Genomic DNA, 72089 nt, shown 5'->3' with positions numbered 1-72089 from the left:
TTTCGTAGAACCTGGGTACATGGAATACCTAGAAGTGTGAGCTTCAGTCATAATTCTTTCAATGGAACACATAGTCGCCCTTGGTACATTAGTGTACCATAATCCATGCCAAGAGAAAAGGCCATGGTCTTATGTTTATGAATCCCCTCTTTCAATTGCACCAACAATAGATCATTGTATTGCTTCTTTTTGACTTCCACAACAAGCGATGATTCATCCATATTTTACACAATTACCCCTCCTTCACTAGAGTCCGTAAGACAAACTCCCAAACTAGCCAATCGATGAACTTCTTTGGCCAATGGCCTTTGATATGCCTCCAAGTGAGCCAAACTACCCATGGATTTCCGGCTAAGAGCATCTGCCACAACATTGGCCTTTCCCGGATGATATAGAATATCCATGTCGTAGTCCTTGAGTAACTCATGCCATCTTCTCTACCTTAGATTCAATTCCTTCTGCTTGAAAATATATTAAAAGCTCTTATGGTCCGTGAATATATCCACACGGACCCCATATAAATAATGATGCCAAATTTTCAATGCAAATACCACTGCCGCAAGTTCTAAATCATGTGTTGGATAGTTCTTTTCATGATTCTTGAGTTGCCTAGAAGCATAAGCTATAACCTTGTCATGTTGCATTAATACACATCCAAGCCCGATTCTTGAAGCATTACAATATACCACAAATCCATCTATACCCTCTGGTAGAGTCAACACTAATGTGGTAGTCAATCTTGCTTTCAACTCCTGGAAACTCTTTTCACAAATATATGACCATTGGAACTTAATTGCCTTCTGCGTCAATTTAGTCAATGGAGAGGTAAGAGTAGAAAACCCTTCAACAAACTTTCTGTAATATCCAGCTAAGCCTAAGAAACTATGAATCTCTATTGGAGTTATAGGTCTCGGCCAATTCTTCACAGCCAAAATTTTCTGAGGATCAACCTTAATTCCCTCACTAGAGACTAAATGACCCAAGAATATGATCGATTCAAGCCAAAATTCACACTTTGAAAACTTTGCATATAACTGGTGCTGATGTAGGGTTTGCAGAACTACCCTGAGATGATCGACATGGTCTTCTCGACTTCATGAATATACAAGAATATCGTCGATAAACACTATCACAAAAGAGTCGAGGAATGGCTTAAAACCTCGATTCATAAGATCTATGAAGGCTGTCAGGGCATTTGTTAGCCCAAAAGACATCACTAGAAACTCAAAATGCCCATATCGGGTCCTAAAAGCTGTTTTAAGAATATCCTGCTCCCTGATCTTCAATTGGTGATACCCGGATCGTAAATCAATTTTGGAGTAGTACCTAGCACCTTGCAATTGGTCAAACAATTCATCTATCCTTGGCAGTGGGTACTTATTCTTGATTGTAACCTTTTTAAGCTGCCGATAGTCAATACACATTCTCAGTGACCCATCTTTCTTCCTTACAAAAAGGACCGGTGCGCCCCAAGGCGACACACTCGACCGGATGAAACCCTTTTCTAACAAGTCCTTCAGCTGCTCCTTTAGTTCCTTCAATTCTATCGGTGCCATTCTATAGGGCGGAATAGATATAGGATGCGTGTCTGGCATCATATCAATCCCAAAATCAATCTCCATGTCTGGTGGGATCCCAGGGAGATCTTCCGGAAAGACTCCCGAAAATTCATTCACAACAGGCACGGACTCAAGTGTTGGTACCTCAGCATCGGTGTCCGTAACTCAGACCAAATGGTAAATACACCCCTTGTTGATCATTTTCGTGGCCTTAAGTTAAGAAATAAACCTACACTTCGGCACTACATCATCACCCTTCCACTCAATAACTGGCTCGTTTGGAAATTCAAACCTAATAGTCTTGGTTCGGCAATCAAGCTTGGCAAAACAAGAATAAAGCCAGTCCATCCCCATTATCACATCAAAATCGACCATTCTCAATTCAATAAGATTGGCCACGGTGTCCCGACCATGCAACATGACAATACAATCCCTATAGACCCACGTGGCCAAAATAGATTCACCAACCGGAGTAGATACAGAGAACGGCTCATGAAGTTGTTCCGATTCTATCCCAAATTCCATGGCAACATAAGGTGTGACATATGACAAAGTAGAACCTGGATCAATAAGAGCATACACATCATAAGATGGGACAGTCAATAGACTTGTGACAACATCTGGAGAAGCCTCTAAATTCTGGCGACCCCTCATAGCATAGAAATGGACGGATCCTCCCGAACTCTGTGCTCCACCCCTAGATGCACCACGCCCTGTGGGTGTTGGAGTGCCTCGAGATGGAGGAGGTGTTGCGGATGTAGTAGCTGCAGAACTGGCTGGTTGTGCCATGCCTCTTCCCGAACCCTGGCGGGATGAACGACAAACCCTCTGGATGTGACCTCTCAATCCGTATCTGTAGCATATGGGTAAGTCCATGTAGCATATTCCTAGGTGCATCTTTCCACACCTAGGGCATGGGGGCCTCCTCTGCTGCTGGAATCTACCACCATGATGACCCTGCTGATAGGATCCCATGTTGCCCTGATTGGGCCTGAAACGGCTCCACTGTTGCTGTTGAAATGGCTCCACTGGTGCACTAGCCGAAGACTGAGCAAAGGACTGTGATGACCCTAACGTCCCTCCTCTGAAGGCTGACCTACCGCCACCAGAAGAACCGCCAAAGTTTCTCGCAAACCGGGCCTTATTACTACCCTCTAGCTCCATTCTGTTCCTCAATTTATGAGTCTCTGTTGCTTGAGCGAATGCCGCCATTTTTCCATAATTCATATCCGAATTCAGGGTTGTTGTAGCGGCCTCATTAATTACCAAGGGACTAAGGCCATGTACAAATCGGTGCACTCTAGCCTCCATAGTAGGCAACATGTAAATAGCATACTTGGACAGGTACGCGAATCTCATGTGGTAATCCCACACACTCAGGCTACCTTGCCTCAGGTTCTCAAACTCAGTAGCATGGGCTGCCTATGTCTCTGCAGGAAAGAAATGATCAATGAAGGCATCGACAAACTCACCCCACCTCGACGGAGGGCTCCCTTCTTCACGGGACTCCTCCCATAGTTCGAACCAAGAATATGCCACCTCTTTCAGGCGGTAGGAGGCTAATTCCACTGCCTCTATCTCAGTAGCATGCATAACTCGGAGAGTCTTGTGCATCTCATCAATGAAGTCCTGGGGATCCTCCTCTGGGTTAGTACCCGTGAACACTGGAGGATCCAACTGGAGGAACCTGTTCACCCTGGAACTAGTAGAATCCCCTAGCTCACTGGAAGAAGTGGGTGCAACATTTGATCTCTGGGCCTGGGATGCCACTATCTGAGCCAACATCTGTATGGCTCCCCTAAGATCAACGTCAAAAACACTAGAATCGGAAGCTGGAATTGGAGGTGGAACTTGTATATCAATTGGAGGGACCGTTACACCCTCAGTAGGTGTAGGGACAGGTGCGGTCTGATCAGTTATAGTAGAGTCAGGCAGTGTAGTAACTGGAGGAATATTCTCACTCGTCGGGTGCTCACCCGCATCATCAATTATAGGGTCAACTGTCACTCCTAGGGTGACATTGGCTCTTTGGCCAGTTCTTGCCTTCTTCTTAGGTGCCATGTACTGAAAGTTAAAGTAAAGCACGAGTTAAAGGAGGAACAATCTTACCATTATCTTTATCGCATGATCGAGATCATGAAAGAAGGGTATTATTCCTAAATACACGTGTAGCATCATAATTATAGATGTGGTCGACAACACACCGATAAGAAGGACTCTACTAGACACGGCTCCGAGACATCCTAGGACACTTTAAAACCTTAGGCTCTAATACCAAGTTTGTCACGCCCCAAAACCAAGGAGCACGACCGGCGCTCAACCGAGTGAACCCGGTCGAGCAAGCCTATTAGATTTCCTTCTACCCAAACTCATTCATGAATAAAGCATTTAGGATACTTATTGAACATATAACTCTCAATCCAATCTTACTCGTAATAGCCAATTTTATAATGAACCCCTCGGGACTTACATAATTTACATGAATGTCGTGGAATTCAATTCTAAGAGAAGAGTTTAGCCAACATACCTCAATGGAGCTTCCTTAAACTCTAAAATATTCCGGAATTCTTAAAAACTTCAATATATTATAGAAATATAACAAATTGAACCAAAATTAGGAAGATGCTCATGGTTCTAGCTCATTTGAGCATTTTATCAAACACTAGGTGTGCATAAAGGTTTCAAGGTCTTTTTATAAAGGATTGCATCATCCCACAACCCAATCTTTACCATTTTTAGCTCAACAATCTTCCTACACCCTTTGATAACACATGCATGTAAAATAAACAACTTTCAAAACAAACATTATCTTGCTAATTAGCTATTTCTAGACAAAATTCGAATTTAAGGGACACACTGTAGAATCTTACCTCTAGGAGGAAGACCTAGTGAGTTTCCCTTCTTAATCTTCCAAAATTTGAGCAAGAATTGAAGAACAGTTATTGAGGAACATCTTCTCACTCTAGGGCACTCTCTCTCACTCTAAAATATCAGATTTTAGCTCAAAAATGACCCAAAGCGCGTATTTAACGAAGGAGGGTCTGGTTTTAAAAACCCAAAAATAGAGCTCCGGAACAAGGTCTGCGATAGCATGATCGATATGCGGACTACAAATCGGTCACATAATTGGTTCCAAAATCGGCCAAAAATCTGACTGTGTCTGCAGTCACTATGCAGCACACAGACATGTTCTACGGTCGCATAATGAATCACAGAATAATTCTGCGGTCGCATAGTCGACCGAAGAATGGCATCAAAATGACCCTCTCCCGCCTCACTTCTGCGACCCGCAGAGTGATTCTGCAGTCGCATAATGGATCGCAGAAACACATTTCGCTGCCAAAACTTTTCTTTTACTTTTCAGTGCATTGTTCAATCCAAAAAGTCCGAGTCGCGGCGAGCAAGATCACCGCGAAGAATTTCTATAATCCTCAAACACATAAGCCTAGTCCGGCACCATAAAATATTTTTTTTTTCCTTTGAAAAATTTTATGGGGCCTTACAAAAAGTTTGAAGCTTGATAATGGCATACAAAGTATGAAAGAAAACAGAGAGAAAGGAGATATATTAGAGGCTAAAATTGAAAGACCCAAGTTTGGTCAAAATACGCATGACTACTCTTTTGTCCAAGTTTTAAATAAGACACGTGGAAGAAATTCCACTATTAATCTTTATGATGATAGATTAATTGGTGACCATCTGATTAAGAAGAAATCCAGCTATGTAAATACACATTCTAGAATTTCCTAGTACGTATGGAATCTAGTGAGTTGTACATGTTGTTATTTATTGTTAGGTTTTAGCCAATAGGAGGTAGATAAATTTTATTCCCTTTATTCCTTTTACATTATCATTTCAGCTCACATACATATATAAATAGATTGTACAGTGAATGAGAATATACACAGAAAATTTCCTAAATTCTTTCTATTCAATTCTCTTTATGGTATCAGAGCAAGAGTAAGATCTTCATCTTCCTTGCCCATTTTCATCATTTTTTCCTTTCTTCCTCACAATGGTTTCTACTTCTAAGGTCACCTATACACCTTCTGAGGGTACTGGTTCGAAAGATTCCAGTCACCCTTGTTTCCTTCACCCCTCAGATTCACTTGGAATGAATCTTGTCAACTCTCCCTTTGATGGACGTGGCTATGCAAGATGAAGGAGGTCTATCTTGATAGATCTTTCGGCTAAAAATAAAGTGGGGTTCATTGATGGGATTTGTGAGTCATCTGCCTCTGCTTCATCTGATTTCAAACTTTGGAATTGTTGCAATGATATGGTCATCGTGGTTAGTTAACTCTCTTTCGAAGAAAATTGATGATAGTGTAATTTACTCCAAAACTGCTAAGGATCTTTGGACAGACCTTGAGGATAGGATTGGGCAGCCAAATGGAGCCAAATTCTATCACCTGCAGAAAGAACTAAGTGATTTAGTCCAGGGATCTAATGATGTAGCAGGATATTACACAAAAATCAAGAAATTAGGGGATGAGCTTGATGCTTTAAATGCTTCTCTTAATTGTTCTTGTTCTTGTAATTGTGGGGGTAAGGTTAAGTGTTCAAATCTCTTTAGGATGAGAGGCTCATTCAATTCCTTATAGGACTGAATGAGGCATATTCTGCTGTTAGAAGCAACATTCTAATGATTGCCCCTTTGCCTAGTGTGAACCATGCTTACTCTTTGTTAATGCAGGATGAAAAACAAAGAGAGGGGTATGTTAACCCCCAGTTTCCAGGGGATTCTTCTTCTTTCTTGGTTGGAAGTCAGAACTCTGGAAATCAAAAACCTGGAGCATGTAGTTTAAGGGAAATAAGAGCAACTTATTTTGATCTCGTTGCAGGAAACCTGGACACTCAGTTGATAGATGCTATAGGATAATTGGTTTCCCTTCTGACTTTAAATTTACTAAGTCTAAAAGATTTCAGGGAAATGTGAAAGCTAATGCAGCATTTTCAGCTGAGGATGCAACAGTCAATCCTACCACTACAGTTAAGGGGAGGACATCAACTCAACAACTATCTCAGGAGCAGATTTCTCAGCTTGTTCAACTCTTCCATCAAGTGAAGGTTTCCCTAGAGCTGGGAGGAGGTAGTCTAATCTCTGAATATTTTGCCTCTCATGGCATTATTCATCAAACCTCATGTGTAGCAACCCCAAAATAAAATGGAGTTGTAAAACGAAAGCATAGGCATCTTTTGGAAACTTCTAGGGCTTTTTTACATCAGTCTAAGGTTCCTATTTCATATTGGGGGGAATGTGTATTTACTGGTATATTCTTAATTAACAGATTTCCTTCTAGAACAATTAAACATAAAACTCCTTATGAGCTTTTGTTTGGTAAAAAACCTACTTATGATTTACTTAGATCATTTGGGTGTCTATGTTATGTTTCCACACTTTCTCACAACAGGGGAAAATTTGAACCTAGAACTACACCATATATTCACTTGGGGTATCCCTACGAAAGGATATAAACTACTGGATTTTTACACTAAGAAAACCTTTGTTTCCGGGAATGTTAAGTTTCATGAGTTCATTTATACTTTTCACTCTATTTCATCCTCTTCCTCCACTTTACCTATTTTTTCATATTCTTAACCTCAAGCTGAGTGTTCTGCACCTATTACCTCATCAACTTCACCTTATCCTCATTTTTCTCCTTCTGGTTCTCCCACTTACTCCAGTTCACCATCTTTTGTTCTAAGTCCTAGTCCAGTTTCCTCACCTCTTCTTACTCAACATTCTCCTATTCCTTTCCCTAATCTTGCTCAATTGCTTTTGAAAAAATCAGAAAGAACACATAAGACACCAGTATACCTAAATGATTATGTGTGTAATACTGTTTATCTTACAGATCTAACCTCAACTTGTTTTGCTCAACCTGTTACTGCAACAACCTATCCTTTTGCAGCCCTTTTTGCTTCCAACAAATATCTTATCAACTCTATTTCTACCATCGCAAAACCCATCAGTTTCTCTCAAGTTGCATAACACCCTGGTTGGCAAAAGCCAATGGAGTCTGAATTTGAGGCATTGGTTGAAAATCAGACTTGGGAAGTTGTTGAGTTGCCACAAGGCAAGAAGGCTCTACCTTGCAAGTGGGTATACAAAATAAAGCACAATTTAGGCGGTAGTATTGAGAGGTTGAAGGCTAGATTAGTCATTCGTGGGGACACACAAAGGGAAGGTATAGACTTTAATGAGACTTTTTCATCTGTGGTCAAAATAACTACAATCAGATGTATTCTAGTTGTGGCAGCAAAGAAAGGTTGGAAGATCTCACAATTGGATGTTAATAACGCGTTTCTTCATGGGGATCTACAAGAAGAGGTATTTATGAAGTTTCCTGCGGGGATGAATCCTCCAAGTCCTAATCATGTTTGCAAGCTTAAAAAATCTCTATATGGGCTACGATAAGCATCAAGGCAGTGGTATGCTAGGCTCACGGCTGCCTCGAATTTTAAGGGATTCTCTTCATCTCTGAATGATTATTCACTTTTCTTTAAGAAAACAGGGAATTCAATCTCTACTGTGGCAGTTTACATGGATGACATATTACTTACAGGTAACAACGCTACAGAATTAGAGGAATTGAAATTGTTTCTTCACATAGAGTTCAAAATCAAAAATCTTGGAGAGCTTCATTATTTTTTAGGCCTAGAGATTCTATGAGAACAGCATGGTATCATCATTAATCAACGAAAGTTTACCTTGGAACTCCTTGTTGAGTTCAATTGCGACCATCTACCTTCAGTACCTTCGCCTTTAGACCCTTCTTGCAAGCTCAGTATAGAATCTGGGGAACCTTTATCAGATCCAACTTCATATAGGAGGCTCATTGGTAAGCTTAACTACTTAACACACACACGGGACCAGATCTTTCCTATGCCGTTCAACTTCTGAGTCAATATATGCATCTTTCGCGAGTTCCACATTATAATGATGCACTTCGTGTGCTTCGTTATCTTCGATCGGACCCAAGTCAAGGACTTTTTTTCCGATCTGATCCTTCACTCACTCTTCTTGCATTTTGCGATGCCGATTAGGGGTCTTGTATAGACACACGTCGCTTCGTCAGTGGGTTTTTCATAAGTCTTGGAGGATCGCCCATTTCTTGGAAATCTAAGAAACAAGCTTCAGTCTCCCTATCTTATGCTGAAGCGGAATACCGGTCTATGAGAAGGGTGGTTGCAGAACTCACTTGGTTGACTCGAGTTTTATCATATCTGTCAGCATCACCAACACTCCTTATTCCAGTTCACTCCGACAGTCAGGCAGCAATCCATATAGCTAAAAATCATGTCTTTCACGAGCGAACGAAACATGTTGAGTTAGATTGCCACTTTGTGCGACAATAATTTCTTTCTGGGATAATTTCTCTCTCGTTTGTACCTTCTTCATCTCAATTAGCCGATTTATTTACGAAACCTCTCTCCGGACCTTCTCACTGGTCGATTCTCGGCAAGTTAGGGGTCACTTTCCTCCCCTCCAAGGGTATTGGCAGTAAAAGTTTGAAGCTTGATAATGGCGTACAAAGTATGAAAAAAAAACAGAGAGAAAGAAGATATGTTCGAGGTTAAAATTGAAAGACCCAAGTTTGGTCAGAATACACATGACTCCTCTTTTGTCCAAGTTTTAAATAAGACACGTGGAAAAATTTCACTATTAATCTTTATGATGATAGATTAAATGGTGACCATCTGATTAAGAAGAAATCCATCTATGTAAATACACATTCTAGAATTTCCTAGTATGTATGGAATTTAGTGAGCTGTACAGGTTGTTATTTATTGTTAGGTTTTAGCCAATAGGATGTAGACAAATTTTATTCCCTTTATTCCCTTTACATTATCATTTCAGCTCACATATATGTATAAATAAATTGTACAATGAATGAGAATATACACAGAAAATTTCCTAAATTCTTTCTATTCAATTCTCTTTACAAGGAGAAAGAGAAAGGAAGAAGAGGAGAAGTTCGCACATGCTGCTAAAAGGAGCAGAAAGGGTAAAGAAATTGCTATGAATGAGGAGGAAGTTGTAGAATTAGATGTTGAAGAGTCTGATACACCTAAGAAAAGGAAGAAGCCCACAAAAAAGAAAATTTTCATCAAAGTGAGAAAGAATGTTGTTGTTGAAGGCACCGACAAAGAAAAGAAAAATAAAGAATAAAAATTGCGTGGAGGGAGGAAGGTGATCTGATAGATCCAAGGAGTTTGGAGCTATGAAGATGGCAAATTAAAGTTCTGGCCAACACCAATGAGAAGGATATAGCTTACTTAGTTGAGAAGATAGAGAAATATGGCTAGAGGCACTTGTTCCTTAAGCCCTTTCCTCCTATCTGTGAGTCAATTTGACGGAAAGGTTGTGAAAAGCTAATAGATGGGTGTGAGTTGGAATTTGATGATAATGAACTGGGGATGTTGCCGATGTGCCTGCCAAAGGGTTTGATCACTATGTGAAGAAGACGTGTTCGTCCATTGATGATGGAGTGACAACTACCGCTGATATATTCGAACTAGATGCTCTACAGAAGGTTATCAAAGTAGACATGACTCCCTATCATAGGTTGTTACGTTATACCAGCTTGCCAATACTTAATTATATACTGCAAATGTTAGAAAAAAGATATGAGGCACCCCCTTAGCTTATTAGGTGGAGCTGTTGGATGTTGAAAAGCACATCAACCTACCTGGACTTGTGATGGCAAGGGTTTTCGACACTAACAAGGCAAAACATGATGGATTCATGCTAACATGTTTTCTCAACAAGTTCAATGTGGCCTTCCCCGACCTTAGGTGTGACGATCACAATGATGTGCTGGCTCAAGCAGTAGGGATAAACTAAATTGTAATCTAGAGGAGGTTCGGAGGCTGTTACAAAACCAACAAGTAGTAAAGTTGTTGATGCAATAAAGAGGGTACGTAGAGGTACTGACTAAAGAGAATCAGAAGCTGAGAGAAGAGAATGAGTCTCTCAGAGAGGAGTTGATGAGGGATAGTGAATCCAACACACTAAGATTGCAGCCTTCAGCCCTTTCACCTCTCATCTTTGAACTTGGTCCTCATGGTTGTGCATGTCTTATTCTTAAGTTTCAGTGTAGGTGCTGGTCTTTAGTATTAGATCTTGTTGGTTTTCTCTTTATTGTTAGTTGGTTGGCTACAGTGTGATTGAAATAATTTTATGGTATAATGCTGTTTTGTTTGATTTCGGTCTTTCTGGCTTAATTGACATTGCCTTAAAATAGTTGCTCTTTTTTTTTAAATCACTATGCTTCTGAGATGGATAATATTCTTAGATCAACATTTGATGAATATTATGTTTTCATTGTGATTATAATGTAGCCATGAGTTTCGCATTACTTGTGCTATTTAATTATGCCTCTAAGTTGTGTAGCTTTTCGACGATGCTAAAAGGGGAAGATGATGAGGGGTGCTTATGATGTATAAGGTTCTGTTCTAGTCTACTTAAAGTTGTGTATCTTGTGTTCGTATGTACATGAAACAATCAAAAAAATCATGATATAACCTTTTTATAAGCACATTGTTTGTTATCATTCAAAAGGGAGAATTTGTTAAGTATAAACTGAGTAACATATGTCTGCAAAGAATCAGGTACTCAAGTTTGAGTGACTGACTCCTTTGAACTAATGTGCAATAACTTATTATGGTAAAAAGATAAAGATTTCGGTGCGAGTTATTTTATGAAAAATAATCGGCATATCTTTTCTTTTGATTTTGATAAGATCGTCAGTGAGCTGACAGTGCAGTAATTATTGGGAAAAAGTTCATACGGCTTAGCAGTCCTTCCTAATTTAGGACTCCGAAATATTTAGTTACTAAACTTGTTGGGTTACGGACGAAGGAGTGTATATTATTTTCTTATCTCTTGCAGAAAACACAAAGAAAGATCGTGCATTCAACAAATGGCAATGCAAGCAATTCGTTTCTTAAAAAGTTCAACTTTTGTTCGTCTGAGAGTATATGAAGAATAAGGCTGGAAAAGTTGGTCCTTTACAATTATATGTGTAACTTGCGTCCAGTCGTAGTTCAAGTGTACTAGGTTTATTGAATTGTAATTTTTCTGTTGAGAAGTACAATTGTTTAAGTTTGTGAAACTTTTATATTTTTAAGTCAAAAGTTAATTTGTAAGTGTGTAATATTCGTGGAACTGTTTAGGGGAAAGGCTTAGAATTAATTCTTAGATTGCAGGAGTTATAATTTGAATATTTTTAGTTCATTTGTTTAGTGGAGTTTGAAGTTAAATCCTGTTTACCGAAAAATCGGATAACGTTAGATTTATGGATGGTTCTAAGGATATGCGATACAATTTGATATAAATCGCGTAGAGAAATGAAAATATGTGTATTGTTGACTGTAAGAACGAAAATAATAAGCAAAAAAAAAAAGAATAAGTAAAACAAGCACAAGGGGATTACTATCAATATAAGAAGTGATCTTTTTATGTTCAGCCTCTCTAGCTTACAAGGATTCCCCTTTTATAGAAGTGGGTCATTACCAAAAATAATAAAATAAAACATATAGTGAAAGACCCATGATGACTTGTCTCTTCCTTGATTCCCGCCAAGATTCTCTTTCTTGGTGTGGTTGCAACGGCTCTTGTCTGTGAGCTCGATACTAGCTCGAACTCATTACTGGGTCGGGCCCTTCGGTCTTGGATCAAGTTCGACCTTCGAGATGGGCGTCGCGCATATCCGACCTCGAAGCAGTGCCTTGCGGATCGATTCGGTCACGGGCTCGATAGGATTATCGAGCCGCCTCCTCGAGCGACCTTCGGGCTCGAGGTTCGTTAGTACCGACCTCACAGCTCACTCCCAAAATCTCATTCCGACTTCTTAACACTCGAACTCGATCGAATGTAGGAAGGTCGAAATCTATTTTGACCATATACAGATAGTCCCCTCGTTTCTCGGAAAAGGATGTGGCGAGAAACGATATGATTTTCCAGTAGCTCGATCAGATATACACTGATGTTTTTATCTGATGATTTCCCAGCAGCTCGATCAGATATACACTGATGATTTTATCGATCCCGACCATGACGTATGTAATGCTCGATCATCTTATGCGTCTTTATAGTCCCCGACTTTATCGAGGATACCCGAATTTTTTCTTCCCCAGTGGGAATTGCCAGTTACCTTCGGTCTTTGGTGACCGGAGAAGATCAATCAGTGATGAATGCGGAGGGGCTTCCTATCTTTTTAATGAGGCCCAACATGCTTTGAATCGGATAACTTCTGATGGCGTTTTTGCAGCTTCTGTACAAAAAATTTGTAAATACAAATCTTTCTTTTTCTTTTTTTTTTTGAAGAGAAATGGCCTTTCAAACTAAATAGACAGTTTGAATTTAAATCTCTGTTGCCTTCGGGCCTCGTGGGTAGTCCCCTTTGCTTTATCGGGCTCGAGTGTCCTTCAGCTTAAATAGTCAAGTGTTTGTTTTAATTCGAAGAAATGAGTAGTCTTGCTCGAAATAATATAGCCCGTAGGCGTAATAGTCGAGCGAGTGATGGCTCGAACTCAAAATAAAGGTAGCCCGTAGGCTTAGCAGTCGAGTGAATGATTCGAACTTGATGCAATGTAGCCCGCAGGCGTAATAGTCAAAGTAGCCCGTAGGCTTAATGGTCGAGTGAGTGATTGCTCGAACTCGAAATAAAGGTAGCCCGTAGGCTTGGCAGTCGAGCGAATGATTCGAACTCGATGCAATGTAGCCCGTAGGCGTAATAGTCAAAGTAGCCCGTAGGCTTAATGGTCGAGTAGGTGATTGCTCGAACTCGAAATAAGGGTAGCCCGTAGGCTTGGCAATCGAGTGAATGATTCGAACTCGATGCAATGTAGCCCGTAGGCGTAATAGTTAAAGTAACCCGTAGGCTTAATGGTCGAGTGAGTGATTACTCGAACTCAAAATAAAGGTGGCCCGTAGGCTTGGCAATCGAGAGAATGATTCGAACTCGATGCAATGTAGCCCGTAGGCGTAATAGTTAAAGTAGCTAGTAGGCTTAATGGTCGAGTGAGTGATTGCTCGAACTCGAAATAAAGGTAGCCCGTAGGCTTGGCAATCGAGTGAATGATTCGAACTCGATGCAATGTAGCCCGTAGGCGTAATAGTCAAAGTAGCCCGTAGGCTTAATGGTCGAGTGAGTGATTGCTCGAACTAAAAATAAAGGCATCCCGTAGGCTTGGCAATCGAGTGAATAATTCGAACTCGATGCAATGTAGCCCGTAGGCGTAATAGTCAAAGTAGCCCGTAGGCTTAATGGTCGAGTGAGTGGTTGCTCGAACTCGAAATAAAGGTAGCTCGTAGGCTTGGCAATCGAGTGAATGATTCGAACTCGATGCAATGTAGCCCGTAGGCATAATAGTCAAAGTAGCCCGTAGGCTTAATGGTCGAGTGAGTGATTACTCGAACTCGAAATAAAGGTAGCCCGTAGGCTTGGCAATCGAGTAAATGATTCGAACTCGATGCAATGTAGCCCGTAGGCGTAATAGTCAAAGTAGCCCGTAGGCTTAATGGTCGCGTGAGTGATTGCTCGAACTCGAAATAAAGGTATCTCGTAGGCTTGGCAATCGAGTGAATGATTCGAACTCGATGCAATGTAGCCCGTAGGCGTAATAGTCAAAGTAGCCCGTAGGCTTAATGGTCGAGTGAGTGATTGCTCGAACTCGAAATAAAGGTATCCCGTAGGCTTGGCAATCGAGTGAATGATTCGAACTCGATCCTGTTTGCATAATAAATCTTAAACATAGAATATCGGTAAGGAGGAGAGCTTTCTTTGCAGGTCATTATACATGGGTTCATGTTTTGCGTCAGGGCTCGGGCCAACTATATAAGCATAGTTTGTTTTGACCATTTGGCCCTTACAACGTTTCCCGTTGAGACACTATTTGTCATGAAATAACGAAGTAACTTCCTTTGCACCGAACTTGATAATCATCACAGATGCGTTCAATGATAAAGCCCCCCTGTGCATGAGGTTGATTTTAAAGAGGCCTCGGATACTCAGCAGTAGTATCATTTCCGCTATATGGCTGGTATCGATCTCTGGTCGATTTTTGCTTTTTCGTAATGGTCCTAGAAGTCAATTGGTCATCTTCGACTCTTATTTTGGATTGATATCGATTGTGCACATCGGTCCAAGTAATAGCTGGGTACTCGATCAGATTTTGCTTCAGCCGCCGTGAAGCCCTCGAGCTCCGCTCATTTAGACCTTGAGTGAAAGCTTGAACAACCCAATCATCTGTGATTGGTGGCAGATCCATTCATTCCATTTGAAAAAGAGCTACGAACTCCCTTAGCATCTCGTTATCCTTTTGCATTACCTTGAACAGGTCCGACTTTCTGGTTTCGACCTTTATGGCTCCGGCATGAGCTTTTACGAAGCAATCTGCAAGCATAGCAAAAGAATCAATGGAGTTAGATAGTAAATTATGATACCATAACATTGCCCCTTTTGACAGGGTTTCACCGAATATTTTTAATAATACAGATTCGATCTCACCATCTTCCAAATCATTGCCCTTGATGGCACACGTGTAAGAAGTGATGTGCTCGTTGGGGTCGGTCGTTCTGTTATATTTGGGTATTTCGGGCATACGGAATTTTTTGGTGATTGGTATTGGGGCTGCACTCAAGGGAAAAGGCTTTTGAATGAATTTTTTTGAATCTAGCCCTTTTATCATTGGTGGAGCCTCCGGGATCTGGTCGACCCTGGAATTATATGTTTCTACTTTTTTATCGTTGGCTTCGACTCGTTTTGTTAGTTCCCTCAAGCAATTTAGTAATTTCGGGAGTAGTCCCCGATTCTTGCTCATTTGGCTTCTCTATGGCTGGTTCCGTTCTGTGGGTAACTTCTCGAAGCGGATTGGGCTCCAGCCTTCTTTGTACCTGAGTTTGGCTCTGCAACTGAGCTATCGCTATTTGCTGGGCTTTTAACATCTCGAAGATCATGCATAAGCTAACTCCGATCTCATCCACGTTATGGGTGTCTCGAGCTACGGATCGAGTACCACCCTGAATGCTCCTTTCCGGTTCGGAACGCTGATTCGCCTCTAGAGCTATTTGTAAATTGACATCCAATGATACTTCGGCTCGAATTTCGGGTGCTTTGATTCGAGCCTCAGCGCCTTCATCGAGTGGCCTTCTGGCCCCGGGTGCCAAGTTGTTGGTTTCATCTTGAAGGCCGGCTTCGTGGTCGATAGGTGAAGCCATTGCTGATTTCTAGTTGCAAACTGGCGTGTACTTTAGGTTTATATCAAACGATCACTGTTATCCTTAGCCCCACGGTGGGCGCCAAACTGTTTACCAAAAAAATTAGATAACGTTAGATTTGTGGATGGTTCTAAAGATATATGATACAATTTGATATAAATCGCGTAGAGAAATGGAAATATGTGTATTGTTGACTGTAAGAACGAAAATAATAAGCAAAAAGAATGAATAAGTAAAACAAGCACAAGGGGATTACTATCAATATAAGAAGTGATCTTTTTATGTTTAGCCTCTCTAGCTTACAAGGATTCCCTCTTTTATAGAAGTGGGTCATTACTAAAAATAATAAAATAAAATATGTAGTGGAAGACCCATGATGACTTGTCTCTTCCTTGATTCCCGCCAAGATTCTCTTTCTTGGTATGGTTGCAATGGCTCTTGTCTGTGAGCTCGATACTAGCTCGAACTCGTTACTGGGTCGGGCCCTTCGGTCTTGGATCGAGTTCGACCTTCGAGATGGGCGTCGCGCATTTCCGACCTCGAAGCAGTGTCTTGCGGATCAATTCGGTCACGGGCTCGATAGGATTATCGAGCCGCCTCCTCGAGCGACCTTTGGGCTCGAGGTTCGTTAGTACCGACCTCAGAGCTCACTCCCAAAATCTTATTCCGACTTCTTAACACTCGAACTCGATCGAACGTAGGAAGGCCGAAATCTATTTTGACCATATACTAATCCTACTGATAGTTTTTACGCCTTTTGAGTCGGCTATTTTTCACATAAAAATCTCCGTATTTTTTATTTATCTGCACTTTAGTTTATCGCACTTAAACTATATAAGTTAAAAACAAGTTCTTTAGGCAAATTTAAGAGCACTAAATTTCAAATATCATAAGAAAAATAAAAGGAAGAAAAGACGAAACCATTTCTCTTCATTCTCGAGACATTCGGTAGGTAGGCTTCAGATTTCCAGTCCACAGCTTCGTGCTCAATTAATCGTTGAACGCCCATTTAAAGGATTGTGTACTTGGAGACATTGGCAAAATGCTGGAATGTAATACTATATATATATATATATATATATATATATATATATATATATATATATATATACGGTCGAAACCAAGTTTTGCCCTTCGTATGATTAATCGAGATTGGAACATGATGGTTCGAGGTTCATCATTGTAATATCGAGCCATGGTACGAAGAATATGATGCCGAGTTCGAGATCCAGAGACCAATCAAGATCGAGGTCGGTCAAGATCGAACTCGAATACCTAGAGACCGATCAAGATCGAGATCAGCCAAGATCAAGATCGGCCAGGGTCAAAATCGAGCCAACAAACAAAAAGCCGTTACATCCGCAATTAGGGGAAGAATCTCGACAGAAATCACGATACGTATCAAGAAGAGGCCGATTAATTAGCCCATCATGAGAGTCCTTACTATATTTAGAATTGTATCAAGAGTAGGATACCCCTACTATATAAAGGGAATCTAATCATTTGTAAAAGGGATCTCAGACACTAAACAAAAAAGCAATAAAATATTCTCTTCTCAAGGTTCTCAATACTCTGTTACTTCGCTTGTATTTCCTTTGTTGCTTCATTTGGTTCAAGGATCTTGTCACGACCCGAAATTCACACCTTCGAGACCGTAATGGCGCCTAACATTTCACTTGCTAGGCAAGCCAACGTTAGAATATAATTAGCCATTTTAACACAATTTTAAATTAATTAATAACAAAAAAAATAAATGTAAAAATAAAGTCTGAAATAAGGTGAATAATCCATAATAGACGCGTTATCTAAATACCATCTCAGAATTTGGAATTACAAGTGCACGAGCTTCTAGAATGATATAAATAAGGGTCTGAATAAAATAAAGTTGTCTGAAAAGAAACACACAGCTAAAATAAAGCAGACAGGGACTTCAGAACTGCGGACGCTGTGCAGTTATATCTCAAGTCTCCTCTGGGCAGCTGAAATCCGAGCAAGTCTATAGTACGCCGCTGGGACCAACTCCGAAATCTGCACAAGAAGTGCAGAGTGTAGTATCAGTACAACCGACCCCATGTACTGGTAAGTGCCAAGCCTAACCTCGACGAAGTAGTGACGAGGCTAAGGCATGTCACTTACATTAACCTGTACGCAATAATAATAATAATAACAACAATAATAGAAATAAATCAGGTAACTCATTTTAATAGTTGAAACCAACTCATCAGTCATAACCAATAATTATATCAATCAATTTCCGTTGCGGCGTGCAACCCGTTCCTCCAATATATTCATATTCAATTCTATTGCGGCGTACAACCTGATCCCAATATATCTTTTTAATAAATTCTGTTGCAGCGTGCAACCCGTTCCTCCAATATATTTATTTTAATCAATTCTGTTGCGGCGTGCAACTCGTTCCTCCAATATATTCATTTCAATCAATTCTGTTGCGGCGTGCAACCCGTTCATCCAATATATTCAATTCAATCAATTCTGTTGCGGCGTGCAATCCGCTATTCCAATATATTCATTTACCAATTCTTATAAAAGAAATTACTCCAATAAATACAACAATTAATATGAAATTATAAGACAACAAGTATACAATAATTATGATTTATTAGAAATAAGTGATGACAAGTAGCAATTAATTGTAGAAATTGAGGATGTAATAGGCATTTTAATAATTAGTTTGCTAAACGTCAAGTGAAAATCAAATCACATAAATCAAATAAGCATATAGCAATTATAGCATGGATTCAAGGCATGGTATTGAGCAAAGAACACGAGAGAAACAATTAATATAGTAATTAATTCATGATTTAAAACGATTTATGATTTTTCAAATAATTATGTAAATAATTAATTTGACGACGTATAGACACTCATCAACTCGCCTATACGTCATTCACGTGTATTTCACATAAAAATTAATTTAAGGGTTCTATTCCCTCAAGTCAAGGTTAACCACGACACTTACCTCGCTTTGCAACCAAATTCAAGAATCTAATAAACTTTTGCATCGCGAATTCGGGTCTGAAATCCTCAAATCTAGTCATAAACAATTCAATATACTCAATATAAATTGTAGGAATTAATTCCATATGAATTTACTAATTTTCCGAATTAAAATCCGAAATTTATCTCAAAAATTATCAGTGGGATCCACCTCTCGACTCTCGGAAAAAATTACGAAATCCGAACACCCGTTCCGAGACGAGTCCAACCATACAAAAATTATCAAATTTCGATGTCAAATAGACCTTCAAATCTTAAATTTTTATTTTTGGAAAGATTTACAAAAATTCTAATTTCTCCCATCTAAATCCGACATAAATTATGAATATAGACTTAGATTTATGAAATATAATCGCTATATGATAAAGAACACTTATCTAGTTCAAAATCGTGAAAAACTCTTTTGCAATCTCCCCTAAATCGAGTTCTAATTGAGGGTTTGTAAAAAATGGAAAAAATCCCGTTTTGATTCTGTTTTAAGGTCTGGGCGTCAGGCATTCTTCGCGTTCGTGAAGGGCCTACTGCGTTCGCGAAGTGCAGCAGCCCGAATGGCCTTCACGTTCGCGAAAGATTGCATGCGTTCGTGATGGTCTATTCCCCCTGGCTATTGCGTTCGCAAGACTTGTCTCGCGTTCGCGTAGAACAACCCACTGATCCCTACGCTTTAGCGTATTGCCTGTCACGTTCGCGAAGAGCAGGCCCCCAATGATTCACATTTGTGACCATGGCCTCGCGTTCACGTAGAATAAACTATCCCCCCAGCCAAGCTCACACTTCGCGTTCGCGAAAGTGCCTTCGCGAACGCGAAGAAGGAAACCAGAAGGCACCTGAAACTGCAGAAAAACCAGTTTTCTAAGTTCAAATAATCCTGTATCCTATTCGAAACTCACCCGAGCACTCGGGGCTCCAAACCGAACATGCACACAAGTCCTAGAACATCATATAAACTTACTCGCGTGATCAAATTGCCAACATAATAATTAGAACTACGAATCGAACACCAAATCAAATGGAATTTTTAAGAAAACTTTAAAACTTCTATTTTCACAACCGAACGTCCGAATCACGTCAAATCAACTCCGTTTCTCATCACATTTGACAAACAAGTCATAAATGACATAACGAGCCTATGAAAATTTTCAAAACTTGAATTCGACCCCGATATAAATAAAAGTCAATTTGTGGTCAAACTTTGAAATCTTTAAGCCTTTAGGCTTCTAGTTTTCGCCAACTGCGATAATTCAAGTTAGGGACCTTCAAATTAAATTTTGGGCATACGTCTAAGTCTCAAATCACGATACAGACCTACTGGAACTGTCAAAACACTGATCCGAGTTCGTTTGCTCAAAATGTTGACCAAAGATAACTCAGTTGAGTTTTAACGCTTTATTTCACATTTTAATCAATTTTTCATATAAAAACTTTTTGGAAAATTATACGGACTATGCACGCAAGTCGAGGAATAATGAATAGTGTTTTTTGAGGTCTTAGAACACAGAATTAATTGTTAAATTTAAAGATGACCTTTGGGTCATCACATTCTCCACCTCTAAAACAAACATTCATCCTCGAACGGAATTAGAAAAAGTACCTGAGCTGGTAAAAAGGTGTGGATATTTACGATGCATGTCCGACTCGGACTCTCAGGTAGATGCTTCTACCGGCTGACCTTTCCATTGTACCTGAACTGAAGGATAACTCTTAGACCTCAACTGTCGGATCTGCCATGCTAGAATTGCTACCGGCTCCTCTTCGTAAGTCAAATCCTTGTCCAATTGGACTGAGCTGAAATCTAACACATGGGACGGATCACCGTAATTTTTTCGGAGCATAGACACATGGAACACCATATGAACCACTGATAAACTAGGTGGTAATGCAAGTCTGTAGGCTACTTCGCCCACCCTTTCAAGAATTTCGAAGGGTCCTATATACCTAGGGCTCAACTTGCCCTTCTTTCCGAACCTCATTACACCTTTCATAGGTGAAACCCGGAGCAATACTCTTTCTTCAACCATGAATGCAATATCACGAACTTTATGGTCGGCATAACTCTTTTGCCTAGACTGAGCTGTGGGAAGATGATCCTGAATAATTTTGATCTTATTCAAGACATCCTATACCAAATCGGTACTCAACAATCGAGCCTCTCCCGATTCAAACTAGCCAACTGGCGAACGACACCGTCTTCCGTATAATGCCTCATATGGAGCCATCTAAATGCTCGACTGGTAGCTATTATTATAGGCAAACTCCGCAAATGGCAAGAATTGGTCCCAAGAACCTCCAAAGTCTACAACACAAGCGCGAAGCATATTTTCCAATATTCGTATAGTGCGCTCTGACTGTCCGTCTGTGTACGGATGAAATGTTGTACTCAACTCAACCCGTGTGCCTAACTCACGTTGTACAGCCCTCCCAAAGTGTGAGGTAAACTGTGTACCTCGATCTGAAATAATAGACACGGGCACACAGTGAAGGCGGACAATCTCACGAATGTAAATTTTAGCTAACCGCTCTGAAGAATAGGTAACTGCCAATGGAATGAAATATGCTCACTTGGTCAACCTGTCCACAATGACCCAAACTGCGTCAAATTTTCTCTGAGTCCTTGGGAGTACAACAACAAAATCCATAGTGATACGCTCCTACTTCCACTCAGGAATTTCTAACTTCTGAAGCAAACCACCAGGATTCTGATGCTCGTACTTGACTTGCTGACAATTTAGACATCGAGCTACATATGCAACTATATCCTTCTTCATTCTCCTCCACCAGTAATGTTTCCGTAAATCTCGATACATTTTGGCGGCACCTGGATGAATAGAATACTTGGAATTGTGTGCCTCTTCAAGAATTAATTCACGAAGCCCGTCAACATTAGGCACACAAATATGACCCTTCATTCACAGAACTCTATCTTCCCCCATAGCGACCTGTTTGGCATCACTGTGCCGCATCGTGTCCTTAAGGACAAGTAAATAAGGATCATCATATTGTTGCTCTCTGATGCACTCATATAAAGAAGACCGAGTGACTTTGCAAGCTAGAACCCGACTGGGTTCTGAAATATCTAACCTCATGAACTGATTAGCCAAAGTCTGAACATCTGCAGCTAACGGCCTCTCACTAACCGGAATATACGCAAGACTGCCCATACTCACAGCCTTTCTACTCAAAGCATCGGCCACCACATTGGCCTTTCCGGGGTGATACAAAATGGTGATATCATAGTCTTTCAACAACTCCAACCATCTTCTCTGCCTCAAATTAAGATCTTTTTGTTTGAACAGATATTGAAGGCTACGATGATCAGTAAATACCTCACACGAGACACCGTAGAGGTAATGCCTCCAAATCTTCAGCGCATGAACAATGGCTGCCAATTCTAAGTCATGAACAGGATAATTCTTCTTATGAACTTTCAATTGTCGCGACGCGTATGCAATCACCCTGCCATCTTGCATTAATATTGCACTAAGCCCAATGTGAGATGCATCACAATATACAGTATAAGATCCTGAACCTGTGGGTAATACCAATACTGGCGCTATAGTCAGAGCAGTCTTGAGCTTCTGAAAGCTCAACTCACACTCGTCTAACCATCTGAATGGGGCACCTTTCTGGGTCGGTCTGGTCAATGGGCTTGCTATAGATGAAAACCCTTCCACGAACCGACGATAATAACCTGCCAAACCTTGGAAACTCCGGATCTCTGTAACTGAAGTAGGTCTAGGCCAATTTTGAACAGCCTAAATCTTTTTAGGATCCACCTTTATGCCTTCTGCCAATACAACATGCCCCAAAAAGGCAACTAAGTCTAACAAAATTCACATTTTGAAAATTTGGCGTATAACTGATTATTTTTCAAAGTTTGGAGCACACTCCAAAGATGCTGCCAATGCTCCTCTCGACTGCTGGAGTAAATCAAGATATCATCAATGAACACAACCACAAAGGAATCCAAATAAGGCTTGAACACCCGATTCATCAAATCCATAAATGCTACTGGAGCATTTATCAGCCCAAATGACATTACTAGGAATTCGTAATGCCCATACCAAGTTCAAAAAGCTGTCATAGGGACATCAGATGCCTTAATCTTCAACTGATGGTAACCGGACCTCAAATCGATCTTTGAAAGTACCTTGGCACCCTGAAGTTGATCGAATAAGTCATCAATTCTTGGCAGTGGATACTTGTTCTTGACTGCCGATAATCTATACACATTTGTATTGAACCATCTTTCTTCTTTACAAATAATACTGGTACACCCCAGGGCGAGACACTAGGTCTAATGAATCCCTGATCAAGCAAGTCTTGTAACTGCTCCTTCAATTCTTTCAACTCTGGCGGGGTCATACAGTATGGTGGGATAGAAACGGGCTCAGTGCCCGAAGCTAAATCAATACAAAAGTCAATATCTCTGCCGGGTGGCATCCCCGACAAATCTGCAGGAAATACTTCTAAAAATTCATGAATAACTGGTACTGAGTCCATAGAAGGAACATCCGTACTGGGATCGCGAATATAATCCAAATAGGCTAGACACCCTTTCTCGACCATACGCCGAGCCTTCATATAAGAAGTAACCCTGCTGGTAGAATGACCAAGAGTTCCTTTCCACTCTAATCGAGGTAACCCCAGCATGGCTAGGGTCACCATCTTAGCATGACAATCTAATATAGCATGATACGGTGACAGCCAGTCTATACCCAAGATGACATCAAAATCTACCATATCAAGAAGTAGAAGATTCACACTGGTTTTAATACTACCAATAGTAATCACACACGAACGATAGACATGGTCTACTACAACAAAGTCTCTCACCGGTGTAGATACACACACAAAAACACTAAGAGAATCACAAGGCACAACCAACTATGAAGCAAAATAGGAGGACACATAGGAATAAGTAGATCATGGATCAAATAGAACTGAAGCATCTCTATGGCAAACTGGAATAATATATATGATCACGGCATCAAATGACTCGGCCTCAAGCCTAGCTGGAAAAGCATAAAAACGGGGTTGAGCCCCACCACTCTGAACTGCATCTCTGGGACGGCCTCTAACTGGCTGGTCTCCACCTCTAACGGCCTGACCTCCACCTCTAAGGGCCTGACCTCCACCTCTAGCTGCCTGACCCCTACCTCTAGCTGGCTGAGCAGGCGGTGAAGCAACCGGTGCTGGTATGATGGCACGAGAATCCTGCCGAGATCTGTTACTCGAAAACCTAGGGCAATACCTCCTGATATGGCCAATGTTCCCACACTCATAACACCCATCCTGATGTCGTGGCGGCTGAAGCTGAAGCTGACCCAAACGAGCCGGATAACCGCTATAGTGACTCTGGAGTGGTGGTGCACTGATAGGAGCTGAATGTGCACTAAATGTTGGCTGCCCAAAGTAAGGTATAATAGGACCGTGACTCCCTGAAGCACCGGGAGATGCCTGAAGTGCTGAATGAAACGGTCTGGGAGGATGACCTCTACCAAAATTACCCCTGCCTCCAGAGGAGGCACCACTGAAACCACCGAACTGACGAGGCCTCTTATCAGACCTCTGCCCTCTCTTATGTGCAAGAACCATCTCGATCCTCCTCGCGACATTAGCAGCCTCCTGAAAGGAAATCTCACTTCCGGCCTCCTTGGCCATTTGAAGCATGATATGGTGAGTGAGTCCCTCAATAAACCTCCTCACTCTCTCTCCCTCAGTATGTAGTAAAAGGAGAGCATGACGGGCTAAATCCACAAAACGGGATTCATACTGAGTAAGAGTCATACTGCCCTGCTGTAAACGCTCAAATTGCCTGCGGCAATCCTCTCTCAATGTGATAGGGAGGAACTTCTCTAGAAATAGCCGTGAAAACTGCTCCTAGATCAATGCAGGTGATCCAACTGGTCTGGTCAATATATAATCTCTCCACCACCTCTTGGCAGACCCCGTCATCTGAAATACAGCAAAATCGACCCCATTGGTCTTAAATATACCCATGTTTCGCAGCACCTCATGGCAACGGTCAAGATAATCATGTGGGTCCTCGGAAGGTGTACCACTGAAGTGAACTGGAAAGAGCTTGGTAAACTTATCCAGTCTCAATAAGGCCTCAAAAGACACGGCGGGACTATCATTGGCCTGTGCCGCAATGACTGGCTGAACTACCCCAACTAGCGGGGCTGCTGGAGCCTGATTCTAGGGAGCCATCTGCTCCGGAGTGGGATTAGTGGGAGTTTGTGCTCCTCCCCCAGCCTGTGAGATGGCTGGTGCCATTGGAAATGTACCATTCTGGGCCACGCCCCCCATAAGAATTACCAAACAGACTAAAGCGTCCTGAAGCAGTGGAGTAGGTATGAATCATTCCAGGACCTGAACTGGTCCAACTGGTACAGTCTGAACTGGAACCTCCTCCTGAAGATCCACCTAAGGTTTTACAATAGGTGCGGCTGCTCGAGCTCTAGATTGAGCTCTACCTCTGCCTCGGCCTCTAGCACGACCTCAACCTCTACCCCTGGCCATAGTTGCCACTGGGGGCTCCGGTCCCTGTTCATCGGTAGATGTATTATGTGTTCTCGCCATCTGCGAGAGAATAAGAATAGAATGGTTCAATTATCGATGATAGAATAAAATCGCACGACAGGATAAGAAAGAAGTGATATTGTTCCTAAACTTCATAGCCTCTAAAAGATAAGTACAGAAATTTCCGTACCGATCCTTCAGACATTACTAAGTTTGCTCATGACTCGTGAGACCTATGTAACCTAGTGCTCTGATACCAATTGTCACGACCCAAAATTTCCACCTTCGGGACTGTGATGGTGCCTAACATTTCACTGGCTAGGCAAGCCAACGTTAGAATATAATTAGCCATTTTAATACAATTTTAAATTAACTAATAACAAAGAAAACAAATGCAGAAATAAAGTCTGAAATAAGGTGAATAATCCATAATAGACGCGATATCTAAATACCATCTCAGAATTTGGAGTCACAAGTGCACGAGCTTCTAGAATGATACAAATAAGGGTCTGAATAAAATAAAGTTGTCTGAAAATAAACACACAGCTAAAATAAAGTAGACAGGGACTTCAGAACTGCGGACGCTGTGCAGTTATACCTCAAGTCTCCTCTGGGTAGCTGAAATCCGAGCAAGTCTATAGTACGCCGCTGGGACCAACTCCGAAATCTGCACAAGAAGTGCAGAGTGTAGTATCAGTACAACCGACCCTATGTACTGGTAAGTGCCGAGCCTAACCTAGACAAAGTAGTGACGAGGCTAAGGTAGGTCACTTACATTAACCTATACGCAATAATAGTAATAACAACAATAATAGAAATAAATCAGGTAACTCATTTTAACAGTTGAAACCAACTCAGCAGTCATAACCAATTATTATTTCAATCAATTTCCGTTGCGGCGTGCAACCCGATCCAATAATATATTCATATTCAATTATATTACGGCGTACAACCCGATCCCAATATATCTTTTTAATAAATTCTGTTGCGGCGTGCAACCCGTTCCTCCAATATATTCATTTCAATCAGTTTTGTTGCAGCGAGCAACCCGCTCCTCTAATATATTCATTTCAATCAATTCTGTTGCGGCGTGCAACCCATTACTCTAATATATTTATTTCAATCAATTCTGTTGCGGCGTGCAACTCGTTCCTCCAATATATTCATTTCAATCAATTCTGTTGCGGCGTGCAATCCGCTCCTCCAATATATTCATTTTTCAATTCTTATAAAAAAAATTACTCCAATAAATGCAACAATTAATTTGAAATTATAAGACAACAAGCATACAATAATTATAATTTATTAAAAATAAGTGATGACAAGTAGCAATTAATTGTGGAAATTGAGGATGTAATAGGCATTTTAATAATTAGTTTGCTAAACGTCAAGTGGCAATCAAGTCACATAAATCAAATAAGCATGTAGCAATTATAGCATAGATTCAAGGCATGGTATTGAGCAAAGAACACGAGAGAAACAATTAATATAGTAATTAATTTATGATTTAAAATGATTTATGATTTTTTAAATAATTATGCAAGCAATTAATTTGATGACGTATAGACACTCGTCACCTTGCCTATACGTCATTCACGTGCATTTCACATAACAATTAATTTAAGGGTTTAATTCTCTCACGTCAAGGTTAACCACGACACTTACCTTGCTTTGCAACCAAATTCAAGAATCCAATAAACCTTTGCCTCGTGAATTTGTGTCTGAAATCCTCAAATCTAGTCATAAACAATTCAATATACTCAATATTAATCGTAGGAATTAATTCCATATGAATTTACTAATTTTCCGGATTAAAATCCGAAATGTATCTCAAAAATATCAGTAGGACCCACGTCTCGAATATCAAAAAAAAACTTACGAAATCCAAACACCCATTCAGAGACGAGTCCAACCATATAAAGATTATCAAATTCCGATGTCAAATGGACCTTCAAATCTTAAATTTTCATTTTGGGAAAGATTTACAAAAATTCCAATTTCTCCCATCTGAATCCGAAATAAATGATGAATATAGACTTAGATTTATGAAATATAATTGCTATATGATAAAGAACACTTACCCAGTTCGAAATCGTGAAAAATTCCTTTGAAATCGCCCCTAAACCGAGTTTTAATTGAGGGTTTGTGAAAAATGAAAAACAATCTCGTTTTGGTTCTGTTTTAAGGTCTGGGTGTCAGGCCTTTTTCGCGTTTGCGAAGGTCCTGCCGCATTCGCGAAGTGCAGCAACCCGAATGGCCTTCACGTTTGCGAAGGATTGCACGTGTTCACGATGGTCTATCCCCTCTGGCCATCGCGTTCGCGTAGAACAACCCATAAATCCCCAGCCCACCTCCAATAACTCTATGCGTTCACGTGTTGCCTGTCGCGTTCGCGAAGAGAAGACCCCCAATGCTCCGCGTTCGCGACCATGGCCTTGCGTTCATATAGAACAAACCATTCCCCCAGCCCAGCTCACACTTCGCATTCGCGAGAGTATCTTCGCGAACGCGAAGAAGGAAACTAGAAGGCACCTGAAGCTGCAGAAAAACCAGATTTTTAAGTTCAAATCATCTCGTAGCCTATCCGAAACTCACCCGAGCCCTCAGGGCTCCAAACCAAATATGCACACAAGTCCTAGAATATCATACGAACTTGCTCGCGAGATCAAATTTCCATAATAACACCTAGAACTATGAATCGGACACCAAATCAAATGGAATTTTTAAAAAAATTTTAAAGCTTTTATTTTCACAACCGAATGTCTGAATCACGTCAAATCAACTACGTTTCTCACCACATTCGACAGATAAGTCATAAATGACATAACGAACCTATAAAAATTTTAAGAACTTGAATCCGACCCCGATTTCAATAAAAGTCAATTTGTGGTCAAACTTTGAAATCTTTAAGCCTTTAGGCTTCTAGTTTTCGCCAATTGGCGATAATTCAAGCTAGGGACCTTCAAATTAAATTCCGGACATACGCCCAAGTCCCAAATCACGATATGGATCTACAAAACTGTCAAAACACTGATCTGAGTCTGTTTGCTCAAAATGTTGACCAAAGTCAACTTAGTTGAGCTTTAAGGCTTTATTTCACATTTTAATCAATTTTTCATATAAAAACTTTCCGAAAAATTATACGAACTGTGCACGCAAGTCGAGGAATAATGAATAGTGCTTTTCGAGGTCTTAGAACACAGAATTAATTATTAAATTTAAAGATAACCTTTTGGGTCATCACAGATCTAAGCTACATATCTCATTTGGTTTGCTTTTATTTTTCTTTACAGTTAATTTAAATATCAGTTTGTATGTTTTCTCAGTTTATGCCAAGTAATATCACGTGTCCTTAAAACCACATATAAATTCAATTGTTATCTGCTTTTAGGGTAAATAATTTGGCGCTCACTGTTTTACACTTGTTTTTGTAAGCATTTTTGATTCCAGGATCAGCATGTCGTACTCTCAGGCAGTACCTACACACATCAACAACAGCCTTGGTTTTCATGGCGAAAACGACAACGTAGCCGCCCCAAAAAATGAAGTGCTTCCAGTTGACCCCGAGGGAATACCAGTTGCAGACCCCATCGACGTCAGTTCCCATGTTGCCCTAAATGCAAATCTAGACGTTGACCTGAAAATAGTGTCCGCGGAAGCGTTCGATCAGTCGGTCAGAACTTATAGGGCAGCAAAGAAGGTGGAATCAGCCTTCAAATAATATTCGAAATGCTACAGGCTCAACAAGCTGCAATAGCACAACTTCAAAATCAGAACCACGCACCGAGTAGGGTCGAACCTGAGCCATCATAGGAAACTATTCACAGGGCCAAACCAGCGCTGGGGAGGTCAAGTGGGAATGAGTCAGGAACTGACCCTGCTATATTGAAAATGTTCGAGGAGCTGACAAAGCGAATCGAATCGGGGGAGAAGAAGATTGAAGTGAATGAGAAAAACAAATGTGGAAACATATAACTCCCGAGTTGATCAAATTCCGGGAGCACCACCAATTTGAAGGGTTTGGATTCAAAGAAGTTCGTACAAAAGCCTTTCCCCCCGAGCGCAGCTCCTAAGCCTATTCCGAAAAAAACCCACATGCCAGAAATTCCCAAGTATAAGGGAACTACCGACCCCAACGAGCATGTCATTTCTTACACATGAGCAATAAAGGGGAACGACCTAGAGGACGATGAAATTGAATCAGTACTGCTGAAGAAATTCGGAGAAACTTTATCAAAGGGGGCGATGATATGGTACCATAATTTACCACCTAACTCCATTGATTCTTTTGCCATGCTCGCAGATTCCTTCGTCAAAGCGCACGTCGGAGCGATAAAGGTCGAAACTAGAAAGTCGGACCTCTTCAAAGTAAAACAGAAAGACAACGGGATGCTCAGAGAGTTCGTATCTCGGTTCCAAATGGAGCGCATGGATCTGCCCCCAGTTGCCGACAATTGGGCCGTTCAGGCTTTCACTCAAGGCCTAAACATACAAAGTTCGGTAGCCTCACAACAGTTGAAGCAAAACTTGATCTAATATCCTGCTGTAATCTGGGCCAACGTGCATAATCGGTACCAGTTAAAGATTAGGGTCAAGGATGATAAGTTGGGGACTCCTTCCGGGTCCGTTTATCCAAACAGGACCATTAACAGAGTAAAAAGGGATATTGACCGGGAACCACGGTCAAACAGAGATCGATATCAGCAATACAGTGAAGATCGGAGAAACAGCGGGCCTGGACGCAACCCCGGTCGAACTGATAGAAGAAATGATCGAGGACAGAGATCTCGTGGGCTCATGAGTAAAAGAGGTTTTGACAAAAATGTCAAACCCAAAGAAGCACCACGACAATCGGAATACAACTTCAACATTGATGCATCAACTATTGTATCGGCTATTGGGCGCATCAAAGACACCAGGTAGCCTCGACCTCTACAGACTGATCCGGCCTAGAGAAATCCTAATCAAATGTGCAAATATCATGGCACCCATGGTCGTAGAACAAAAAATTGCAGACAGATGAGAGAGGAGGTAGCCCGTTTGTTCAACGAAGGGCATCTTCGAGAATTCTTAAGCGATCGGGCTAAAAACCATTTCAAGAACAGAGATTCAAACAGACAGAATGAGCAAGAAGAGTCATAGCACATGATCCATATGATTGTTGGAGAGGTCGATATTCCTCAAGGGCCCGTATTCAAATGCATCAAGGTGTCGATCACGAGGGAGAAGCGGATTCGAGACTACGTACCGGAGGAGACCTTATCTTTCAGTGATGAGGATGCAGAGGGGATCTTACAATCCCACAACGACGCACTGGTAATATATGTCCTTATGAATAAAAATCAAGTTAAGCGTGTTTTGATTGATCCAGGTAGCTCTGCCAACATTATTCAGTCAAGGGTCATAGAACAACTCAGCCTACAAGATCAAATCGTGCCCGCATCCCGAGTACTTAACGGCTTCAACATGGTAAGCGAAACCACCAAGGGTGAAATTACTTTGCCAATGAACGTGGACGGGACCATTCAAGAAACAAAGTTCCATGTGATCGATGGTGACATGAGGTACAACGCCCTGCTCAGAAGGCCTCGGATCCATAACATGAGGGCAGTGCCCTCGTCCCTTCACCAAGTTATGAAGTTCCCAACGTCGGAGGGAGTCAAAATGGTGTACGGGGAGCAACCCGCCACCAAGGAAATGTTTGCAATCGATGAAGTGATACCAGTATCGGCACTCTCATCAACGAAAGGATCGAAGGGAAAACATGAGGCCAAATAGCAACCACAGATACCGGCCTCGACCCAATTGCAGGAGCAAAGGATCGACGAAGATGATGACTACTGGATCCCTCAATCCTTCATAGTTCCCGATGACTCCAATGCCACCAAGTCAACGGTCGAAGAGCTGAAACAAATCACACTGGCCAAGTATCAACCCGAACAAAAGATATACCTGGGCACGGGGCTAACCCCCGAGCTCAGGAAAAAAACTTATTCATTTCCTTAAAGCTAACACAGATTACTTTGCTTGGTCCCATCTCGATATGATAGGGATTCCACCAGAAATTACCACTCACAAAATAAGCCTGGACCATAAATTCTGCCCGGTAAAGCAAAAAAAGAAAGGCCCAGTCCAAAGTCAAACATGCCTTCATCAAGGACGAGGTAACCAAACTTCTCAAAATAGGATCCATTCGGGAAGTAAAGTGCCCTGAATGGTTAGCAAACGTAGTGGTAGTCCCTAAGAAGGGAAACAAACTTAGAATGTGTATAGATTATAAACACATGAATAAAGCATGCCCCAAGGATTTTTTTTCCTTTGCCAAATATCGATTGTATGACCGATGCCACGGCCAGCCATGAGATTCTCAGTTTTCTCGATGCCTACTCCGGTTACAACCAGATACAGATGAACCCGGAGGATCAGGACAAAACCTCGTTTATCACTAAGTATGGTACCTACTATTATAATGTAATGCCATTCAGTCTAAAAAAATGCTGGTGCAACTTATCAATGCCTAGTAAACCAAATGTTCAAAGAACAAATAGGAAAATCAATGGAAGTTTATATTGATGACATGCTAATTAAGTCCCTACGAGCAGAGGACCATTTAAAGCATTTGCAGGAAACTTTCGATATATTAAGAAAGTACAATATGAAGGTCAACCCCAAAAAATGTGCATTCGGAGTTGGCTCAGGCAAGTTTCTTGGTTTCATGGTGTCCAACCGGGGAATCAAGATCAACCCCAATAAAATCAAAGTTATCGATAATATCACAATAGTGGATAATATAAAGGTCGTGCAGAGGCTGGCGGGGCGGATAGCCGCTTTAGGATGATTCATTTCGAGATCCTCAGAGAGGAGCCACCGATTCTTCTCACTGCGTAAGAAGAAGAGCAATTTTGCATGGACTCCGGAATGCCAGCAGGCCTTAGAGAAAATAAAGTAGTATTTATTGAGCCCACCGCTGCTTCACACCTCGAAAGTGGACGAACAACTTTACCTATACTTGGCAGTCTCGGAGATAGCGGTAAGTGGAGTCCTGGTCCGAGAAGAAAAAGGTATGCAATTCCCTGTCTATTATGTTAGTCGAACCTTGGGTGAGGCCGAAACTAGATATCCACACTTAGAAAAATTAGCGCTTGGTTTAATAAGTGCCTTTAGGAAACTAAAATTGTATTTCGAATGTCATCTAATATGTGTTATAACAACCTATTCTCTTCGAAATGTTTTGCATAAACCCGATCTTTCGAGTCGATTGGCCAAATGGGCCGTAGAAATCAGTGGGTACGATATTAAATATCGACCCCAAACCGCTAACAAGTCTCAAATCTTGGCAAACTTCGTGGCTGACTTTACGCCGGCCCTCGTACCCGAGGTTGAAAAAGAACTACTGATAAAATCGGGTACATCTTCGGGAGTATGGACCCTCTTTACGGACGGTGCTTCAAACACGAAGGGGTCCGGACTAGGCATCATGCTAAAATAACCCATAGGTAATGTAGTAAGACAGTCTATCAGAACTACAAAATTGACTAACAATGAGGCCGAATATGAGGCCATGATTGCAGGTCTCGAACTAGCTAAAAGCTTGGGAGCAGAGGTCATAGAAGCTAAGTGTGATTCCCTCCTCGTGGTAAACCAAATTAACGGGACTTTTGAAGTCCGAGAAGACCGAATGAAGAGGTGCCTGGATAAACTACAAATGACTCTACATTGATTTAAGGAATGGACCTTGCAACATGTACCTCGAGATCAGAAGAGCGAGGCTGATGCTCTTGCAAATTTAGGTTTGTCGATCGAGGACAACGAACTCAACTCGGGGACTACCGTACAACTCATGAAATCGATAATCGAAGAAGAGCATGCCAAGATAAACTCCACAAGTTTAATCTAGGATTGAGAAACAAGTACATAGAGTACTTAAAGAACGGAAAACTTCCATCGGATACAAAGAAATCGAGAACTCTGCGCACAAAGGCAGCACGGTTCACTTTATCCGAAGACGGAACGCTGTTTAGAAGGACGTTTGACGGACCGTTGGAAATATGTTTAGGACCAGGAGATACCGACTACATCCTACGAGAAGTTCACGAGGGAACTTGTGAAATTCATTCCGGTGCCGAATCGCTGGTCCGAAAAGTAATCAGAGCAGGGTACTATTGGAACGATATGGAGAAGGATGCAAGGGAATTCGTTCGAAAATGCGACAAATGCCAAAGGCATGCACCCATGATTCATCAACCCGGGGAACTACTCCACTCGATCCTTTCCCCATGGCCCTTCATAAAATGGGGAATGGACATCGTTGTCCCTCTCCCGTCGGCCCCAGGTAAAGTTCAGTTTATTTTATTTATGAATGATTATTTCTCTAAATGGGTTGAAGCATAGGCTTTTGAGAAAGTCAGAGAGAAAGAAGTCATAGACTTCATTTGGGACCATATCATATGTCGATTCAGGATGCCCTCCGAGATTGTATGTGATAATGGAAAATAATTCATCGGCAGCAAAGTAACTAAATTTCTCAAGACAAGATCAAAAGTATCCTATCAACACCTTATCATCCCAGTGGTAACGGACAAGCCGAATCGACCAACAAAACCAGCATCCAAAATCTTAAGAAGATATTGACCAACGCCAAAGGAAAATGGAGAGAAATATTACCCAAGGTCCTATGGGCATACCGCACAACATCGAAATCCAGTACCGGAGCAACACCATTCTCGTTAGTTTACGGCGTCGAAGCTCTGATCCCGGTCGAGGTCAGAGAACCTAGCATCAGGTTTTGATATGCAACATAGGAGTCAAATAACAAAGCCATGCATACGAGCTTAGAATTGTTGGACGAAAGACACGAAGCCGCTCTCGTCCGATTGGCCGCCCAAAAATAGCGGATCGAAAGATACTACAATCGAAGAGCCAATCTTTGACATTTTAACATTGGGGACTTGGTGCTAAGAAAAGTCACCCTCAACACCTGAAATCCGAATAAAGCGAAACTGGGTCCAAACTGGGAAGGACCGTACCGGGTTCTGGAATTCGTCGGAAAGGGATCCTACAAGCTCGGCACGACAAATGGCAAACAATTGCCAAACAATTGGAACGTATCGCACCTAAAACGATACTACTGCTAAGGTACGACCCTTTTCCATTTTCATTTATATTTTAAAACTAACCCTTGCAGGTGTTCGATCAAGAACAGTGAGGGACTCTTTGACACGAAGCCTTTCGGCCTGAAAGCACGCATTGCACTCTTTTTCCCTTAGACCGGTTTTGTCCCAAATGGGTTTTCCGGTGAGGTTTTTAATGAGGCAACCATTGATCGTGCTAACTTAGAACAATTCAACAGTATCTGAGGTTTCTTTACAATCAACCTCGAACACTGGGGGCATTGCCCTCGAATGTCAACTTTGATACAAGGAAATTACTTCACGGCAGCAGGGTTACGATATGAAAAATTTGTAAGGGCCAAACGGTCAAACGAACCATTGCCCACATAGTTTGCTCGAGCCCTGGCACAAAACATGTAGGCATGTATAATCATTTATAAAGAGAAGTATTTTCCTTTACAATTCCATACTCTCGACCTATTATGTAAACGGGCTTAAGGGCCGACTATAACCAAAGTTCGGATAATTACCCCCACGCTCGGGGACTGCCGTCCGAAAAATCAACAAGATCGAATTATATAAACTCCGAAGATCGAAAGACCTTTTAGGCAATCCTCTATTTTATAGGCCACGGCCACCCCACTCAGGGACTGACACTTTGGACAAGCTCGAAGTAAAACGGGAAAATAAGTCCAAGAGGCAAATCCTGAACTAAAGAGGCTACGACTGAATTAACACGGATCGGAGATGTCCGAATTCCGTAACAAAATAGGCTTTCAAAATCTTTCATGAACTGGTTAAATGGGCTACCCCCGGCAAAATCGTAAAAGGCTTCGATAAACACCGAAGCCTCAAAAACTCTAATGAGTACAAAATTATTTGAACTCTCAAACAATTCCCTATTTCATGCGAAGGCATGGGCTACTTGATCCCTAAAGTGGGGTTCTTTCAAGCCGAAAAGGGGACAAATCCATAAACAATCATTTTTACAAAAGCCTAAGGGTTACTTTACTTCGAGTTCTAGCAAGCACTCACTCGACCATAAAGCCTAAGGGCTATTTTTTGTCTTGAGTTCGAAAGACCGTCCTCGCTCAAATAAAAAACCTAAGGGTTACCTTACTTCGAGTTCGAGCAAGCACTCACTCAACCATAAAGTCTATGGGCTATACTAATTCGGTTCCAATCAAATTGTTTAAACCTCGGATCTTAGAATACAACTTCATAATCCTATAAGACAGAAAGGAAGAAAGTTTTTTATATACGTCAAAAATCATTTACAAGGGCAGCATAGCCCGATCAAGTTTCTCTACAAAAGACCGAAACGGTCATAAAAGAAACACAAAACATACTAATCCTAAAGGACTTAGTCCTCTTCGGGAGCAGCATCTTCGCCCTCGAGGCCACCTTCGCTTTCAGATCAGCTCATACTCCCGGTATCCTCATCATCAGGAAAAGCCAACACTCTGGCTTCGACTTCGAGATCCTTAGCATTCTTGATATCAGCTGTAAGACCGAAGAAACGAGCATGGATCTCCTTGAGAGTCTCCCTTCGAAACTAGTATTTAGCATGCTCGGCAACCTAGTTTGCCCGAGCCTGAGCAGCTTCGGCAACCTCCTTCGCTCAAACCTGAGCAGCTTCAGCATCGGACCGGTAGACGGCCACTATTGCATCAGCATTTCCCGTGGCTATTTCGACCTCTGATTTGGCCGCTACAAGTTCTGAGGCCAGTCTCTCTCGATCAAAAGTTACTGAGCCTAACCGAGATTGAAAATCCTCGATTTCCTTGACTTGCGCCAAGGCCTTCTCTTTTAAGCCTCGGAGCTGGGTCTCAGCCGAGGCCAGTTGAGCTCGGGAAGCCTTCTTTTTTGAGGCAGGGCGGTCCATGTTTTTTTTCCACTCCTCGGCCTCCGCCTTCACTGCGTCCATTTCAACACGAAGTTGCCTGATCACATCAAACTTTTGCTGGATCTGTGGGATCGAACTATTAGCCATCGCGTCTGAGTCAATGATATTAACTTTAAATATTCTTTTTACTTGCTCGGCCATATCAGTTTGTTCTTCCCGATCTGCTCCTAGCTCAGCCCGAAGTCCTTTTGCTTCATCTTCCCTCTGCTCATTGAGAAGCTTGAAGGCATTTCTCTCCTCAGTAAGCCTTTGATTTTCGACTTCATACCGGTTCAGCTCCCCCTCCCCCCCCCCCCGGGATCGGAAGAAAGCTTCATGATAGATTGCAGAAGCATACAAAAATAGAAGGAAGGAATTATATAAAAATAAAAGCACAAGTATGAAAATTAACATCGGCAAAGTAAACATGTACTTACTCGGTTTAGGGCATGTTGGGCTTCGTTGAAAAAACAAGGTGCTCCCACCTCGCCCGAGCTCTTCTTCGAAACCGCCAAGTTACTCAGACCGGTGACACCTTCTACTCTAACAAAATAACTACATAAAGGATTTTCCTCTCCACGGGCTCCTTCCTCGTGACAGGCCTCCACGGCCTGAGCTTCACGTATCATCGAGTCAGAAAATAAAGGAAACAAGGGAGAATCCCCGATATCTATTACCCCAAGAGGGTCTTTTGGGGCACCGCCTCCATCTGGGGAAGCCTCGAGCCCAGTTTCATCAACGGCATCCACCGCCCCCTCAAGGGTCTCTTTGCCCTAAGGTAAAGCATCTTCGTTTCCTCTTGGATCGGGGACTTGGGCCAAAGCCTCCTTCTCGACTTCGTTAGTCCTAGACGGAGCAATATTAGCTCACACCGGTTTCGAAGCTCTCTGAAACTTGGTGCTAGCTCGCGCACAGGCCACTAGCCCGGAATTATCATCTTTTTCTTCATCTTCTTCTTCTTCTTCTTCTTCTTCTTCTTCTTCTTCTTCTTCTTCTTCTTCTTCTTCTTCCCTTAGCCTTTGGACTAACTCCATAGTCAGTGGGATTATGTTCCCCTTGGGCTTATGGGCTGTTCTCTTCTTAGGTTTTTGACGCTCGGAGTCCGAGGTCCTTTTTCTTTTATGCTCTTTCACCGGTTTCGAGACAGGCAATAAAACATCTTCATCACCAGACGGGGGTCTGATAGCCGTATCCTTTTCGAGACCTACAAAAGAAGAAAGTAAGTAAATTCATGCTTGAGAAAATGCTCGAACGATAGAAAAATCGGTAATCCAAGAAGAAGGCCTACCATGAGTAAGAGCTTCCCACCGGCCCTTTGACAAATGGCGCCACGCGCGCTCGGAGTATGTTGACGTCGAAACCAGGCTCCTCACCCACTTCTCGAGGTGGGGAACCACGCCCGGCATCCAAGCAACGGCTGCTTCGAGAAAAATGCTGACGAGAAAGGATGAAGAAGTAAAATCAGCGAACGAAAATTAAAAACGGGATCATACTTACATTTCATATTCCATTTATCAGGAAATAGCATGCTCTCGGCCGGGATTAGGTCCAAGGTCTTCACCCGGATGAACCGGCCCATCCAGCCCCGATCTTTATCTTCATCTATACTCGAGATGAACACCTTGGTGGCCCAGCGTTGAAGCTTTATCAACCCACCTCGATAGATTCGAGGGTTGTATAATCTTACGAGGTGGTCGAGGGTGAAAGGGAACCCATCGTTTTTACTCACAAAGAAACAGAGCAATATCACAATCCTCCAGAAAGAAGGGTGAATTTGGCCGAGGGTCACCTGGTATTTCTTGCAGAAATACCACGATGATCGGATCGAGGGGACCCAACATGAAAAAATAAGTGTAAACATTCAAATACCCTTCCACGTGGGTAGTGATCACTTCCTCCGGTGCCGACATCACAACTTCTTTGTTTTCCCAATTGCAATCTTTCTTCACCAGATCAAGAAGACTTTTGGGTATCGAGCATATATATCTCGATACCGGCTCACATCGACCAGCAACCGATGAGGTTTTCTCGACCTTAAAATCAGAATCAATAACACACACCCTAGGAATAAGTTCCTCAGGGCGTGGCTCCATCACTGGTTTCTCGTCGGCCGGCCGACATGAAGAAGAAACCTCTTTCTGCAAAATGATTTTAGATGTTTTTGCTATTTAGTTTTTGTGAACAAAGGAGAATGAAGATTGAAGTATTTGGTGTTTTAAGAAGAACAAGCAACAAAATTTGAAAATCTGAAAATAGGAAGCTTTGGAGAAGGTGAAAAACTATGAAGATAGAAATGGAAAAGTTTCAAAAATAAAAGTTTGGAATGATGAAGAAAGGAGCTATTTATTGTTTTCACAATGACGGTTCAATACTGGTAATGGCTAACCATCAACTGACGCGCATTTAATGCCTTGGTAACTGTACTGATGGGACGTTTATCGCATACGTCACAATCGGGCTCGTCGCTGACATCATCATCCACCAAGTCGGGGTTCGAAAATTCATATCGTTTCTCATCATCTTCTTTCCGAGAAATGAGGGGACTATTTGTACACAGTCAAAACTGAGTTTTGCCCTTCATATGATTAATCGAGATTGGAACATGATGGTTCGAGGTTCATCATTATAATATCGAGCCATGGTACGAAGAATATGCTGCCGAGTTCGAGATCTAGAGACCGATTAAGATCGAGGTCAGTCAAGATCGAACTCGAAGACCCAGAGACCGATCAAGATTGAGATCAGCCAAGATCAAGATCGTCCAGGGTCAAGATCAAGCCAAGGAACAAAAAGCCGTTACAGCCGCAATTAGGGAAAGAATCTCGACGGAAATCACGATATGTATCAAGAAGAGGCCGATTAATTAGCCCATCATGAGAGTCCTTACTATATTTAGAATTGTATCAAGAGTAGGACTCCCCTACTATATAAAGGGGGTCTAATCATTTGTAAAGGGGATCTCATGCAGTAAACAAAAAAGCAATGTAATAATCTCTTCTCAAGGTTCTCAATACTCTGTTACTTCGCTTGTATTTCTTTTGCTACTTCATTTGGTTCAAGGATCTAAGCTACATATCTCATTTGGTTTGCTTTTATTTTTCTTTACAGTTAATTTCAATATCAGTTTATATATTTTCTCAGTTTATGCCAAGTAAAATCACGTGTCCTTAAAACCACATATAAATTCAATTGTTATCTGCTTTTAGGGTAAACAATATGCTCAATTATACGTTCTTCTTACATGGTCAGCAACTATGACTATCATCTTTTTTATGTCTGATGGAGAAAAGTCAAGCAAGAATTGCCATTGCAGTTTGAGCCTAATTATGCAAAAAACTCTAATAAAGAAGAAAATAAATATAAAAGTATTTTGTATTCGAAACATGTTATCTTATTCATTTTTGTGAGCTCCAACGTTCCCTTTAGTTCCCCCGATTAAAGTTAAAAAAAAATAGATTTTTATTTATGTTTCATCTTATTTGTTATTATTTCCTTTTAAATTCGTTTTAAAAATATTGACATCCTTTATGTGGAAATACGTTAATTCCATCATTCTCATTTTATCTTTAAAGGCACTTTTTATTATGATTTGTATTGTTAGTTGTTAGTGATAGTCTCTTAATAGTTTGTTAGCTGATAGTTAGTTAGCAGATTGGTTAGTTAGAGGTAACGTGGCAGCGGCCTATTGGTAAGTTAAAAGTTAGTTAGTGGAGTTAGTGGAGCTTTGTATAGCTTTGTATATAGTCTTCTAGAGGATTTTCTAATGAACACACACACTCATTTTATCCAAAATGCTCTCTTCTTCTTCTCTCTAGAAGCTTCCTCCATTAGAGGATTTGTCGAGCTTGAGGCTCCAAGTGTAGATTAGCACTGTTTTTGACATGGTATCAGAGCGGGAGCTACTGATAATCTATGCATGTTTATCAATATAATCTACAGATCCTCGAGTCTATCGTTCCTTCATTCACTGAGTGTTTTTTGAAAATTGAATTCTTCAATGGCAGAAATAGCAATCTCCTATACACATCCACTATACCTTGGTCCATCCGATACTCCTGGCATTGTTCTAATCCCTGTGAAGTTAACAGGATCAGAGAACTATGGTCTTTGGAGCAGGACGATGAAAATTGCACTATTGGGGAAGAGAAAGCTAGGGTTTGTGACTGGAACCTGCTCAAAGGAGTCATGTGAGACAGAATTACATGAACAGTGAAAAACGTGTAATGTAATTGTTTTCTCATGGCTCATGAACACAGTATCGACAGAGCTCCTTAGTGGAAATGCGTATGCTTCAAATGCTCATTTGGTCTGGGAAGATCTAAGAGAATGGTTTGACAAGGTCAATCCCATGAGGATTTTTCAGATTCACAGAGCTATTGCTACTCTATCTCAAGGTACAGACTCCGTCTCTACTTACTTCACTAAGCTGAAAAGTTTGTGGAATGAGCATGAGGCCATGGTACCTGCCTCTAATTCGAGAGAGTCTGCTGAACACTTACAACAACAAAGGTTGCTACAATTTCTAAGTGGCCTAAATGACTCTTATGACCAAGTTAGGAGACAAATTTTGCTACAATCAAATGAGCCATCTCTTAATCAAGCGTATGCTATGGTAATTGAGGATGAGTCCCAACACTCATCTTCTGGTTTGAATGAAAAAAATGATCTGATGGCAATGCAAGTCGGCAGGGGTCAAGGTTACAGGGGAAAGAAGCCCTTTATGTAGTGTGAGCACTATGGGCTTAGAGGTCACACAAAGGAAAACTGTTATAAAATCATAGGATATCCTGAAGATTTTAAAGGAAAGAAAAAGTTTAATAATAGCTACTTTGGTGGACAGCCTCGTAGAGGTAATGGCAATTTTGGAGGACAGTTTGGAAATTAACAATCTATCAATGCTATGAATAATGTATGTGGAAATGCTGCAAGTGCTGAGGTTCAATCCCAAAGTTCCTCAACAAGTGTCGATTTATAGACTACTTTAGCTTAAAAAGGACCATACTTCACTAAGGATCAATACAAACAAATTCTGGGACTGCTAAGCAAAGACAACACTGATGCTCAAGCTAATATGGTAGGGATTGCTACTTGCTTAATGACTAGTAGCTTTGCAAATGAATGGGTTGTCAATTCAGGTGCTACACACCACATAACAACAACTGAAAACTTAGTGAAAGATGAAGCTCATACTAGGAAAGCCTCTAAGGATAGTGTACATCTGCCTATAGGAGATAAGGTTACAGTCTCGTGTGTTATTGATTCTTGTTTGTTTGGAACTGAGTCCATTAGTGATGTATTGTTCATACCTGACTTCAAATTCAATTTGTTGTCAGTATCCAAGTTAACCAGGTAGCTCTCATGTTCAGTCAATTTCTTCCCTGGCTTTGTCTTGTTTCAGGACCTTTACAGTGGCAGGGTAAAGGGGATTGGTAAGGAGAATGTTGGATTGTACATTTTGAGAGAAGCAATTGGCAAAAATAAGGTCGCGAATCAGAAGTTGGTTGCTGCAGTAAAAGGAGAAGACTGCAGACTATGGCATATGAGGCTTGGACATCCCTCACCAACTGCTATGAAGAGTATGAACTTAGAAAGTACTGTAAATAATGAAGTATTGAATAAGTGTCATGTTTGCCCACTAGCTAAGCAAGCTGGACTAGTATTTCCTACTAGCAATTCCAGAACTAAATTCTCTTTTGCTCTTGTTCATATGGATCTTTGGGGCCCTTATAAAGTTGCTACCTATGATAAAAAATGCTACTTCTTGACTATTGTAGATGATTTTAGTCGTTATACATGGATTCATCTACTACAGCTTAAATCAGAAGTCATTTTTGCTATTAAGAACTTTCTCTTAATGATTAAAAATCAATTTGGGACTATGGTAAAGATAATAAGATCTGATAATGGAACAGAATATTTTAATTCTCAGTGTAAATCACTCTTGCAAGATCTAGGTGTAATACATCAGATTAGTTGCACACATACTCCACAACAGAACGGTATTGTGGAGAGGAAACATAGACATATATTAGAGGTAGCAAGAGCTTTAAAGTTTCAGTCCAAAATGACAACTAAGTATTGGGGCATTTGTGTTACAACTATTGTGTACTTGATTAATAGGCTGCCATCTGTAGCCATCAAAGGAAAGAGTCCCTATGAAATGCTACACTCTAAGTCTCCATCCCTGAAGCATTTGAGGGTAATTGGATGCTTATGTTATGCAACCATTGTACCCAAAGGTGATAAGTTTGCTGCAAGAGCTAGACTCGCAGTTCTTATGGGCTATTCTGAGAGACAGAAAGGCTATCTATTGCTGGAATTGGATAGCAAACAATTGTTTGTGAGTAGGGATATAGTTTTCAAGGAATCAAAATTTCCTTTTGCTGCAAACTTAGACACAGAGCAATCCTGGTTTCTTGACATGCTTGATAATGTACAAAGTCAGGATGTGCAATAAGTGCAAATACCTACTACTACAACTCACACACCTAATACCGTTGAGTATTTTGAACCTGAAGAATCAGTCACTGAAAGTGCTGAACCTGAACAGGTTACAGCATCACAGGAAGAGACAATGCAGGAGATGGCACCACAAGTAGCAGAAACAACACCAACTCCACCAGCAGTTATCAGAAGATCTGCTAGGGAGTCTAAAGAGCCCATTTGGATGAAGGACTACATAGCACCAAACAAAGCTTCCAGTAAATATCCTTTGGCAAATTATCTCTCTTATGATAATGTTGCCCCCACTTACTGCAGCTACTTGTCTAAATTTTCAAGCCTGGTGGAACCAAAGACTTTCAGACAAGCATCCAAAGACACTAGATGGATTCAAGCTATGAAACAAGAAATCCAAGCTCTGCATGACAATCACACTTGGGAAGTTGTTGATTTACCTACAGGAAAGAACACTGTGGGCTCTAAGTAAGATCAAATATCATGCCAATGGAGAAGTTGAGAGGATTTAAGTCTAGGTTGGTTGCCAAGGGGTACAGTCAGTAGGAAGCCCTTAACTATCATGACACTTTTTCCCCTATGGCCAAAATGGTCATAGTCAGGTCTGTGATAGCACTAGCAGTATCCAGAGGATGGTATTTGTACCAAATGGATGTGCACAATGCTTTCTTGCAAGGTGATATCTATGAGGAAGTGTACATGGAACTACGTGAAGGTTTTAGGAGACAGGGGGAGCAGAAGGTTTGCAAGTTACTCAAATCCTTATATGGGCTTAAGCAAGCCTCTAGGCAATAGAATATCAAATTGACAGAGGCATTGCTTGAAACAGGATTTGCTCAGAGTAGTCATGACTATTCCCTATTAACCTTGAAGAAAAAGGGTGGCATAATGGTCATTTTAGTCTATATAGATGATCTGCTCATTACAGGTAGGAATGCAGACTTGATCATTGAAGCTAAGCAGGTGCTCCATCAGAAATTCAAACTAAAGGATTTAGGGGAACTCAAATACTTCTTGGGCATTGAGGTTCTTAGATCAAAATCTGGCATTATACTAAACCAAAGAAACTATATACTTGAGCTAATCTCTGATATGGGCCTCAGTGGAGCCAAACCTGCTATCACTCCTATGGAAACCAATCTGAAGTTGACTACAATGGAATATGACAAGATCACAGGCATTATGGGAGATGTAACATTACAGGATCCTACATTGTACCAGAAGCTGATTGGGAAGATTATGTATGCTACAATTACATGGCCAGACATCACTTATGTTGTCCAAACCTTTAGCCAATTCATGCAGCATCCTAAGAGATCACACTGGGAAGCTGCACTTCGAGTGGTGAGCTATTTGAAGAATGCTCCAGGTCAAAGTGTATGGCTGAAAGCTGGATTGCTGCTGAGTTAAGTTGTTGGTGTGATTCAGACTGGGAAGCATGCCCAAATATCCGCAGATCAGTCACATGCTATGCCATTAAATTTGGAGAATCTTTGATATCTTGGAAGTTAAAAAAGCACCAAACAGTGTCTAGAAGTTCTGCTGAAGCTGAGTATAGAAGCATGGCTTCAGCTGTAGCAGAAGTAACTTGGTTGCTTGGTTTGTTCAAGGAGCTCGGAGTGACCATTCAGACCCCAATTGCAGTGTTTAGTGACAACAAGTCTGCTATGCAAATAGCAGCTAACCCCAACTTCCATGAGTATACGAAGCATATCGAAATTGACTGTCATTTCATTCGAGACAAGATCAAAGATGGTGCCGTCAAGACAATCTATGTGAACACTCGAGATCAACTAGTTGACTTGCTCACCAAAGGGTTATGTCAAGCTCAGCACTTGTATCTTCTAGGCAAGCTTGGTGTGCTAAACATTTTGCACCCTTCAGCTTGAGAGGGAGTATTATGATTTGTATTGTTAGTTGCTAGTGATAGTCTGTTAATAGTTCGTTAGTTGATAGTTAGTTAACAGATTGGTTAGTTAGAGGTGACGTGGTAGCTGCCTATTGGTAAGTTAAGAGTTAGTTAGTGGAGTTAGTGGAGCTTTGTATATAGTTTTCTGGAGGATTTGCTAATGAACACACACACTCATTTTATCCAAAATGCTCTCTTCTTCTTCTCTCTAGAAGCTTCCTCCATTAGAGGACTTGTCGAGCTTGAGACACTTTTATAAGATATCAAGACATATTAATAAGGCAAAAGGGCCAAATACACCCCTCTACTTTGGTATATTATTCACATCTACCATCCGTTATATTATCAGGACATATCTACCCTTACCGTTAACAAAACGTTTTAAAAATACCCCCATCTAACGGAATTCACCAGATTAATAAAATAATTATTTTAAAAAAAATTCATTAACCCATAACCCGTTAAACCCATCATATAAAAATACGGAACCTAAATTTCTGAGACTTCTTAACACATTTTATTCATTTAGAGAGAGACTGAGAATAATGGTGAAAGTAGGATTAGTAAGAATTTATATTTTTGGTTCTTAGTTGTTCATGGTGGCGTTAGGATATCATGTTATCACGTTTGGTTGTATTTTTTGTGGTTATAATATGACATCCCTTTGTCTAATACAATGCACACTTGATAGTTAGTTTGTATGTCGGTAACAACTGATATATACTTCATCAATTTTTGTGTTTGGTTAATGCATGAAGTTAGTGTACTTAGGTTGTTAAGTTACTTTCCAACTTGGTGGTGTACTTTATTTCATTCTTGATGATTTTCATAGACTCTAGTTTGATATTAAATTGAATCTCCTCTAATTATTTTTTAATTTTTTTTCCTTATAAGTTTAGTTATTACTAAGAATTATGAGTATCCCATCCTATAGCTTGAAATCTAACTATGATTATTAAGGCGTGATTTGGCGATAATTACTCGTTGCTCAAATGCTTAAAGCAGAATAAGAAATATGGTGCGTGAATGCTCATCAAGAAAGCCCATACCTAACTCGCTATGCTTGGCGCGGTCCTGTGCTACGCTATTTGATCGAGATTCGAAATACCCTTTAGACGCTCAGTTTGACGACCTTTCTTCCGGTAAATAGAAAAGTCAGTTTTTTTTATAGTCTCGTTGAATCAGTCTTTTTCGCCACATCGCATATAACCAAGATTCCCCACTGCTGCCCCTCATGGGAGTCTGGGCCGTGTCTCAGTCCCAGTATGGCTGATCATCTGAAAAGGAAAACCAGCTATATCCGATCTTGGTTGGCCTTTCACCCCTAGCCACAAGTCATCCCTATATTTTGCCACATACGTGGGTTCGGTCCTCCAAGGCCTGTTAGAGCTCTCTTCAACCTGCTCGGGCACCCCATACCTACTCCCTCAGTAAAGAAGAAGACATCTATCTAATACCATTAGTTTTTATTCCTTGATTGCCCCGCAAGTTAAATAAGGGATTCTAATGCTTCTTGAAGCCAAATAAGGGCATAAACCACCCCTATCCGCCATTACGGAGTTCTTCTGCTCTAATATTCGAAATCGAAGGTCAGTTGGCTGAGGAGTTAGTATTGATTCATGCAAAGATGCTCCTTTGAAGCTGGAGTAAGGAATTGTCCACCTCATCACCCTGAAGAGCAGTGGCTCTGTTGTTTTGCACGCCTACAGAGAGAGACTCCAAAAGTACCGACGCTCAATCGAAAGAAAGAGCAATCAACTATATGCTTAACTCATGCCCCAGGAATCCCTAGACACAGAGAGAGGCGTACTTGTGATATTTCGGCATGGGACGCGCTTTATTTGGCAGTTTTTTGGATGTTAAATACTATTGGATGGGTTAGTAGTCTTGCTCTTCCTTCCTCCATTGTTGAGGTTAGCTCTGTATTTTTGTCATGTACTTTTTCTCTCTTTCTAATTCTAAGGATTAAGTCTTCCGCTAACCTAACAAAAAAGAAAGGAAACTAGGGAAGAGGACTAAGCTCTGTCCAAGAAGATCGGGTATTCAACTTCATTCATGCCGAGCGACAAGAGGGGTAGCAGGAACTGGAACGGATTATTTGACCTGATCGATTTGTCTGCCCTAAAACGTGTGCTTCCACGGAGTATGGTTCAACCCGGGCTAGCTATGGTACAGGCTTGTGAACTAGGGACTCCGTTTCAGGATCTTCATCGGCTAAAGCAATTGTAGCAGCTCCTGCACCCATTGATTTTGCACCTTCTAACATCTCGAGTTTAGAATTCTCCTCACGCTTTTTCCATCACGATTTTCTCTTCGAGAACACTCGCTTGCTTTGAATGATCCTTTCACTCTTCAAAGGTGAACGAAGTATTTCGAGGGATTATATGGAAGGAACCTCTGCTAAGAATGGAATGCACAACTAAGAAAGAATAAGAAGAATTGCTTAAGTAAGGTAGTCACTTCTTTTTTTGGTATGCCACTCCGCGAGCAAGGAATGCCACGCACTAGCAGAGCAAAAAGAAAGCAAGGGGGAATGGTGAAGAAAGATAGATGGAGGTATCTGCAACACTCTGACGAAAGCTACTTTGGAGAAGATAAGTACTAAACCGTTGAAATCATGCCAATTGTGCTTGATGAAGACCAACAATGGCCTTATGAAAGCGACAAAGATGAGTAGGCTTAGAAGGATCAACAAATCCAGGAGGTTGTTGCATGTATACCTCTTAAAGTCAAAGACCATGGAGGAAGGCATTTTTCACGTCAAATTGGCGAATGGGCCAATTTCGTGAGATGGCAACCGTACCCCTACTAATTCTTTTTCTAATACTAAGGCTGCATATTTGTACTCATTAGTAAGAAAAAGCCCTTCACTTCAAAACAATCAATCAGGACTGGAATACTTATCCAAAGACAGGACAAGTTGAAAGAGCTTCGGTAGTTACACTTTCTATCTCGCGTAAGAAAGAGAGTTTAGAGTGTCATACAAAGAACAAGATCTGGAGCAATGACCCCAATAGTTTGGAAGATATCTCGAGAAAAGGTTTTAGCACTGGTGTATCCTATATGTACTCAAGTTTATTCTGCATCAGATGATGAGCCCATGCGAAAACTTTCTCTTTTATTGGCACCCGATAAGTAGGCTATTAGATTGAGTCGAAAGCCTACCAGCGCATAAAGGTTCCGATTCGAGCGAGAGCACAAACGGGTGAGGCGAGAAGATCTTGATCGAAAGCTCCATTGTTCTGAATAGTGAGAAAGACTTTTTGAAATTCGATCAAATCGATCAAGAATCTCATCATCTGTTAGGTAGGCCAACCGACCGACCGAAATTGTGATACATAATTAATCCTATTTGTTTTGTTCATTACTAAAATGAATCGAATCGCAACACACGCTGCTGGTGTGCTTCCTGCTCGTAAGGAAACACCAAACCATCCAATGTAAAGACGGTTTTCAGTGCTAGTTATCCAGTTACAGAAGCGACCCCATACAGAACTTTTCAAAATGTGGGTTAAAAAGCTACTTGTGTAGGTCGGGGACCCCTTGATCACTTACACTGCCCCAAACATCTGACTGCATTTTCCAACTGAAATGGAATATTAATACCGAAATTGCATTGTACATCTAGAATACTTCTTCACTACTCGTACATGCTTGACGAAGTTAAGTTGTATTGAGGGAATCGTTTTGTCTCAATCAATCAAGAATGCCTCAACTGGATAAATTCACTTATTTCTTCTGGTTATGCCTTTTTCTCATTCTTATTAGGTTCTATCTCCCTTTGGATTTAAAATTGAAACCTTTTTTCTATTATATAACAAGGCCCAAGTTAGAGCGGGCTCTTTCTATTCCTAAATAGTTCATATGTCTTTATTGCTTGCTGAAGGAAATGATTCATCGAAATAATGAGTCACCATTGATATCGACACAACAAAGGCTCATTGTTGGAGGAAGAAATACCTCGATAGCTGCCTTAAGACTTCATAATTATCAACCTAATAAGATACTATAAACATTCATATCATGGTGAAAAAAATCATGGTGAATACTCGGCACAATTCTGTATGGTGGGAAAAAACAAAGAGAAAAGCTAGAAGAAAAAAAATTTAAAAGGTAGAATATAATAAACATACAATAAGGATATTAAAAGAATCATGACTCAATATATAAATGAATATATGATTGTCAGTATTTTTATGTCTTTCACATCTTAAGTTCAACAAATGACTATGAAGGAGATGACTAATCTGTAAGGAAGAAGTGCAGCAAATAAAAAAGATTTAACGAGTTATTAATGAGTTTTAAAAAAATAGGTATTTTTTTTTAATTTGGTGGCTTTCCGTTAGGTGGAGGGTATTTTTAAAAAGTAGGCTAACGGTAAAGGTAGATGTGACTCAATAGTATAACAGATGGTAGATATGAACAATATACTAAAGTAGATGGGTATATTTGGCCCTTTTCCTTATTAATAATTACAAGATTTAAGTGTATTTATTTTAAATATTATTATATTTAATTTATGTCTCAAAAGTCTTTCTTTTTTGTATCGAATCAAATATCACCATAAAAAATAAAAACATGGATTGTAAGAGAAAAATGTCTTCTCATTCCACGTGCAACATTTATAAGGAATTTCTAAATTTTAATACGTAATACTCCTTAGGTTACACTTTATGTGACATAATTATTATTTGGGGAGTCAAATAAGATTTTCTTTAATCATGTTTTTGGAAAATACTTTTTAAATATTTGAATTGTTAACTATTGTAATTATATTACTCAGGGGCAAATGTAGTGTTCAACCAACGAGTTCAATTAACCTATAACTTTCGACGCAAGGTAAATTTATATATAATAATTTATTAAAATTACAAAAATAGTATATATGTACCCATAAATTTTAAAAATATAATGAATTTAATGCTAAAAACTTTAAAAATTGAACTCATAGGATTTAAATTATGGATCCGCCTATGATATTACTTTCTAGTTTCTAAATATGTAAAAAAAAAGGTTAAAATTTTGAAAAATTTATGTTTGAATTTATATAAAACTTAGTCGATTTGACCCTTGTACTATGAAAAATATTCACATAAAATGAAATGCAGGAAGTAATTTATATATTTTCTCATTAAGGTATTGTAATTTGATTAATTTAACACTTGAAAAGTAAGAAAATGTATTTCCACGTTGACTTTGGCAGCACTAAGTAGCTGACCCCATAGGAATTTTTCGAGTTTTTACCCAAATGATCCACTGAGTTTGGGAGTAAGGTTATTGTTTTCACTATTATATTACGTTAAGCTTGAATGATCCTTTAAGCTTACAGCTTCTAGCATTTTTGGTCCAACTGACGAAACTTCCAAGTGATGATCGTTTAGAACTAACTGAAGTAACATAGTATGTATTTTATATGGACAAGCTAATTAACAATGACCTTCTTTCCCAATTTCATATTTTTGTCCCTATCGTGATTTATTTTCATTATCAATATTTTTTTTCTGATTTTTAGAGTGATTCTATTATCTTCATTTTTTCTTTATTAGTGCAGAAATAAGAGGAAAAAATGAAATCTGGAAAAGTCAATCTGTATCAGAATCGTTTTTACAGTAGCGACATGAAAACAACTGACAATTTTGTTCCGTCAATTGGACTAGAATTGCTTAGCTTTTGCAAACTAATAAAACTTATGTGCTCGTGGAATAAGGATTAAAATAAGCATACCTTCTAACTCAAGGGACGAATTGAGTTTAAAAAGAGGGAAGTTTACGCTGAAGAACTTTTGGGACAACTTAATAGTCATATGTAATGCTGTCTTTATGTTTTGGTTGATTTATTACAAAAAAAAAAAAAATTGTTAAGGGAAAAGCTTCAATTCTTTCCCGGTTCAGTAGGCTGCTGAGATTTCTCTACTTTACATTCTCCTTTTTCCTCTCCCCTCACCAAACCCCTTCTTCTCCATCTACAAACTCAACCATTCCCATCACACAACTTACATAACAATTCAACCATCAAAATGGCTTTATCCACAAATCGGACGGTTAACCACCTTCTAAAGCCATTATCCGCCGCCATCTGCGCCACGCGCCGCCTATCGTCCGACACCATCACCGTCGAGACTAGCCTCCCGTTCACCGGCCACAACATCGATCCTCCTTCACGCGCCGTCGAGACAAGCGCCAACGAACTCATGACTTTCTTCAAAGACATGGCGGGGATGCGGCGGATGGAGATCGCCGCAGATTCGCTCTACAAGGCGAAACTCATCCGCGGATTCTGCCACCTCTACGACGGCCAAGAGGCCGTCGCCATAGGCATGGAAGCTGCAATTACCAAAAAGGACTGTATCATTACGGCTTATAGGGATCACTGTTTATTCCTAGGGCGTGGCGGAGGGTTATACGAGTCATTTACGGAGCTAATGGGGAGAAAAGATGGGTGTTCGAAAGGAAAAGGAGGATCAATGCATTTTTATAAGAAGGAGAGTGGATTTTATGGAGGTCATGGGATTGTAGGTGCTCAAGTTCCTTTAGGTATTGGACTTGCTTTCGCGCAAAAGTATTCGAAAGAGGAGCATGTAACTTTCGCGATGTATGGTGATGGTGCTGCTAATCAAGGACAGTTGTTTGAGGCTTTGAATATGGCTGCTTTGTGGGATCTTCCTGCTATTCTTGTCTGCGAGAATAATCATTGTAAGTTTTATACTTTTTTCCTTGTTTTTTCTGTAGGTATAATATAAAAGTTTATGTTATATACACTATTACTGGTTAAAAAAAAGATCTACACTGTCAGATCATCTAAAAGATATCTACTGGTAAAGCTTGGTAAAAATGTGGGATTTGTAATGTTGAAAATAAAGCAGGTTATGTGCTACAATAGGTAAATATGATTGATAGTGTAAATTCTTACACTTACACTGTATATTACTTGAACTCATACTATAAGAATGTATGTGCTTTATACTCTAATGGAGTAGTGGGTTTGTTAATATTATGTGGTGCAGATTTAGTACTATGAATAGCATTTGATGTGCATGAAAAAAGAGAACAATTTATTTGGGCCTTATATGAGTTGGAAGCAAAGAATTTGGACTAAATGCATAGGATTTGCGTGATTGATTTTGTTGATGCAGATGGAATGGGGACAGCAGAATGGAGAGCTGCAAAAAGTCCAGCCTATTACAAAAGAGGGGATTATGTTCCTGGTTTGAAGGTGACACTCTGTCACTTGCAAATCCATTGTTATGATTTGTAGATGGAATTTGGATGCTTTCATCTTTACTTTATGTGTTTAGTAGGTACTGAAGACAATATTTGGCATCAGATATGTAGAATGGCCAGCTTCTCTCCAATTTGAAGCCTGGAATATGCTGCTAGATTAGCTTTTAAAAAGTTTGTCTGCGACTATATATTTTGAAATTTGTCGTCTTAACTAAAAAGAATGAAATAGCATATAAAGATTGTTAGTGCTATCCTCATTTTTTACCATTAATTTTAATGTGAGCATAGAAGTTCTTTAACTCTGCAGTTGTTAATTCTTTGTGAATATAGTCATAGTACATGTATGTAGCTTTATTAGGTTATTGCTTGCAGCAAGATGCTTTAGAACTCCAGAAAAAAATTGTGAAAGTCTTTTTTTTTCTCCTTTTTCCGACAACGGTGGTGCCGGCAGCTTTCTTGCACCTTGACTAGTACACACCATACTTGCTACCTCCTGCTAATATAGGTACCAAGTAACTTTGCCCCCAAGGCTAAGATAGACAAAAAAAAACTACCTAACCTTTTTTGCCTCAGTTGAGATTTGAACCTTGGTCTTTCATGGTCCATTTCAAGTTCATTGACCATTAGGTGATAACCTTGGGTGTGGAAAAATTGAGAGAGATATATAACAGCTATTTCAGAACCCATGAATGACAGCTGCAGAACTATAATTCTTATGAAAGTTTGCAGCTGTTACATCTTCATGGATAAGTATGATTTTATGTATGCATGATGCTCTATGATTATATGTATGCATTATGCTCTAGACTCTGGAGATAAAATTGGGAAGTCTTTTTAAATAGCTAACAACTGGGAAAGTTAAGGTCCAAAAGCTAAATGAATGTAAAATTGATGAAGAATTTATGTGAGAAAACTGTTTTAAGAAACCTGCGATGACAAAAACTGTTTCTCTCATGCATTTATTCGGTTGAGGATGGCCCTCAAGGCTCACATCCCTCAAGGGTCAAGGGGTGGTTGTATTTTTGAACTATTAGGTGGACAAGCAGGGTGGTGTTATTAAAAGTCATCGCTTTTGTTCTTAAAGTGAAGCAATTCTAAGTGAGGGGTTATTGCTCCACAGGTGAAGCTATGCCATTTATGAAAGTGTGTGCTTCAAAGCAAGGACTCGCGGAGTGATCTCAACTAGTTTTGAATCTCAAGTTTGAGGAGTTGGATTTATATCGATATTATTGTATATTGGATAAATTAGTTATATCAATTGCAATCTGATCATTATAGTACTAAATTCATTTATGTTGAGTATACTTTTTAATGTCATGAATTGTGTGCTTCACTTAACAAATTTGTGTGCTTCACTTCTCGATTTTGCTTAAAGTCTCATGGACCTTGTCGCTCTTTTCTGCTTTTTGTTAATAAAAGCATTGAGCAAGAGACAATATTTCTAATTGCTTGTTTATAGAATAAACGGTTGTATCCTTACTACCGACATCTCCAACGTAGTAGGAAAAAAGAAAAATGAGAAAGCTTTCTCCTACTGCCAAGATAAAGACCCAATGATCATTCTAAGTGAAAATCAAAATAAAGAATCTGAAAAGGTTGTAAAAATGTGCTATTGATGTTCTTTGTTTTATGTTTCAAAACAGGTGGATGGCATGGATGCACTTGCTGTGAAACAAGCATGCAAATTTGCCAAGGAGCATGCCCTCAAGAATGGACCAATTGTAAGTACATAGCATGCCTAAATTCCAGGATTGATATGTAGTTTCATTCCTCACGAGATTTTTGGTGATCGAATATCTTGTGTATGTGGTGTGGAGAGATGTTTCCAATACCGGATATTAGATATTCGTAGGACTCTTCATAGGTAGTGCCATAAAGTTGCATGTATTAGCTAAGGTTGGAAACAAGTAATATTGGAAGGAGGAAGGTTGCATGAGAAGAAATGAATATGAGATGACCTTTCAAATCACATGGCTTAATAGTCGTCATATTTTCTTCTTTTCCATAAAACATTCTAGTTTCTTGACATGTATATTCCATGTTTTATGGTTCTTAGTTTGACCAATGTGTTTCAAGTTCATAGAGCACTTTTCTAGGAGCATAAGAAAGTTCATCGGCTTGCTAGAGATAATTCTGTTCTTCTTTGCTCTCCTTTCTTCTTGAAGGGATATTTTGAAATTTTTGATTCACTATAATTATGCTGTTACCTCTAATATTAAAAGGAGAAAAGTGGCACGGGGAAGAGATGAATATGAGATGCTAGACCTTTCAGATTACATGAATTAGCAGTCATTATATTTTCTTCGGCAAAGGGTCAAATATACCCCTTTACTTTCGAAAATGGTTTAAGAATACCCCTCGTTATACTATTGGGCTATCTATGCCCCTGCGCCGTCATACTTTGGAACAAAAATACCCTTATTTTGGATGGAATGCCACGTGGCAGCACCATATTAAAATGACCCATTTCTTTTTTTACCCAATCCATTTAAAAGAAACCCACCACCCGACCCAAGTTTCAAGAGTTGTGGACTGTTTGTTGCGTACGTTTCCATATCTCTATTCTAGCATTTCACAACCATTTCAACTGATACGTATTAACAGAATAAAACCAAAAAAGAAGCCAAAAACAAATCCATGCTAAGGAAATAAATATTGGACAACTGATAATTTGCACGTCAATTTCTCTGACATGCTTTCTGAATAGCAATAACTAGGTACGAGAAAAATAAAATTGGAAAACTGCAACTAACATATATATGCAAATCTGGATAATTAGCCAAAAGTAAAACTGGAAATCAAAGACTAAAGCACTTACATAATTTACCAAAACTACATCACACAGGACATAATTTTGTATCTACTTTGTAATACCTGTTAACTCTTTTTTCATCTCACTAAAGCCAACACAAAATAGTTGAGAACTATAATTAAAATACTGTAGAACACAATTCAAACAAGGCTGCATATTTCAGCGCATTGAACCCCATAAAGGTACACTAAAACCAGCAGAAAACAAGTCCAAAACTAAGAAAAAACTGCAGCAAACAGTCCACAACTCTTGAAAACAGTCCACAACTCTTGAAATTTGGGTCGGGTGATGGGTTTCTTTTAAATGGATCGGGTAAAAAAAGAAATGGATCATTTTAATCTGGTGCTGCCACGTGGCACTCCATCCAAAATAAGGGTATTTTTGTTCCAAAGTATGACGGCAGAGGCATAGATAGCCCAATAGTATAACGAGGGGTATTCTTAAACCATTTTCAAAAGTACATGGGTATATTTGGCCCTTTGCCGTATTTTCTTCTTTCCCATTAAACTTTCTGGTGTCTTGAGTGACATGGCACTATTCTGTGTTCTCTGTTTAACTAATGTGTTTCATGCTCATAGCCCCCTTTTTAGGAGCAGAAAAAAAGTTCATCAGCTTGCTAGAGATAATTTTTTGTTTTCTTTGCTCTCCTTTCTTCTTTAAGAGAATTTGTGATTCACAGTAGTTATTCTATTACTTCTGGTAACTGATCCTTCCATTGCCAGTTTGTAGATTTATGATGCATATTGATCCTTTGGAATAGTGTGGTTGAATCATGTCAATGTTTGCTGAACGCTTAATGGGTTCCATTACTTTGAACTTTTATTTCATTTCATTTATTACTCTGTCATGTCATTGCTTGTTGAAGTTGTTGCAAATTCCGTTTGTTCTTCCAATGTTTTAATTTCATTCTTTCCATATCATGGCAGTTTAACTTTAATCCTCTCTCTATTTTGTTCAGATTCTTGAAATGGACACCTACAGGTACCATGGTCACTCCATGTCTGATCCTGGAAGCACCTACCGTACACGTGATGAGATTAGTGGTGTTCGACAGGTAAATAGTTTATTTAGACTTTTTAACAATCTGAATGTGCTGATGAGTCATGACGTATCTTGATAAGGTTATCTTTGTCATTACAGGAACGTGATCCTATTGAAAGAATTAGGAAACTCATATTAGCCCACGATATAGCCACTGAGAAGGAGCTGAAGGTAAGTTTTGATATCATGTCAAAGTTCGGAACCTGGTACCATATATCCGATAATAGATTGGGTATGTGACTCTTGACCTGTAAAATGCTGTTAAACTATTTTTTCTCTTTTTGTTCTGTGTAGGATATCGAGAAAGAAAAGAGGAAAGTGGTGGATGAAGCCATTGCTAAAGCAAAGGTGAGAAGATGACGTGACTTTGTTCTATCTCTTCATGATCCTAGAATTATAGGAATTTCTTTAGGGCATAATAGCTGATTACTGATTGCTCATTTATTTTCAGGAGAGTCCCATGCCTGATCCTTCAGAACTGTTTACCAATGTATATGTGAAAGGATTTGGAGTTGAGGTGCGCAGTTGTTTCGATCCAGCTTTTTAGCTCTTTGTTATACTAAGAAGATACCTATGTTCATAAGTCTAGTTATAACCATTTAATTATCATAATGGTAATATAAAATTATCTTAGGTATGTAAGAAAGCCCGCATCTCATTCCACCCCTCCCCCGGGAAAAAAAAAGAGGTATTGAAGTTGGATACTATGATTCTGTGGAGTTTTTATGATACAGAAGTGCCGAAATGTCCAGTAGATTGGTTATGTGTGCCCATTATATTTGTTAGGACACATGTTTGACAAGTGAAAAATACTTTACATAATGCTTAGATGCTATATGGTGGACTGCCTATTAAATTTCAGAAGTAGTGTTAGTGACAGCAACTCCTTTCTAAAAGTGGCCTATAACGTTTAAGTTAATAGACTACGCTTGACGATGTTACCTTGCAATTGATATGGATCGGGGATCTTTGTCTATTCAATATTATGGTCACTTTTTGACTGAAGCAAGAAAAGGTTCCTAAGCTGTAGTTGGCACTAGAATGCCTAATTGGACCAAGTAGATTAGATATTGCTGTTAGATTTACCTTCCTGTTGACCATCAATTGCGAAGGGTAGTCGTTCTTGTTAACTGCAGTAGCATGTTAGTGGCTTGATTTGATTATCTCTTGATCACTAGTTCCATATTGTGATATAGTATAGTCACTAGGATGTGGTTATTCTTTCTTCAGTTTGATTACACCGGTTATAATTGAACCTCTTTGGAGCTTGTTCATGTCATGTGGAGTATGTAGTGATTGGAAGAAGCATTAGGAAAAGTTGGGAGACTGGTCTCTTAGTATTAAACAGAGCTTATGTAATTAAAGGGATGGAGTAGCATTATTAAGCAATTACTCTGTGTCAAAAGCTATGGAGGATCCGGAGCCAGGTTTGTACCTTCTCATGGATGAAATGAGCAACTTACTAGAATTGTGCAACGAGTTCGAAGGAACCAACAATCTCAATGTGATCCTCGATGTTTAATTCAGATTGTGTGGGAATAATATTGTTTATTGTATATAGGAGTGACCTTTCGGAAACAGCCTCTTCGCCTTCATAAGGTAGAGGTAAAGTCTGCGTACACATTCCCCTCCCCAAACTCCACTTATGGGATTCCACGTGTGGTTGTTGTTGTTGTATTGTATATAGGAGTGCTGGATTGGGTTTGAACGCAATTATTGGTCCTCAAGCGGGGGAGATCGTAATGAACAAATTGAAAGAGAATTAAAGTATTAAACTTACTGATTAAAAAAAAAATTGAAAGAGAACTCTCCCATATCGATTCGAAAGGGGGTTTGCGAGAGGTATGCAAATAGATGTGTTCCCTTTTTATAAGCTAGTCTTTTCAGTTACTGTGGTATGCCCGTTATTCTTTTTCTTTCTCTCAACTCAGTCCATTGAGCCAGTCGAGGCTTCTCTCTCTCTCTCTCTCTCTCTCTCTCTCAGTTTAGCCCATCAAGGCACTTACTCTGCTCAAAACACACTTCTTAGTCTATTAACCTTTGTCTACTCTAAGTTTAGCCTGTTAAACCTACCGTTTTTGCTCCAGAAGCAAGGCTTACTCTCCAGCTTTTTTGCCACTTTGGTTGTCAAAGAAAAATGAAAAAAAGGCCTGTCAAAGAAAAACAAACCAAAAGCAAAAGTACTCTTCAATTCACGTGTAATCTGGTATTAGAGACAACCTTTGGTAAGTCCACATTAAAGTTCACGTGTAAATTTTAACAATTGAATTAGACATACAATAGGGTGTTGAGCTATATCCCACATTCGACATAAAATATCCACAGGTGCATAAAGTTTTTGGACAAGTCCACCCTGTCTTAAGGTTTTGTTTGGGGTTGGATGTTCAAAATGTTTCACAGTTCTTCTATATGATTGACTCATTGTGTTAGTTCCTTATAAATATTACTGTGGCTTGTGGTATTGCAGAAGCCACCAGATGATTTTTCTGTTCCCGGAAGTATTTATATGATGACTTTAACCTGTTTATTTTAGTATGGATGTAGAGAGGTGACCTAGTTCTTGGGCAGCAGAAAAAGTGATTTGATTTGTTACAGGGAATGGTAGATTGTTATTACACTGAGTAATTAGAAGAATAATATGGCTATATAGCAAATAAAAGAATGTTTCATAAATGATGGGTTTCTTGAAGGAAAGGTCTGTTTTTGAGTGAACCACTAGTTTCTCATGTTTAGATGGCATGACTGACTGGCGTGTGTGCTTTTCAGGCCTTTGGAGCAGATAGGAAAGAAGTCAGAACTACACTTCCATAAGGCAAAGGATATGGTTGCATTTTCTGATTGCCTTGCTTGGAAGTTGGACCCTGAAGAGGGGGAGATAACTGCAGACAACAATAATTCTGATGAAAAAAGCTCGAGTTTCTTCTGATTGCATATATATTGGAATTGTTAATCTTTATTGTAGGAAAAGGTTCTTTGTTTATGATTTTTTGCTCTTGCTGCAGACAGTTGGCTTATGAAATTTCTTACAAATTTGCAATTTCATATAGTAATAAATTTGAGCATGCAAGCACTTACTTTTGTAGCTTGAGTTGCTTTGTACTCTTAACATTATTACCTCAATTTTTGTGTCGACTTGTGTCCATAACTAAATTGTTACTTGTTTATTTGAGGGAAGCAATGTTAGCCACACTGTTAATCGTGCCCTCAATACAAAGGCAAAGTGCAGATTTGGCATATTAGGGAGAAGGAAGTGGTTTTATGATTGGACCTGAATTCCTTGAAATGTTAAATTTCTGCTAAATGCTTTCGGTCTTGTTTGGGGTGGACGAAGGCGAAGTTTTTTTTGAATGGAATATCTCCTGCAGAATTGCATTTTAAGCCAAGGATTACTAATTATTTTTGTGTCCATTGTTGAGCATATTTTTCCATTTGTTATTCTTGTCTCTATTATAACCTTTTTTCTTTTGAATAACTGCGGTGTTTGGGTAATTCTGCTTGCATCTCGATTCTGCCTATCAATGTCTAGATCTCTCAACTCCTATGTTCCCCCTCTTTTGAGTCCTAAAACCCTTAACTTGCTCCTTCCAGCCCTCTTCTTCTCTTATGCTTTTCTTTTTTATATATTACCTAACCTACAAGAATGAATTAGCATAAGTGGTTATTGTTTGGAGAAATCTGCCCCTATGTTATTCTGATGAACCAGTTAGCTTCAGATTGTAATAGAACCTTATCACTTCGTCGTAGGTTAGAGGTCCTATTGATTTGATCCTATGCTAATTACGCTCTATAATCTGACGAAAACTAAATTTGTTTACTCAGCTCCTAGGTGGTTAAAGAGGACAGAGTTAAGGGAGAGGTCAAACTTAAACTTTCATGTCTTGCAAGGGGAAAGAATTGAGGACGAGGGGATTAGCTTCAGAATTGTTGACTTTTCCCTCTATGCAAGTTGAAGGGAAATGAGGATATCTCTACCCTCTTAATTTGTTTTTTTTTTTTTTTCCTGAATTTATCTTTCAACCAAGAAAGATAGTTTTCTACTTCTTCAAAAGCACCACTCAATGTTATAAAAAATTCTTACTAGTATAATGAGTTATATTGAAAAATTCTTATCATTAGGCGTTTGGATAATATTAGGTTAAATTTGAGAAAAAACGTTATAAACTGAAAGAACATTTGGAAGTTGTAAATTGTGCTTGAACATGGATTTTTTTAAATAAAATTGTGAAGGTAAAATTTTTGTGAGTGAAAATAGTACTTATTTAACTTGAAATACTACTCAAACTAATATTTAATATTTCAATTATATTTTTAAGAAGTAAATTTCATGGGTGGTCTTTCAACTTTGTGTTCATTACGCAAAAATCATTTTTCTTCTTTTTGTTACGTAAAAATCATTCAACTTTGTGTTCATTACTCAAAAGTCACTTTTCTTTCTTTTGTTACATAAAAATTATTTTACTTTGCTCTATTTATCACAAAAGTCACCTTGGCCAGACTTTATAATACTTTTAATTGAAAAGTCTATTATGTCCTTGACATTATAAATCCTCTCATTTATGTAATACCTTCTATATTATATACTATATAATATATTTTTACCTGGGTATTTTACTTATAATTAAAAATACTTTAAATTATTTTATTTATTATTTTTATAATATATCCATACATCTAATTTTTTTCATGGCACTCAATTTGTTTAATCATATTCAAACATGAACATATATTTAAATATAAAAATGATAAAAAAAATATTTATTTAAAATAATAGAAACAGATTTGTTTAACAAATCATAGTTCTTTTATAGTCAATAAAATTTTTTAAAGAAGTTTCAAAGATATTTGTCTTTAATATTAAGTTTTTTAAAGCTTCATCTGTTAATATTGTTGTTGTTGTATTAATCTGATGTGTCATTTTGCCGAATGTGCGTATTTTATTTATTAAATTAATGGGTATGGCTTGGCTGATAAATCAATGAGCTTTGATTTTTTAATTTTCATTAAACATATTTAATTAAGCATGATTAAGAACGTGGACTTGATATTTATTTACGGTAATGTTACTGACATATTTACTAATGCTACTTATATATTTTAAAAATTAATATTAAGAAAAATTAAATTTACGAATATATTATAAAATAATATTAAGTTATTTTAATTATAAAAAAAATCTGTGGGTAAAAATATATTATATAACATATAATATAGAAGGTATTACATAAATGAGAGAATTTATAATGTCAAGGGCATAATAGACTTTTCAGGTGAAAAGTTTGTAAAATATGGTCAAAGTGATTATTGTGATAACTAGAGCATAGTAAAATAATTTTTGTGTAAAAAATGAAAGAAAAGTGACTTTTGGGTAATAAACACAAAGTTAAATGGCTTTTACGTAAAAAAAAAAAAGAAGAAAGAAAAGTGACTTTTGGCTAGTGAACACAAAGTTGAATGATCACTGGTGAAATTTACTAAGTATATTTTTAAGTACAAAGCTACACGAGTATCACGAGCTCTTTGTTTCCCTCAAAATTGGATAACAATTAAATTTGTAAGTGATTTTAAGGATATGCGGATTAATTTGATACAAAACGATAAATTGAGTTAGAATGGAAAAGTAAAGATACAGTAAATTTAAACCATGCGAGCAGGATGATTCCAGCCTTAGTGAAACATTCACCCTCGATCCGGGCTCACAACGGATAATTTTGATGAACGAGAGAAAAGGCTTATAATAATAGTGAAAATAGTAGTATATTGCTTTGGAATGCGTGTTACAATGTGTCTAATGAATTATCAGACACCCCTTTATATAGTAGGGGAATCCTACTCTAAGTACAATTCTATAAAAGGTAAAGATCTTCTGTTTAACTGATTTCCGGTTCTTCATCGATACGTGTCGAGATCAACGCCGTGATATCCGACCGGTTGCGGATATTACGGCCTTCTGTTGGTCGTGCTTGATTGCCCGACAATGTTCTCCGAAGTTTTTTGGGATTTGGATCGATCTCGAATCATAACCCCGATATTCTCGAGGGCAGGCATCGTGCCCCCGGATTCTGACTCGATGAGACCTTTGCTTCGATTCCGATCCTTCGCAATCATATCTCGAGCTCGTTTTATCCTATTGGAGGCCGGAGTGTATCATGAGCTCGGTTTTTATCCGGAGAGCAAGCTGACGAGAAACGACATGAGCACCCCGATTCCTTCTTTAATACGCCGTGATAGAAACGACAAAAAGCCCGAAACGTCTAGTCAGTCATGTCATAATGGCCTTAAATGCACGCCGGCCGTCAGTTGGTTGTTCTTGGACACGAAGTGTCACGAGGCCCCTATAAATACCTTCTCATTTGTTCATTTTTTACTTTACGTTCAAACCTCTACCCTCGTGCCTTTAGAAATCTAGTACCCTCTTTTACACTCTAATATTTTTACCTCCGTTACTCAAGTACGTTGCAGAATTTTTACTCGTCTTCTACTCAAGCCAACACATCTGAGCTGTTAACTTTTACCCTTTCTTTATCTTTTTCAAGTTTTTCCTATACAACAATGGCCAAAACCTCCAAATCTATTCCCAAAAGGTCGCTTCTACCCCCCAAACGACTGCCGGAACCAACGAAACCACTTCCGATGTGGTCGACCTCGGGAGATCCGCTGCTAACATGGTTACCGATGAACCGGCTCCTGAACCTCCCTTGAAGATGTTCATTCCCGGGGGTTGTTCGATCGCTGATAACTTCAAGGTCGAGAAGTCCTCTTCGGTGCAGGGTCGGCATGAGGAGTCATCGAGATATATTTGCTCGATCACCGAAGATTATCTCCCCTTAGTCCGAAAGGACTGCAACTGGGCCGAAAAGGACATAGTGTTCCCCAACTATGAGGAGGCCATTACCACCCACATTGAGGGATACCTAAGTGTCTATACTTATCCCTTTACGCTGGGCCCGGTGGGTCCGGTCATTATAGACTTTTGTAAGAGGTACGAGGTATGCCTTGGCCAGATCCACCCATCATTATGGAGGATCATAATCCTCCTTTGATTTTTTGTAAACAAGATCGACTCATGTCGGTTCACCGTAGATCATCTGCTCCGTCTGTACAGTCCTCGAATCTTCCGAGGGGGGCTGATAAAGCTCGTGCGCCAGGCTAGTAAGGCCCCATTTTCAAGCATCGATGAAGACAGGGATCGATTTTGGTAGGGACGTTTAGTTTGGGTGAAGACTTCGGACTTGATTACGTCTGAATCTAGGCTATTCCCCGAGAAGTGGAGCGCATCACGTAAGTATAACTTCTTTTTGAATTTTGATTTTATGCTTATCTCCCTTTTTCCTCATTGGTGTTTGTGGTTGCGCAACTGTCGCTCAAGTCCCGAATGTCGTTCCTCGGTTAAATGAATGGATCGAAGGCATTGTCTCGTAGATGCCCTATTCCTAGCACCCATGGTGCAAACTTTCGAAGGGCCGTTGGGAGGCCCTTTCTCATGGTAAGATCTTTTTCCTGAATAGGTTGTGCTAGGCTTCTTCTTCTAGCACCACATTCTTATTATTTTTTCTTTATTTCTGTTTTGCAGGTTTGCCTAAGACCGTTGAGCTTAGGCCCCCGGTTGGGGACGAGGACTTACCTGTCGATTCTTTTGCTTCGGGACAGCTCGGAGCTACAACAGGGGAGAAGAAAAGGAAAAGAGCCCCGTGTTCCCCGAGCTCGGAGAAAGAAAAAATGAGAAGGAGGCTGGTTCGTAAGCCAAAGGAAACCTCCAGCTCCCGAGTGCTTGACTCGAAGTCACTCCTCCGGCTCAGAGACGAGCCCGAGGAGGATGAAATCTTTGTGGCCCACGAGCTGTCTGTCCCCGAGGAATGGGTGGCAGCCGAGGGGGAAATGATGGAAGCTAATCTCCCTCAGGTTCGCAAGGCTGATGCCGAAGTGAGGGCCGAGAACTCTCGAGACGCCGGCTCTACCCCGCCCGGCATTATAGATATTTCGGGATCGCCTTCTTTCATAGAATCAATGTTCGATGAAGCCCGAATAATGAAGGAGCGATCCCACAAGGGGGTCCATGGAGCGGACGATCCCATCCGAGATTTTTTGGACGATGTTGACTCATACACCCTGGAGGATTTAACCGGATTGGGTAACTTAGAGGTGCCAAGGAAAAGTTGTCACGACCCAAACCAATGGGCCGTGACGAGTGCCCGAGTTCTACCTATCGAAAACCCCTAAGCATTCGTCTAATATATAAACATGAAATAAGTGTAGGTCATGTATAACGTCTGGAAATAAACTACTAATTCATATGAACAACCTACGTGGGAAAACATTCCCAAAAGACATATATATATATATATATATATATATATGGAATACGGTAGGGCGAGCCAATAAGGCCACATACTATCTAACTATACATGACTGTCTACAGACCTCTATTAGAGTGTACAACTGTATAAAGGACGGGACTGGGCCACGTCGTACCCATATATGTATGCAAACACATCGTACCAAAACTCAAAGCAGCTCCGGATCAAATGGAGCACACCAACTCTCGCTGATCAAGGATCCTAAGAAGGGGGACAGTCAGCCTGTCTACCTGCACCTGCGGGCATGAAATGCAGCGTCCCCAGGCAAAAAGGAACGTCAGTACGAATAATGTACTGAGTATGTAAAGCATGAAAATCAGTACATAAAAGACATAGATGAAACATAGGGTAAAGAATTCCACCTGTGAGTCTAAATAACTTTGTGAATCCTGAAACATTTATAATGTCATGCACGTGCGTGTAAATGTCGTATCATGCATAGGTATAGGTGTATATAACATCATCAAGCCTCTGAGGGCATCCCATCGTATCATCTCGGCCACTGTGGGCAAAATCATCAACATATACCAGCTGATCAGGTGGTGGTGCGTATATAACGCCTTAACCTTTTCCCATATCCCATATACATATAATATACGTGTATATAACGCCTTCTGGTCATGGGTCAAGGTACATGTATAAATACATGAAATGCATAAGAAATACGTTAATAAGATTTCTCGAATATCATAAAATCAATATGCCTTTCGGACAAACTTTATCAAATACGTATTTTTCTGAGACCTATGAATAGAGGATATAATAATAATTCACATAGAGAATCAAGAATATAGATGCCCCTAGTATTTCTATGAATAGAGTCATTTATGAAAGTTGCGTATTTTCCTCGTTTTGTTTATATCATTTGGATCATGCCAAAAAGAAAGAAGGGATAGCCTTAACATACCTCAAGTCGTCAATGAAACTCAACAACAAGCTTATGACAACTAGCGCGTCAACCCTATAACAAAGAAATACGTGTACAAATTAGATGGTGGTAGTATATTACATATCTCAAACGATAACTCGATTCTAAAATAAAACGGCCAGCATTTCCCCTGATTTTACTGCTCCCTCAAGCCTACTATAGGCGAGATACAAACATAATACAATCAGCAACTCAAAACCAACCTAGTTACAATCTGGGACCTTCAATACAACAAAATCACCAAATATACCATAATACACCTAATCAACAAGTTATCAATTAGCCTGTAACTACAACGACAAGTGACCAACCTATTACCCTACCATATGTGGCGTTTCTCCATGTCCTTTTTATCCTTCCAAACTCTATAAATCAGCAGCACAATAGACAGCCCAAAAGCAACACGAAACAGCCCACAAAACAGTCTACTACGAGTCAAATAACTTAAACTCACGGCTTCTGATCACCGTCCCGTGTGGTCTAACCTTTAGGAAATGAATTTATCAACTTTTCTTGATATTTTAAAGCTTAAATACAGAAATTAGGAATTTTTACTAACTATTAAATACATTCCAAAACTCAAACTACAAAGAAAAAGAGAGGCGATATAGCGATACTTACGCCGTAGGGATCGTTCTGATGTTATCGCTTCTCGATTTTGTACCCGGGATGTTAGTTTTATTTGAAGCACTATTAGAGAGCTCAAGGAACATTTTATGGTGTTCTTTGGTCAGATTCTGTGTAAAACTGAAGAGAGAGAGAGAGACGAGTTAAAACATATATAACAACTTTTGAAAAGTCAAAAGGTGCTAGCTTGGCACCCTCTCATTCGCCCATCTTCCGATGCTTATATCTTTTTATCCGGATGTTGTATGAATAAACGGTCAATAGAGTTGGAAACTACATTCCAAGACCTTCAATGTGGTATATAATATGTCCCAAAAAGACCTCATATAGCACAAGAAATTTATTTCTCAAAAATCTCTATTATAGGGCAAATCCTTAGTTGGTTTTTCCGCAACTTTAATCCGATTTTTCCCTAACTTTATATGTTTTATCCAAACATCATATATAGTCATATTATGACTTTAAACTCTTAACAAGTCTCATATTCATTATATGTCACCTTGACGCACATGGTGTAACAATCTCCCCCCTTAGAAACATTCGTCCTCGAATGTTAAACTCCTCTATATTTATAGAACTTTTTGGTAGAGTCTCCTCTGTAATGGTACCACTATCAACCTTCAGATAGAAAACCCAACAATACAAAGCCATACATAGCCACAATCATCAATAGCACCAATGGTCTCACACGATCAATGACAATAACTAACATAAGAATCAATACCATAGACGTACCTAAGGTTGTGATGTCTCAGTCTGATCCTCCTCCGGAAGCGGAAACAAGTGAGTATACCTAGACTTCATGTCTTCTTTAGATTCCCAAGTCATCTCCTCCACATTATTGTTCCTCCAAAGTACTTTAACCGAAGATATGTCTTTAGTTCTCAATCTCTGAACCTGTTTATCTAGTATAGCAATGGGAGCTTCCTCATATAATAGATGTTGTATGACCTGAACATCGTCAACTGGAAAACTAGATATACTAACTCTATGTTGGAAGGCAAGTCTAACTCATATGCTACCTGGCCTACTCTGTGTATGATCTTATAAGGTCCAATGTACCGAGGGCTAAGCTTTCCTTTCTTACCGAATCTCATAATGACTTTCATCAGTGATACCTTTAGGAATACCCAGTCATCTACCCGAAACTCCAAGTTTCGTCGTCGATTATCTGCATATGACTTCTGACGACTCTGAGCTGCTAATAGCCTTTCCCGTATAAGCTTAATCTTCTCAACTGCCTGTTGTACCAACTCTGGTTCTACTAACTTAGTTTCCCCAACCTCGAACCATCCGATAGGTGACCTACACTTCCTTCCGTAAAGAGCTTCGTCTGGAGCCATCTGAATGCTGGAATGATAACTATTATTATATGCGAACTCAATAAGTGGAAGATGATCATCCCAGTTACCCCTGAAGTCTATCACACAAGCCTGAAGTATATCTTCCAGTGCCTGAATAGTACGCTCAGCCTAACCGTTTGTTTGGGGATGAAATGTTGTACTAAGACTTATTTGAGTCCCCAATCCTTTTTGGAAGGACCTCCAGAAATTATCTGTAAACTGAGTACCTCTATCTGAGATAATAGATATAGGGATACCATGAAGTCGTACTATCTCCTTAATGTAAATCCTTGCATAATCCTCTGCTGAATACGTAGTCCTGACAGGCATAAAATGGGCTGATTTTTTAAGTCTATCAATAATAACCCAAATAGAATCGAACTTACGCTAGGTACGAGGTAAGCCTATGATGAAATCCATGTTAATCACTTCCCATTTCCAAGTTGGAATCTCTATAGCCTGCAATAATCCACCGGGTTTTTGATGCTCAATCTTAACCTGCTGACAATTAGGGCACTGAGCAACAAACTCTGCTATATCCTTCTTCATTCCGTCCCACCAGTATATTCCTCTGATATCATGATACATCTTCCTCGCTCCTGGATGAATGGAATAATGAGAATAGTGAGCTTCTCCCATAACCTGTTAGCGCAACCCTGCTACATTAGGAACACATAATCAACCTCGATATCTGAGGACTCCATCTCCTGTAATCTCCAATGATGTCTTCTCCTTTTGAGGGGTTGTATCTCTGTAGTGAGCTAGCACAGGATCTTCATACTGGCGTTCCTTCACTTCAGTTACTAGAGAGGATGTTACCGTGTCCTGAATAGTAACTCTGGTACCACCTGAGTCTACTAATCGAACTCCAAGATTAGCTAGATGATGAATCTCACAAGATATCTCACTCTTCTCTGGTTGTAAATATGTTAAGCTACCCATAGATCTACGGCTGAGGGCTTTGGCTACTACATTCGCCTTTCTTGGATGGTATAAAATATCAACATCATAGTCTTTTAGTAGCTCCAACCATCGCCTCTGTCGTAAATTCAATTCCTTTTTCTTGAATATATATTGAAGGCTCTTATGGTCCGTATAGATATCAACATGAATGCCATACAAATAGTGCCTCCATATCTTTAGTGCATGAATCACTGCGGCTAACTCTAAATCGTGGGTCGGGTAATTCTGCTCGTGGTTTCTTAGTTGTCTAGAAGCATAAGCTACAACCTTACCATGATGCATTAGTACACAACCCAATCCAACGCCCGAAGCATCACAATAGATAGCATAACCATCAGTCCCTTCTGGAAGTGTCAGAACCGGTGCTGACATCAATTTGTTTTTCAATGCCTGGAAACTCCACTCACAAGCATCAGTCCACTGAAACTTGGTTGCCTTCTAAGTCAACTTTGTCAATGGTGCTGAAAGGGAAGAAAACCCCTCTACAAATCTCCTGTAATAACCTGCCAAACCCAGGAAGCTACAAACCTCTGTCGGTGTCGTGGGTCTAGGCCAAGTCTTCACTATCTCAATCTTCTGTGTATCGACCCGGATACCCTCACCCAAAATAATATAACCAAGGAAGGCTACAAAATTCAACCAGAATTCACATTTAGAGAATTTTGCATACAACTTCTTTTCTTGTAGATCTCTGAGCACAATACGCAAATGATGTGCATGCTCAGCCTCTGAACGAGAATAAATCAAAATGTCATCTATGAATACAATCACGAACAGATCTAGAAAGGGTCTGAACACACAGTTCATCAAGTCCATAAATACCGCTGGGGCATTGGTCAAACCGAACGACATAACATGAAATTTAAAGTGCCCGTATCTAGTCCTGAATGCTGTCTTCGGAACATCTTTCTCTCTAACCCTTACCTGATGGTACCCCGACCTCAAGTCTATCTTTGAGAAACACCTAGCACCCTGCAACTGATCAAATAAATCATCAATCCTCGGGAGCGGGTACTTATTCTTGATCGTCGCCTTATTCAACTGTCTGTAATCAATACACATCCGCAAGGAACCATCTTTCTTTCTCACAAATAACACAGGTGCTCCCCGCGGTGATGTACTGGGTCTGATAAAGCCTTTTTCAAGCAAATCCCTTAGTTGTTCTTTCAACTCTCTCAGCTCTGCAGGTGCCATTCTATAAGGAGGGATAGATATCGGCTGAGTATCTAGTAATGTGTCAATAGCAAACTCAATCTCCCACTCTGGCAGAAGGCCTGGAAGCTCATCAGAAAAAATATCAGGAAACTAATTAACCACTGGAATAGATTGAAGGTTTGATGACTCTGCTTTCATATCCTGTACCCGAACTAAGTGATAAATATAGCCCTTTCTGATCATCTTCCTTGCCTTGATATAGGAAACAAACCTACCTCTCGGCGATGCAGTATTACCTTTCCACTCTAGAACTGGCTCCCTTGGAAACTGGAACCGAACCATCTTTGATCTACAATCAACGTTAGCATAAAAAGAAGCCAACCAATCCATACCCATTATAACATCAAATTCTACCATATCTAGCTCAATTAGGTCTGCTACTGTAGAACGACTAAGAACTACTACTATACAATCTCTATATACCCGTCTAGCTATCATTGGATCCCCAACATGTGTAGATACCTCAAAAGGTTTAATCTACTCAGGTTCTATCCCAAACTTGCTAACAACCAACGGAGTGACATACGATAAAGTGGAACCTGGATCAATCAATGTATATACATCATATGAGGAGACTGATAATATACATGTAACAACATCAGGTGACGACTCCTGATCCTGTCGACCCGCTAATGCATAAATGCGGTTCTGAGGACCGCTCGAGCTAGATGCTCCACTTCTGCCTCTACCACGATCGGCTGGTGCCTGTGATCCTTACCCAGGGGGCGTACTAATGATGACGAACCAGCTATAGATCCCACTGGCTGAACTATACCTGCACCACCTCTCGTCGGATAATCTCTCATAACATGGCCTGGATAACCACAAGTATAACAAACACCCAACCCCACGAGGCACTGCCTGACATGCTGCTTACCACACTGAGCACATCGTGTCAAGGGTGGCCTCATCTGACTTGACTCACCCCTATACTGAGAACGAGAGGCTCTGGAACTTTAACAGGGCCCTGAATATGTGGAACGATAAAATCTCCTACCAAAAAACTGAGGGGGTGCACTAGCTGATGGCTGAGCTAGATACCTCGGGTACTGTTGTCTCTGACCACCTCGAAACTCACCAGAAGGACCTGAAGATCTCGCTTTCTTACTTTGGCCCCTATCATGCTCACGATCGACCATCTGCTTCTGCTTATGCTCCTCTACACCCTGAGTGTGTGCCTTAATACGAGAAATATCAATGCCTGGATGAAGTGAGACCGACATACAGTCATTGAGTAGGTACGGCTCCAACCCCATCACGAACCGGTGAACCCGATCCTCTATCTTAGCTACAATAGTGGGAGCATACATAGCCGAAGAATCAAACTGAAGTTGTACTCCCGAACACTCATATTACCCTGTCGAAGGGTCAAGAACCTATCAACTCTGGCCCGTCTAAGCTTTGGTGGCAAAATAATGACGAAGAAAAGCCTCTGTAAAATTCTGCCATACTGCTGGAAGGGCATCCTCACCTCTGGACAACTCCCAAGACTCGTACCAATTAATTGCAATATCCCAAAGTCTATAGGAAGCTAGCTCAACTGACTCAGTCGCAGTGGCCTTCATTACCCTCAAAGTCCTCTGCATCCTATCGATAAATACCTGAGGGTCCTTATTTGGATCTGCTCCAGTGAATATCGGAGGGTCCAAATTAATGAAATCATGAACCCTCGCACTAATGGCCCTATCTGCATGACCAATACCAACTTCCTGGTGTACTGGAGCGGGGGTACTGGAGCGAGTGCTGGAGCTGGTTCCCCTCGGATCTCCTCTGGAGAGGGAAGGGTATGTGAAGTCTGAGATAGAGTCTCACTATGCGACTCTCCCCGAGACCTGGTAACTCGTGGCGCTCTACTTGTAGTCTCATCATCCACGGACTTGCCCTTCTGGGCGGCTGTAGCCTTCTTGGGCATCACTGAAAACATAACATGTCGTTAGGAAAATGAATTCTTATATCACACGATCTAAGATAAGAAAGAAAAGTAACCATCCTAAATATCTTGTAGCCTCCTATCTATAAGTGTGGAACACAACACACCCATAAACAAGACTTTACTAAACACGGTCTGTAGACAACCCTAGGACGGAACTGCTCTGAAACCACTTTTGCCACGACCCAAACCGATGGGCCGTGACGAGTGCCCGAGTTCTACCTATCGAACACCCCTAAGCATTCATCTAAGATATAAACATTAAATAAGTGTAGGTCATGCATAACGTCTAGAAATAAACTACTAATTCATATGAACAACCTACGTGGGAAAACATGCCCAAAAGACATATATACATACATATATATATATATATATATATATATATATATATATATATATATATATATATATATATATATATATACAGTAGGGCGAGCCGACAAGGCCACATAATATCTAACTATACATGACTGTCTACAGACCTCTATTAGAGTGTACAACTGTATAAAGAATGAGACTGGGCCTCATCGTACCCATATATGTATGCAAACACATCATACCAAAACTCAAAGCAGCTCCGGATCAAATGGAGCACACCAACTCTCGCTAATCAAGGATCCTAAGAAGGGGGACGGTCATCCTGTCTACCTGCACTTGCAGGCATGAAACGCAGCGTCCCCGGGAAAAAAAGGGACGTCAGTACGAATAATGTACTAAGTATGTAAAGCATGAAAATCAGTACATAAAAGACATAGATGAAACATAGGATAAAGAATTCCACCTGTGAGTCTAAATAACTTTGTGAATCCTGAAACATTTATAATGTCATGCACGTGCGTGTAAATGTCGTATCATGCATAGGTATAGGTGTATATAACATCATCAAGCCTCTGAGGGCATCCCATCGTATCATCTCGGCCACTGTGGGCAAAATCATCAACATATACCAGCTGATCAGGTGGTG

At 40.0% G+C, this 72089-nt stretch overlaps 3 protein-coding genes across 3 annotated transcripts; 2 read left to right on the top strand and 1 right to left on the bottom strand.

Moving 5' to 3' along the window:
* Nucleotides 1–36060: 36060 nt before the first annotated feature.
* LOC138909623 (vicilin-like seed storage protein At2g18540) lies at nucleotides 36061–38417 on the bottom strand. The gene is made up of 3 exons (XM_070200830.1): nucleotides 38327–38417; nucleotides 37197–37528; nucleotides 36061–36549 (listed from the first exon to the last, which is right to left on the bottom strand). The coding sequence occupies exons 1-3, from the start codon at nucleotides 38415–38417 to the stop codon at nucleotides 36061–36063; spliced, it is 912 nt and encodes a 303-aa protein (XP_070056931.1).
* Nucleotides 38418–40321: 1904 nt separating this feature from the next.
* LOC138909622 (uncharacterized) lies at nucleotides 40322–41050 on the top strand. The gene is made up of 2 exons (XM_070200829.1): nucleotides 40322–40511; nucleotides 40581–41050. Exons 1-2 carry the CDS (start codon nucleotides 40322–40324, stop codon nucleotides 41048–41050), a joined length of 660 nt encoding a protein of 219 aa, XP_070056930.1.
* A 9429-nt stretch (nucleotides 41051–50479) lies between these two features.
* Nucleotides 50480–58894, top strand: LOC104106010 (pyruvate dehydrogenase E1 component subunit alpha, mitochondrial). Its single transcript, XM_009614466.4, has 8 exons — nucleotides 50480–51381; nucleotides 51822–51901; nucleotides 53553–53630; nucleotides 55680–55775; nucleotides 55862–55933; nucleotides 56057–56110; nucleotides 56214–56279; nucleotides 58529–58894. Exons 1-8 carry the CDS (start codon nucleotides 50706–50708, stop codon nucleotides 58571–58573), a joined length of 1167 nt encoding a protein of 388 aa, XP_009612761.1. The 5' UTR covers nucleotides 50480–50705; the 3' UTR covers nucleotides 58574–58894.
* The last annotated feature ends 13195 nt before the right edge of the window (nucleotides 58895–72089 follow it).

The sequence above is a fragment of the Nicotiana tomentosiformis genome, chromosome 4, assembly GCF_000390325.3.
Source record: "Nicotiana tomentosiformis chromosome 4, ASM39032v3, whole genome shotgun sequence".
Classification (NCBI taxonomy): Eukaryota; Viridiplantae; Streptophyta; class Magnoliopsida; order Solanales; family Solanaceae; genus Nicotiana; species Nicotiana tomentosiformis.
This window is presented reverse-complemented; position numbering and strand designations above follow the sequence as displayed.

Coding starts and splice junctions, on each gene's coding strand:
- LOC138909622 (XM_070200829.1), top strand. CDS start 40,322: ATGGCAGAAATAGCAATCTCCTATACACATCCACTATACCTTGGTCCA. Junction 40,512..40,580: donor AACCTGCTCAAAGGAGTCAT/GTGAGACAGAAT, acceptor TCATGAACACAG/TATCGACAGAGCTCCTTAGT.
- LOC138909623 (XM_070200830.1), bottom strand. CDS start 38,417: ATGGAGCCACGCCCTGAGGAACTTATTCCTAGGGTGTGTGTTATTGAT. Junction 37,529..38,326: donor CTCATCGGTTGCTGGTCGAT/GTGAGCCGGTAT, acceptor CTTCTTTTGTAG/GTCTCGAAAAGGATACGGCT. Junction 36,550..37,196: donor TTCAGAGAGCTTCGAAACCG/GTGTGAGCTAAT, acceptor CTCAATGAGCAG/AGGGAAGATGAAGCAAAAGG.
- LOC104106010 (XM_009614466.4), top strand. CDS start 50,706: ATGGCTTTATCCACAAATCGGACGGTTAACCACCTTCTAAAGCCATTA. Junction 53,631..55,679: donor CCCTCAAGAATGGACCAATT/GTAAGTACATAG, acceptor TATTTTGTTCAG/ATTCTTGAAATGGACACCTA. Junction 55,934..56,056: donor CCACTGAGAAGGAGCTGAAG/GTAAGTTTTGAT, acceptor TGTTCTGTGTAG/GATATCGAGAAAGAAAAGAG.